This window comes from Pyrus communis, chromosome 9, assembly GCF_963583255.1.
Source record: "Pyrus communis chromosome 9, drPyrComm1.1, whole genome shotgun sequence".
Classification (NCBI taxonomy): domain Eukaryota; kingdom Viridiplantae; phylum Streptophyta; class Magnoliopsida; order Rosales; family Rosaceae; genus Pyrus; species Pyrus communis.
The window spans coordinates 11,641,583-11,713,671 of NC_084811.1; the positions used below are offsets into that span (position 1 = coordinate 11,641,583).

Below are 72,089 nucleotides of genomic sequence, written 5' to 3' on the forward strand. Positions count from 1 at the left end.
CCCAATTATCTACCCGGTCCTCAAACTCCTTCGGACAACCCTCCTCAAGAGTGACTATGGATCATCAAATGTCTCAAAATATTGGTGCAGGTCGTTCTTCCACTGCTTGTACCGTTCAACGAAGAGTCTGTTAACGTACGCCAACATATCATCGTTGATGTCGTCGAAATTATAGTTCGTCTGCAATGTAACAAATTAATTACATACATTAAGTAATATAAATATATAAAATTTAAAGGAAAAACAATTAAAAGGTAGGATACTTACCGACAATTGTGTGCGCACCTTCGTCCTCACCTCGTCTGGCATCGCCTTCCAAGACTTCCATTACATAGCGCAAAAGGTCTAAACGACGTGACCAATGTCATGGGCCAATTAGCTATGCTGCTTTGCTGTGGGTGCAGCCCGATGCCGGTCGTCGTATCTGATCGTGATATGTTCGTTGGTCACTCGGGTGACCTTCATCGTCTTCAACTAGCGACAAGGTCCCGGGTATTTTTCTTTGCTAAAAAAAAAAAGAGTCAAACAAACACAACAAATTAAACCAAAATTTCGGTAGAACCTCCCCTAAAGTTATAACAATTCCCAAACCTTAGACAATGTAATGAATAATATATGATATCCAACAACAATCACAACAGTTGAATGCTTCAGTAATGGATGCCAAGTGAAATATTACAGAGTGTATATCCAGTTTGTAACCTATCCAAAATCAAAAGCCACCTAAAAATTTTAATCGCATGAGGAACATTTAACTTCCACATTCCATTTAGCAACTTAGTTTTAAAGTTATTTGTTGTTACATTATTTTGAATTCAAGTTGCAGGTTTGACAATAAATTGACCATTGACATTCATGCCCCAACAAATAGAATCATTTATATCAAACATTGATAACAGAATACGGCAAATTTTATTAGCAATATAAATATTGACAAAATTTAGCATAAGAGTTTATTTTAGTAGTTATTGGAAATAAAATGACAAACTTTCAGGTTGCAAAGCGTAAGTGTTCTTCCTGTATGAGATGGAACAGTCTATATGAAGAAATCACCAAGGCACCATAGAAAAATTTAGTTGTCCGCATTTATCACATGTTTACCTTGTTGGGACCCCGAGGCATCAGTAGTGGATGCCGATGTGTCGGGTGTACGGGGGCCGCGGACCACGGCTAACGCTAACAGGTTGTGCCACTGAAGAGATTGATGACGCCTGCATGTCGGAGACCCCAGGACCAATCGAATAAACTGGATCGACCGGATTAACTGGCCTGTGGTCTATTTTTGTTGGAGCAGTGGCACGTGAAATAGGAGGAAGGGGAATCGAACGGGGTGCATTCGACACCGCCTTACGACTTCTAATTAGATGTGACATTTGCACAATGAGAAGATAATAAATTGCTCTCTGGACTGTTGGTTGTACAAGCAATCCTTCTAAAACTTCTACAGTATTTATCTGATTAATCATATAAGCTTCTCCCGTTTATATTAGAAACTTTAAAAAATAATAAATAAAAAGAATAACACTGAATCAAAGACATACGAAAATTTCTAGTTCTATTGGAAATTTGTGCAATAAAGTTTTGTGTTAAAGAAGAAAAACAGTGAGTGTATCGATTAAGAAAGAAAGCAGGCACGTAGGATTTAAGCCACAAAAACCTACTTACTAGATGCATCCAAGTAAATCAACCATTTATACATCGAGGAGGTTTTCAGGGGAAACGTTTTCACAAGACTTTGAAACCTAGCATCATAGTTGTTTGAATTAAAATCAAGAAATTACAACAGTAAAAACAAGCAGACTAAACCATCAACTCATTAAATTAAAATTAGCATAGTAGTTTGAATCTTAGCATAAGAATGATGGAATGTCAGATGGCCAACTAAAAGGACTATATTAACTAGAAAATCGCCAACTCAAATGACCATATTAATTGGAAAATCGCCAACAAAAAGTAGCAAGGACTTCCCTTTATTCTCAGTGTAGAGAAGTATGCTTCATGTATGACAATAAGTTCAATAAAGTTGATATAAATGTGATGGATGCTCTGATTACAATTCTAGTTCTGAAGCCTCAATATGAAATTTGTATATAATTAAGAGGGTTCCACTTAAGTAGACATACCTAATAAACACAAGTGAGAAAGAAAAAAGCTTACTTTATACTTTTTATCTTTTTTTTGTTAGGGAAAATTGTGCATAACACCGTTGGGTGTGACCTATAACAATGCACGGATATAACAAATGATGAAGAATAAAGCAACATGAAACTTTATAAAAGAAGCAACACGAATATGAACATGTATTTCATCCTTGTGTTCAATCAGGTAGTAGTATTCTTTGCCGAAGTGTTCAATCAATTAAACTAAAAATATAACAATGCACGGATATGACAGCTTGTAAAACATGTATTTCATCCTTCTTGATAGGATAACAAACCTTATTAAAGAAAGAAATTGCAATAAGAATTAGTTTGGAATCAAATCAACACAATACAAACATAGCATCCTTATCTTTACCCCAATATACCTAAACACTAAAGCAGCCCTCTATAATTATAGTGCATAACGTAGTGGGACTCCACACTTGTTTGTACAAGTTATACACAAATGAACAGAACGACTTAATCACTAGTGAAAAAAATCATAACCATGGAAGAGCTTTGACCATGCTTAATAGTAGTAGCATCTACAATATTAATTTCACAATTAGTGACAGGCTCAAACTTTAACTCTTCCAATCAACATTTACATTCCCAAAAGCCAACATCAAGAATTTTAACATAACTTATACTTATTTACAATTTCAAAATCCTTTTGTAAGTTAGATAGTGCTTGAACCATAAAAGATCATTGAACTGTACAACAAACATCACCCAATGTCCACCTAAAAACAAGCAAGTTGAACTGTAGCTCAAATATAACAATGTTACTGATGTTATCTTCACCCAATCTCCACTCTACTTGACAGACACAAAAATGATTCTATCCCAAACTACTGTTGAGAAGATAAAATTTAAAAGAAAACTGAAATAAACCCATTAAATGTACATAATTCAAGATGAACCAAGGTGGAAAATAAAAGTGTAGTTAAATAGATTCAACTGTTTTGCTAAAAAACAACTCAACAATAGATTGCAATCAAAGAAAAATTAGTACCCTTCTCAAACCAACTGCTAATGTTGACATGACCAAATTGCAGTTAAATATGTTTGCTGAATTGAACTCGAACAACTCAAAGGAAACCCTTTTCAGACAAACTGCTAATGTTGACATTTTTAAGATGACTAGAAAAGCAATCAAGTATTCATCATGTTGCTTTCTAGTTAATATTCACATGATAAGAGCTTTTGTCACCCTTCTATACAATCAACTCACTCTAACTCTATACTGCACCAGATTCCAGAGATGTTCCCTAATTTTCCCTCGACTGTGTGTTCATATATATGTGGTTGGCTAGGCCTTACTAAAGCATGCCGTTGATAACTAATTAAATTGTTCCAGGTATTCAATCCATAAAATTGTCACACCCTCTTTCGATAGTAACAGAGCATATCTCTTCAACAACCACAACCTATTAATTTAAATTTCCAAACAACAAAGTGTAGCTCTTTAACAAGCAGATGTTATAAATGGCACTGACTTTGTAATACTACCATCTCCGTCTTACCATGAATTTGCAGTAGACAAATTATGTGTATAAACATCAATTATAAAAATCAAAGCAATTATCAAAGTAGATTAGAACCCATATTCAAAGCATTAGATTTCGAGCAACCAGAAATCAATTAATTATAAAAATTGAATTGATTATAAAAATTGAAGGACATTAGAACCCTAATTCCTAAATTTACTAGAGTTAAGTAAATTGAAAATTACCTCAGAGAGAGAGGGCTGTCATTGGAGGAAGATAGAGGGCTGTCAGAGGAGGAAGATAGAGGGCCGTCAGAGGAGGAAGAGAGAGTGTGAGGGAGAGCTAAGGGAGATGGCTGTCAGAGGGAGAAAGTTTACAGAGAGGAAGAGGTGAGGGGAATGTGTTTGCGATTTCAGTTTAATCCCGAAGTTCTTGTGCGACGAACAAAAGATATTTGTCGCACAAAAAATTCAAATTTTCGTGCCCGCCAGAAAGTCAAAATTTTCAGCTTCTTATGCGATGAAACAAAAATTAATCGTCGTGCAAATAATATTTGCCAAACGAATAGTTCTTGCTCGTCACTTAAGAAGCTAAAAATTTAATTTATGATGTGGTAGAAACTAACCCACAAATGAAACCTTATAAATTATGCAATCGTAGTACGAGTAAGTAGGGATCGTTCTATTCCGGGATTAGAAGGGATGCTAATCAACACAAATTAAACTTATAAAACTGAAAACTAAGTTAAACTGACATCAAAACAATGGCTAGGGGGATTTTGGACGAATTTAAAGAAAACAAAAGTAAAGGGCAGCAAGTAAATTAAGTTGTGAATGAAATATGGATGAAAGGATAGCTAAAGGATTCTTCTCCACACATGAAACATATGGATACAAATCGATTTCCAGTTATTCTTCCTATAAACCATGAATGACAATGCCCAAAATTAACTGTGAACATCACTAATTAACTTTCAGATTTTCCTAAGTTCATTGAATTGGACTCAACGACGTAACCAAATTATTCTTCTCAAGTTCCCTAACTATGAAAAGCATGATAGAGATACATCTAAAAGATCATTAAGTTTTGTGAAAATCATAAGCATTGACAAAGTATTCGTAACTATGAAAAGTATGATACTCCTGCCAAGAATTTACTTAACTCAATCATAACTAGTGACTTTTACTACTTACAAATATAAGTTCATAATGATTAGGTGAAATTTCCTTATATTCTAGCATCAAATCCCTGCATGCAAACTAAATATGCATGCTTAATAAACATACATGAATAAGGTCTCTATAAAGCAGATAAGTGAATCGCATTTATGTTTTATGAAATAATAACTGGATGTAATCAATTTATATAAAACATATGGTCATGGCTTCAAATTCACCTCTAACTAAAAAGAAATTTAGTTACACATGTTCATAATTGAAAAACAATCTAAAATAAACATTGAAACTTAAAACAAAGATAGAAAGAACTCTGAAAATTCCAACAACATCAATGGATGAATGGTAGGCATGACACACCCTAAAATGTGCATGAATTTCATATATATAAGGAAGGGAACGACTGAATCCAATGAGGAATGGGTTTTGGCATTTTGAACTATTTAGGACTCTAAGAATTAGGTAGAGAATGTTGGAATGTGAATAGGATTCCTCCTTGCAGCTGGAGATAAGATAAGATAAGGTTGGATAAGTTAAGATAAGATAAGATAAGATAAGATAGGATAAGATAATGTTCCTCTCTAACTAGGATTCCTCTTTCTTGTGTAATTCCTAGTCTTCCAAGCCTCAACTTTAATTTCTCCAGAGTTTAGCACATGTCTAACACCATTTAAACACCAAAAATGTCCAGCCTATATGCTATCCACGCTTGCTATCCAATCCAAGTCCAAAACTGCTCAAAATTGCTCCATTTAGCTATTTATTATCATCTTTACCAATTAGACCTACAATAATACAAAAATATCTTAAATTACCAAAATAAATGGAAATTAACTAAGTAAATGCAAAGAAATAAGATAACAAAGTTGCATAAATATGCTCCTTGTTGTAGGCATAATTTACTGAACAATTATGGAGGCCAGAAAGAGAGAAAGCGTGCGGGGCATAGAGAGGGAAAAAAAAGATGTGTAATTGTGGTGTATTCTATTCCACCCCAGTGTGCCTTTATTTATAGCAATAGGGAAGGTTAATTCCTTACCCTTTTAGGATTACAAATCTTAATAGGTAATCAACTCCTAATAGGAATATAAGAGATATTCCTAGATCTACTAGGATTTACACAATCACATTCCTAATCTAATAGGACTGCAACACTCCCCTTTAGTGTGTAAATACTCAAGTAAATGGCGCATTAGGTCTTCAGTACAGTTGATGAAGTCATCGGCACAATGAGTGAATGCGAGTCTCAGATCAACGGAAGAATGCATAAAAAAATAAAACTCACAAAACCTCGTTATGGTAAAACCCAAGGTGGGATAAAACCCATAGATTAAGGAGAAAAGTGAGAAGTTGCATTAAGTCAAAACTATACGTCTTTTGGACGCAAGTAGAATAGCTCACAAAGGTATAGTCAGCCCAGGATGGGTGCCTCATTAAAACCTAGTTAGGTAGCAAAAACCCAGTGGGAAAAATGCTCCTAATCGTAGGGAAAAAGAGTACATTAAGATCAAGTGAGTATACTTCTGGATACTCCCCCTGATTTTGACATAACTTCCAAATGAGAACTACAAGCATTGCATATGATTAGTTAGGCATACCAATTCCTCGGACAAGCTTCTGGAAGGTTGACTTCTGTAGTGACGTCGTGTAGAGGTCGGCAAGGTTGTCTGGGATCGGCTAGCATGACTTCAATCTCCTGATGCTTTGCTGATGTAGATGTAGACACAATATGTCTTGGCGTTGACTTGTATCATGGCTTAGTTGGGTGGATACATGCCGCATAGTCTTCATGAATTGTCGTTGGGACTTAACGATGGATGAAAACAGCAAATACTTCAAATATGCTCAACAAGAACTCCTAACCATGTCTCACTTATGGTGTAGTGAAGTAAGGTGAGTCTTGGAACGATTCGAAAGTTTCGCAACTAAGGTCATATCGTGGACCTCTAAGATATTACGATATCCCTAACAGTAAAGACATAACCATTTGGGGATTTTGCCTTGTGCGAGTTTGATAAGTAACCTGCGTCAGCATAACAAACAAGGTAAACATCATTTTGAGGATCAGGGGGTCGGATCTACTCGAGATGCGTCGAGACTTCATTTGCCCAAATTCGTAGTACCTTCAGGGTATGTATTTAATACCAATTTAGTGGTTGCATGTAGGCGTGGTGTTGCATCTTTATCAAGATCAACAGGGAATGAGATGTTCTGTCTTAATAGAATGAGCTAAGTCCAATGAAGCGCAAAGTTGAATTTTAGATATGGAATTTTGGATTCCATAACCTCTTCAAGTGTTTCATTTGCATATAATGTATGGATGATCAAAGGTATACTCAAAAGGTGACACCTTCAGGGTGTAGTTCAACTGGTAGAACAAAATACCGTCAGAGCAATGCTTCAACGTCGGGTCAAGGCATAAATGAGTTTCCCAAGATCCTTCATCTCAAATTCCATCTTCAAGTGCGAGGCAGTTTTCTCAAGTTTTTTCGGAGTCTTAGTGAGATTTGTGTTAACGACATAAACTGTAACTCTAGCAATTCGGAATAAGACTTCATAGTTTAACACGCAAGGGCATAATTCATATCCTTGATTGATCAAATAATCACTTATACGGGTATACCACATTTGTCAGATTGTAAGTGAACGCCTCAAACAAGTTAAGACGGTGTTCCGTGGTTTGGAACTATTTGAACCAGTCCATGTAATTCTTTGGGAACTTTCATGTAAATCTTCGTATCTATATCCCCATGGAGAAAACACTAACCACATTTCATAATGCTGTTATCAATCACAGGATGTTTAAGAGAAACTTTGCGCCATAAAGCGTGCATCATATCGTGTTATTTCATTCATCTCATAACCCTTCCTTTCCCACTTGTAACACAACAGGGTTACCTTGGGCAGTGTAGGAACGACAGGTCCAAACACACTTTGGTAAGGAATTTGACTTGGATTGTAACTTTAGTTGTCCAATCAGTTCTACGTTGTCACTTAATCAACGGAACAAAGTTCGATATAGTCGTTTTTCATTTATGTCGGTAGCTTCCATATAAGTGAAAACATCATCGATGGTAATCTCATTTCAATTCCATTTAGCTCATCCAAACTAGTATACTGGACCAAGAACTTCAAGTCTTGGGAGTAATCCGGATTAAACTCATGAGATGGAAATGATTTGAGACGACGATCAAGTATGGATTTATTGTTGTGCCGTGCTTTCCTCTTCTAGGGAATTGAATCCGATGAACCTGTGATCTGTTGTGCTTCAGACCAAGATAGATTGATTGGTTATTCGCTGATGTACCAGACCGTTCAATAAGGGTGTCCAAATCGTCAAACATGGGCGGCACACCCTCCAGGGATGTTGACTTGACGTCCGTTAAGTACGTCTATCCTTGCAAGCATGTTTGCAGTTAGTATATCATCTCGTCACTTTAGCTAGATCATAGGAATACGTTTGGAGTAACATTTTGAAAGGTAGAATTTATCGTACTTGATTATCATACTTGTGCGGTACGAGGATCGAGATGAGACATAGCGGGCAACGTCCAAGCAACTTCGGGCCGTTCTACAGGAACGTTGGCTTCCTTTTCTCTCTTTAATAGAGACTGTCTCATTAAAGTGACAACCTGCAAATAAGCAGTAAATAAATCGTATGCAAGGGCTCTAAGAGAGTTAGTGTGAAGGAGAATCATAGTCGAAAAATATTCACATCATTCGTTGAGGACCTATATTGGTATGGTGCAGTGGCACAACTTGGCATATAGAATGCACACCCAAATGCATAAATACAAAAAACATCAGGTTCCTACCCAGTAACCAACTGTAATGTCATATAGGTTGGGTGGCAATTAGTCTTAAGGCGGACCAACATAGCTGCGTACAAGATTGCATATCCCTAGGCAAAAATCGAAAACTTGGTACGTTTACCAAAATTCAAGCGATCATTTAAATTGCGCTTTATGATCACTAGGCGAGACTATTTGGGATGAACATGGGAATTCGATGTTCATTTATAAACGCAAAACACATGCAATACTTTATCGAAAACCATTGATGTAAACTCTCCGGCATTATCCAGTCTCCTGGACTTTAAGGGATAAGTAAGGTGGTGAGCCCTTAATCAGCTAGGAGGTTTAAGAGCAATGTGTGTGGACAAACATGTGACCAGTTTGTCGATTCACCAACCAAAACCATAAGTATTTATATGGTCCGTATTTTGGTTGGATTAGTCCACATATATTCCTTTGAATCCACTGTGAAAATGGGTGATTTCGTATCTGTGTGAGGGATGATTTAGAAAATCAATTTTCCTAATGAGCAGGCTTGGCAAAGTGTGCTTCTAGGTACAAGATCCTTACTTCGGGTAAGGAGATGCGTCGGACCATCGTTGTTTGACCTAAGTGTCCCAAATGGTCGTGCCAAAGCAAGTAAATTGCTCAATCACCAAGCTTTAGGCCGGCTACATGTGGTGTGTTCCCAGTTAGGAGACAACCCATTGGCCCCAAATCAAAGCTTTAGGCTTATTTTTAGAGGTGGTGTAAAGATATTTCACTCTATTTTCTTCAGTGGTTTCATTTATGATCATTGTTCTCTCGAATATCCTTAAAAACTCAACGACAGGGAGAATTTAAGGTCCCTTAAATGGTGATGCAGTACCATTATACAACGAGGAGCATGCCAATGCTCTTAATCAGGTTGGATAGACCCAAAGTCGTTGTTAGCGATGTGATTTAGGTGTAAAGTTAGTGTGCGTAGTATCGCATTCATCCAGACAACCAACTTCCCCACATTCCTACCTAATCACTTGTTTAATTGAATCCGTCACATGTATTAAGAAACATGATTCAATTAACTCGTATTCAAGGACAATATCAATAAGATTATCCATAAGTAAAATATACACCAAACTTGAATCCAAGAACATGGAAAAATGTTCACAACGTAAATGGTTTACTAAAGGGATTCAGCCAACAAGGCCATCCATGTTAGAATTTTGCTTTTCCAATGATGTTTGGTGGAGCAAAATTAGTCCCACAGATTGGCTACGAGAATGGTACTCCTCAACGACATTGGTAGGGGCATGAACATATGCATAACCAATGATATTTTCCATCGAGATGGAAGTAGATTCTGCAAGGTTAAGGTTCAGGAATATTTTCCTTTATTCTTGAAGTTTTTAGGTCTTAGGTGCCAATGATCATGCTTCGGGCATGATGCCACACCTAGGTGGGCCCTAATTCTACCTTATGTTTGTGGTAGTAATCAGATCCGAGAATTTCGTAAACTTCCGCTTTCTACACTGCTACTTCAGGGGCGAGTTAGAAACATAGAAGGCCGAGAAAAGTATTCTTCAGCCAAATTTTGACCAGATTTATAAACTCTAGAATCGTACTCATTCATTGACGTAATCATGGTGTGCTTTAGGCAATGTCTTTCATGATTAGACGGTCCGTAGGAGCGAGCTAAAGAGCCATGGAATCCTTGTTCGAGAGGTATTTCCATTTGTAATGCTTCGGGCATAAGTCTTCGAATAAAGATGATGGTGAAGGCTTATTCAGCTCTTCCATGCCATTGTTGGCTACAATGATTTCTCAACTTCTTGATAGTCAAGTGGAGATTTACGTCTTGTACCCCACATAAAATGGTTTCTATAAGAAATGTTCAAATAAGGGAAATCAAACTTGTGACGGTTCGACAATCCATTGAATTTGGGGGGAACTACATAAGCATCAAAGTTAGAACACTCAAGTTCTAAGACATGGTTTTCATGAAAAACGTCAGGTTTTCATGGGTGTATTGTTTTAAGAAAACTTCGGGTTTCAAAGGCACTAAATTTGAAACTACAGGTTCAATTTGGTTTATTAAGGTTTAGTTCATAAAAGAGATGAGTTTCTTCGGGAAATCAAGTGTGAGAGCTTCGTTACTACGAAAGTATGTCAACGGTTCAAAGTATAAAAAATAAATTATTGAATCGTTAATGTCCAAAAGTGATCTTCAGGTCAATATTTTTCGATTCATTATCGAATTAATGGACTACATGTCACTTTTAATTAATTTAATAAATTGGGACCAAACAAGGCCAATTGTAGAAGCAAAAATAATAATAACATTCATGTTAAAAGTATTTAAAATGCTAAATAATAGCATATGGTTGAAAATACCATAGCCCAAAAATATTTGGGCTAGGTGCTGTAAGTAGGCAAGGCCCTAAAGCCCTTGAGAGTGGGCTGCAAGCCACGGGCCTGATGGGTTGGAGGGTCTAGCATCTAAGACTATTGGTTTTTGGGACTAGGGGGCGCAGGGGACTTTGGGCCTAGCACGGAGCTGGCCTGGTTAAGGCGCGGAAGCCCAGCCATGTGGCTGGTGTCATATTAGGCCGTGGAGACCAAACCCAATTATGTGGGCTGGCACCGGAGTGAGTATGTTTCAGACCTGGGTGCATGTAGGATAAGAGCCTAGCAAGCAAAGCTTACCACGGAGCTTAATTCAAAGCCCAGCAAGCATGACAACTTGATGACGTGGGTCGAGAGCATGAGGTAGGTCCAAAAGGAAAGCTGCAGGCTTCCTTGATGAAGTTGGGCTACGGGCCCGAGTCAAACTAGCCAGGTCGAAGGCTTGGTGTGTCCATATGCTCGCAGCAAAGCCCATAGGGCTCTGCCAAGGTCCATTGCAATATGTTCCCTTTTTTCTTTTTCTTTTTTTCCGAAAGTGTTAGGGTTTAAGAAACCCTAAATTGCTTCTAATCTACGAATATACTTTGACTCACATATTCCACATAACAAATATAATTGCATAATGCATAAAACAAATATATATATATATATATATATATAGACAAATATATGAACATGTGCAATATATATATATATATATATATATATATATATATATATTGGAAGTTAAATATAAATGTAGGGGGTTCATGCATCATGGGGAATGTTTTCATGCTTCATGGTCGTTTCAAATATCTTACTTTATTTTAAGCGTACCTGATTGGCAGAAAACAACAAAAACCTTTGAATTTGTAGAAGATCCTTCGTAGAAAGCCGGAATTACATCTCCAATGCGTTTATCAAGTTCAACAAAGAAAAATTAAATTGAATCAATAGCATGTAGATCAATTCAATAAAATAATAAATTAATCATAAAAAGAATGATTAAAATGTAATACTTCCCAGATTGAAGATCAAACTCTATTCAAGAGTGTGCTAATATAGTGTTCTAGGCATAATTTACTAAACAATTATGGAGGCCAAAAAGAGAGAGGGTGCAGCATAGAGAGAGAAGAGAGAGATGTGTAATTGTGGGTGTGTTCTATTCCACCCCATTGTGCCTTTATTTATAGTAGTAAGGAATGTTAATTCCTTACCCTTTTAGGATTACAACTCTTAATATGTAATCAACTCCTAATAGGAATATAAGAGATATTCCTAGATCTACTAGGATTTACACAATCACATTCCTAATCTAATAGGACTGCAACACTCCTATCAATTTATTTGGTTCAAATTTTGTTTGAATTTATATTTATTGAAATAAAAACAATTTATTTATAACATAAGATAAATAAATTACAAAAAAATCATTTAATATGTTTTACATAGCAAGTCACAAATAAATTGCATTATTTATCATCCGAACTATAATAACTTTCGCTATCGTCGCTATCATCACTTTCGATCTCCTAATCCTTTTCCTTGACAGGTATGTCATCGTCATTGTTCGCACCGATTGCACCATCGTATCGTGGAAGGTTACCGAGGTCAATTATAATTGACTGAATCAGTATTTCGATTGAAGCCACTCCTTGTATATGAAATGGTTCTTGGATAAGATTTGTATCTTGAAGTGTTTCCGCATCATTTTTCATTGAAGATTCTAAACGTTATTTAGTGATGTTGTCGAAGTACGTCGTTGTCAGTAGGATTTTGTTCTGGTATAGCATACACGTTCCTCTGTTCCATCTTTTGAACAACTTTCTAACATTTCCTGGCTTTAGGGTCATCTAGATGCACAATATGTTTTGCCATGTTTGCCAAAATGTAAGGGTCGTCATCGTACCAAGTTCTGTTAGTGTTCACAGATAGTAAGCCATGGTTGATTTTAACACTTCCCTGCCTATTTGGGTTTATATCAAACCATCGACACTTAAACATAATCACTTGGTATCGGTCTTTGTAAAGCAATTGCACGACAATTATTAGTTTGCCATAGAAATCAATGTTCGTACTTTCGCCCCCACCTAGGACATGGACACCACTATTTTACATACACAACTTGTCATCTCGTGCAGTCCCCAAAAACTTGAGGTCATTAACATGGCAACCCGAGAACAATTCAGCGCAAATCGAGTTGAAAGCCAAGTTATATAACTCTTCACTGTAAGTGGGGGAATTCGATGCTTTCAATTTATTCACCTAACATTATACAAAAGCATACACCTGTTAGTTTGAAAAAAATTAAATACTACAATATATATCATAAATACAAAGCACTTATAACTTACATATTCGAGAAACCACTATGGAAACAATTCTCGGTGTTTCTTGGCATACAAATGTGATGGATGTTCTCACTTCATCATCTCTTCATGCTCATCTAGGTATGCCATTATCTTGTGACAATTGTTCAGTACGAACCAATGCGCTACCTCCATGTCATTTTTAGAAAACGGCTCGCCTTGTACAGGATCTCCAAAGGGTCGTGCGCACTGGGCAAAAATAGAAAGTTTCTCCTTTCTCACACCCTCGTCATTATTGCGTTGAGGATGATTGAAAGTTGTCTCCGCCTCTTTTAAATACATTCCACAAAAAGTAAGTGACTTATATTGAACCCAAGCCTCTATAATTAATCATTCGGGCTTCGCCCTGTTGCATACACTTTTTTTCAGTTCCCCGAGAAGCTTGCCAAAATAAAATGATACAATACAAATTAGTAAGCATGGGTTAATGATGCATAAACCAATGATGAAGATTATATACCTTTCTATTGGATACATCCAGCGATAGTTGACAGGACCAACAAGTAATGCCTCTTCGGGTAAGTGAACCATCACGTGGATCATACTTGTGAAGAAAGCTGGAAGGAATATCATCTAAAACTTGCATAGGACTTGGACAATGTCATGGCGCAATTGATTAACGTCTGTCTTTCGCAACGTTTTTGCTGTCAGTTGGGAAAAAAATCTAGACAACAACATGATTAGCTTCACAACATCTTCCAACAATAGGTATCGAATACCCACAAGAAGTAGGCGTTGCATAAACACATGGTAGTCATGGCTCTTTAGTCTAGCAAATTTACCCCTATCAACATTCACGCAATGCACGATATTAGAAGTATACCCATTGGGAAACTTTATAGACGATACAAACTTTAAAAACACTTTTTTGTCATTCGGTTCCATGGGAAAAAAATGCAAGATCCCTTATGGCTTTATTACTGTCCCTATTCCATAAACCCCTCCGTATGCCCATGATTTCCAGATTAAGACGAGCTTTAATCGTGTTCTTTGTCTTGCCCTCGATATCTAGAATGGTGCCCACCAATGTGTTAAATACATTTTTTTCAACATGCATAACGTCGAGGTTGTGTATCAATTTTAGTTTTGACCTATATGGGAGCTCAAAAAACATAGGCTTGTGTGTTCAGTTCATATGTGTAGAAGGTCTAGTCCTACTCACTATTTTCCCAAACTGAGCAAAATCTAAACGGTTAAGTTGTTCCAAAATCTGATCACCGGACCATTCTCTAGGCCTGAGATGATGCTCTATTTTCCCATTGAACTCTTTATCATTTTCCCGCCACTTGTGGTCCCATGGCAACCATCTCCGATGACCAAGGTAACAAACTTTTCCGGCATGCCAACCAGATGTTACATAATTCTTGAATACAGGGCATGCCATATAATCCTTAGTGCTCCACCCAGAAACCATTGCATATGTGGGAAAATCATTCACAGTCCACATAACTGCTACCTGCAAAGTGAACATCTTCCCAATGCACTTATCGTACGTGCGCACACCGTTTGTCCATAAATCCTTTAGCTCATCAACCAACGACCTTAAGTTAACATCGATTGACCTTCCACGATCCTTAGTCATCAAAAGAGTCATCATCAAGTATTTTTTTTTCATGCATTTCCAAGGCGGCAAATTATATAGGAATACAACAATCGGCCAAGTGTTGTGGTGTTGGTTTAGAATCCCCAATGGATTGAATCCGTCAGTGGCAAGTCTCAATCTAATATTCCGGGGATCAGCAGCAAACTCGGGGAATGTTCAATCGAACTCTTTCCATGCTTCCCCATCTGCAGGATGCCTCATCACATCGTCGTTTACCTAATTTTCCTTATGCCATCTCATGTCAGTGGTAGTATGCGTCGACATATGCAATCACTGCAACCTAGGTGTCAGGGGTAGATAATGCATGACTTTTGTGGGATCTTAGTCATTCTATTTTGAGATGTCATTTTGAACCCCGACTTATTGCATACAGGGCATTTATCTAATGCTTTATTCTATTTGTAGAATAAAATACAATTGTTTTTGCAATCGTGAAATTTTTCATAACCCCAATCCTCTCCATTCAACACCTTTTGCGCATGTCTATAGTCTTTCGGCAAACAATTGTCCTTTGGAAGCATTTTTTTGAAAACCCCAGTAATCGAAACACTGTCCATTGGTGTAGGTACGTCATCTTTCCCTTCCTGATTGATGTTTGTCGATGCAAATGGAAAAACATTATTTATAATATCCATGACTTGTTCATTAGGATCCATAATAGATTCAACATTGCCCACTCTTGTGGCGTTTAAAGACGAAGCATTGTCTAATTGTTTTCCATGATGGTTCCAAGTATTATAGGTCTTAACCATTCCATTCCTTACTAAATGAAATTGAACATTTTCAAAAGTCTCCCTTAACGTGTTGTTACACATCCTACAAGGACACCAGATTCTAGTTGCACCCGGGTTATGTGTATGTGCAAGGTTAATAAAATCCTTGATTCCATCCAAGTATTCGTTCGTGCATCTATTCGGGTTTTGTATCCACGTCCTGTTCATAATTCCTGCAACCACAATAACAGTACAACAATCACAACTACTTCATACAAATGATAGTGTCACCTTATGTGACATCCCACATCACCCAGGGAAGTGATCCTTATATGGATATTCCCATCCCTACCTAGCATGAGGCCTTTTGGGAGCTCACTGGCTTCGGGTTCCGTAGGAACTCCGAAGTTAAGCGAGAAGAGGGCTAGAGCAATCCCATGATGGGTGACCCACTAGGAAGTTGCTCGTGAGTTCCCAAAAACAAAATTGTGAGGGAATGTTAAGCCCAAAGCGGACATTATCGTGCTACGGTGGTGGAGCGGGCCCGGGATATGGTGGACCCCGGGCCGGGATGTGACACTTATGCGTTCGGTAAGGGCCCTATCCCATTCGGGAATGCATAGTTATGTCACGTAATTTAAGGCTATATCGGATTAGATTTCGACGTGGATGAATTTCAGTAGCATCTCGGTATAGTTCTTCAAATTGACGACGTAGATATGAAATACCTATATGCCATCCGAAGAACATACAGAGATGACATCGAAATCTCCATAACCGAAACCTAATCCTTCAACCATAAACTATGAGTCATAACTGTGCATTCCTAAACTGTCCAAATAATGGGACAATTGAATAATCAATTGGACCGTATTCATGCTTTCTCATCCATGCGCGAAATTCAACTAATCCTCGAACGGGAAACTAAGTTTTACTAAAAAAAAAACAAGTACAAAGTTAATTACAATTAACTCCATACATCACAACACATATTTGTATGTCACATAGAAATTTAACAACATAATATAAATATAATTTCACAACACAATATAAACATACAACATAAGTTCAACATAATTTAATTAATTTTATATTTTTTTAAAATAACACGAAGAAAATACCTTCTCAATCATTCTCCACCAATCGCTAATCACACACAATATCCCTATAAACAACGAAATTCATGGCGTTAGTATGAATTTACATTAATACTTTTACCCTAACCAAAAAAAAAAAAAAAAAACACTTACTAGACACAGTGAGACAGCTTGATCAACCTAGAGAAGAAGATGGTGGGAGTATTAGATGATGAAATTGAGAGAAAATGAAAATGACGGATGTCGGATTGAAGAAAAACGAAGGGGATGAGTGCAGAGGCTTAATCTGCAGTTTGCCTCTGCGCAGCTGAATCCAGCTTATAAAGTTAACTTTTGAACAAATGATTTTACGCAACGAACACCATATTTGTCACTCAAATTTCCCTTACGTGACTAAAAACGTGTTCGTCGCGCAAATACCCTTTGAGCAACAAACAATGTATTCGTCGTGCAAGGTTACAATTTTTTTTTCATTTACTTTATAATTTATTATTTTAAACAAATTGCGCGACAAAAGTTGCAAAATGCATTTTAAAATTTTATTTTTTTTATGTAATGTAAATTTTTATTTTAATATAAATAAAAAAGTCAAACCTAATTAAACATTAAATTAATTAACAAACCTAATTTATTATCCCAAATACAAATACAAATTAATGTAAATATTAATACTCATCCACATAATATATATTTATTAATTAAAATAAATATAAAGTCCACAAAATCTTATTTGAAAAAAAAAATTACAATTCAACTTCAATCTTCCTCTGCCTACAACACATCAAACTTCCACTGCTGGAAGCTCTACTTGAAAAGCCCATCCACATACTTCCGCTGCTTCTTATCGATTTCATCAACATCCCAATGAACCCACATTAATGCCAATAACAATACATTAGTAATTTAAAAATATTATGTTTTAACAAAAAGAATTATTCATTATTTACTACAAACTTACCTATAACTCCTCCAGCATGGACTCCTTCAACTCCTCAAGGACCTTTTTTTCAAGACTCAAACTCAGCAGAACAATCCCTCCGCACCAAACTCCCAATGTCATACCTAAATTCGGTGTACGCATCAGCCATACTTTTACCTTCAAAGTACGACACTTGCTTCCATCGATACCTCTTTGATCGCACTACAATTTTTTTTTACCAGAACCTTCTCCAGAATTGGCCATTCTTTTGAAACAAATTTTTTTTATTTTTTTTTAAAACTAGGGTTTTGAAACTATGTTTATATAGCACTAGGATCCCTTTGTGCGACGAACACATTCGTCATGCAAACAACTATGTTCGTCGCGCAAAACGCATCATAAATGCCCAATAAATGGGAAGGTTTGAACGAAATCTGACCATGCTTTGCGCGACGACGGCTGTTGTTCATCACACAAAGTTGTCTTGGGCGATGAAAGTAGCGTCGCGCAATATATGTAGTGACAAATGGAATGTTTGTAGTTATAAAGTTTATGCAAACTTTATAATTACAAACAAATATTCGGTTAAATATTTTTTCTAAAAATAATTAATACCTTAATCCATACAATTATTTAAAAAACCAAACAGGAATTAAACCCTAATTAAGTCCAAATACATAACTTGTAAAAAAAACCTTCAATTTAAATATTGTCCTAAAAAACATAAATTTAAAGCTACTATTTCGATGTTCCCCCATTCCCCTGGACCTTATAACGCCACCGATTGTAACCTCCCTCCAACTCATCCTCCATCAACTGTTCGTTCTTATCATCATTAAGAGTATTCTTACTTTGTTACACATATATGTAAATAATTAATTCCAACATATAACAAAAAATTTCACAAAATTAATTATTGATTCATCAACAGTATACTTACTAATACTTCATCCATCACCGCCTTCTTCACATTCTAGGGCACATATTTCCAAGAACGCCACTTAGCAGTACGACAATTATTCCCCATGGCTATAACAATCGCAAGTGCGAACTCAAAATGTTGCCTCAAATCAAAGGGGTCGGCGGCGAGCGCGCTTTGATCCTTGTTTTTATCCTCCATCCCAGCACGATTAGAATTATGAAGAATAAGGAGAATAGAATTGTGAAGAATAAGGACAGTAGAAGAGCATATTTATAAGAAGGTTAGGGCCTCTGCGCGACGAAGGGTTTGTCGTGCAAACATTTGTAATAAATGTAGTGTTGATTCCTCTGATTCACATGCAATGAATGATCTTAGTGAAAACTGACAACAACTTGCGTGACGAACCCTTTGTCGTGCAAAGGTCCCCTTTTCGTTGCATAAGGTTTTCGCGCCAAAAAAAGTTACCCCGCGTTTTTCTTGCTAACTTTGCGCGACGACAAAAAGTATTTGTCGTGTTAAGTATTTGTGCAAATTTTTTTTTCTTTCCTGTATTTTGCGCAATGACACTGTTTATTCCGTCACGCAAGTACCTCTTGTGTGACGAAATGTTGTTCGTCGCACAAGTTGTTTTTCCTACTAGTGGTCATTTGAATGACATGCAATTACTATTCCATGCACTACTTCTTGTTATGAGAGTTTTTTTTTTTTTTTTGGCTCAACGTAATTATATATTGAAATTAAGTATTAATTTGGGTTAAACTTTCCATATTGATATTTATTTATTTTTTCTTTTTAGAGTTTACAATGAGGAAATGTCGGAGGAGGAAGATGATGGAGTTCCCAGCGAGGAAATGTTGTAGGAGGAAAAGGATGAGATGTTTGATGGAGAATGTTATCCTCATCCTTTTTCGGCATTTCCCCTGGGAACTCCATCCTCTTCCTCCTCTTGCATTTCTTCGCCGTGAACTCTAATGAAGAAAAAGAAATAAATCTTAATGTAGAAATTTTAACACATAACAATACTTAATATCAATATTACTTAGATTAAGCAAAAACACTCACACAGCAAGAAATAGTGCATGCAACGGTAATTACATGTCGTCCAGATGACCTATTTTGTTTTCCCTTCCATTGATGTGGCATGACTATTCTACTAATTTCATACTTCATGCCAACTATATTGCCAACCAAAGGTCTATCAAATTGCCCCATAAGTGTCTCGACAAATGATTGCATCGTATAGATGTCAATCATTTGCTCGGGCTCTTGATTTGCTTGTAAAGTTGCGGTTGCAACTAGATTAATTGTTTCTTGAAGATGAGCAATAGAGTTGGGTTGTGCAAATTGTAGTTTACCATAAAAGTAAACTAAATTACAAACTTTTCAACACATAAGTCGAGCTATAAACTTAGAAGTGCGCAAATTTGCCTTGAGAACTTTGCACCATTTAGAGAGCAAATTGCAAGGTTTTTATCGATGCAAAATGAAATGAAAAAAGGATAAAAAAAGATGTTGGATTTTATCCTACTTTCAATACCTTTAAATGGTGGGCATGACCATTTGTGTAGGTGCAAATTTCATGCTTGCACAATCTGGTCATCTAGTATATTCATTCTCTGTTTTTTTTTTTTTTTTTTTTTGAACAAACAATATTATGTACACTAAAGGGGTGGGGTCAGATTAGTCTTACAATAGGCTAGCAATAATGTGGTTCAAATCTGCTTTTGGCGAGAATCAAACCTAAGATCTCTCACTTACATGTAAAGAGAAATACCAGATAAAACTAACTTTAGGGCTTCAATCTATTTCTCTGTGTCTTATGCTTCTCGTGTTAGGAGGAAATACATATATATAACCACACCTTGTAACATAAGCAATATTAAACGAATCCTAAACAAACTAGGAAATATATTTACATGTCAGAATATCTACTAGTTGTCCTTTTGTTCTTATAAACGGAAAGTTAACTAACTTAACATCCATTTTCTCTTTTATGAAGTACCTATCAATCTCAATATGCTTGGTTATGTCATGCTGCACTAGATTGTTAGCTATTTCCCGCGCTGCTTGATTATCGCAGTACAACAACATAGTCCCTTCGGGTTTAAACTCTATCTCATTAAGCATAATTTGAATCCACAAAAGCTCACAAATGTCATGTGCCATTCCTCTATACTCAGCCTTCGTCGAAGACCTAGCCACCACATTCTGTTTCTTACTTCTCCAGGTCACAAGGTTACCTGCTACAAACGTAAAGTACCCTGACGTAAAACGCCGATCAGTAATATTACTAGCCTAATCTACATCAGTATACCATTTCACCTCCATATGTCCATGCTTTTTGAACCTTAACCATTTTCTAAGAGCTCCATTTAAGTAACTCAAAATATGCATAACCATGTGATCCTCACTCGGTGTATGCATGAACTGACTCACCACGCTCAAAGCGTAAGCAATATCTGGCCTTGTGAATGATAAATAAATTAACCTCCCCACCAATCTTTGATACCTCTCCCTGTTTGTCGGAACTTTATCCTTGTAGATTTCAAGATGATGATTTTGCATGATGGGTGTATCCACAAGTTTACACACCAGCATACCCATTTTGGACAACAGGTTTAATACATACTTACGTTGTGAGAAGTAAATTCCATCCCAAGATCTAGCAACTTCAATGCCTAGGAAGTCTTTGAGTCCCCCTAGGTCTTTTATTTCAAATTCGGAGGACAAGTACGCCTATAATCGTTCAATTTCCATCACATCATCACCTGTGACAATCATATCATCCACATATATAATGAGCAAGGTTACTTTACCCTCTTTGCATTTGATGAACAAGGTATGATCTGAGTTACCTTGTCAATTTCCGTACTTTTTTTATGGCATGAGTGAATCGCCAAACCATGCTCTAAGTGATTACTTTAGACCATACAAAGCTTTCCGAAGTCTGCACACTTTCTCACAATAGTTGGTTGTAATGTCGTATCCTGGTGGAAAATCCATGTATTATTCCTCCTTTAAGTCCCCATGCAGAAATGCATTTTTTAAAATCAATTTGTCTTAGAGGCCAGTGAAAATTAACAGCAAGAGATAATATAACTCTAATAGTATTCATTTTCGCAACGGGAGCAAATGTCTCCTGATAATCAACCCCAAAGGTTTGTGTAAATCCCTTTGCCACTAACGTTGCCTTGTAACTATAAATTGTTCCATTTTCTTTATGTTTGATAGTGAACACCCATTTGCATCCCACTGGTTTCTTCCCCTCGGGTAGTGTAACCATGCTCCATGTATTATTCTTTTATAATGCATCCATCTCAATTTGCATTTCCTCTTTCCATTTCGGATCTTTCAAGGCTTCTTCCACTTTGGTAGGTATTTTCATGGTTTCCATCTGCTAAACAAGTGCATAGTATCTCGGTGAGAGTCGATGAGTAGAGACATAACTTGCAATAGAGTATTGTACCTTCCCTTATGAAGAGTACCTATCTGGTGGTTTTCCTCGATTCTGTTTAGAAAGTAACACATAAAGTGGTTCAATAATTTCTTAGTGAGTACTTACCTCGAGGATATCCATAGGATCATATACAAGTACTTGAGAAGTATGAGGGTATTTGTTACTATCTTCTAGTTCACTGGAATTATAACTCGAGTTATTACTCCAATTATTGCTTAAATTTAGGGCAGTCATCACCCTTGAAGGCCCACTCAGGCCAACATTACAGTTTCCATTTGGCCTGCTTAGGCTGGCAGCTAGATGCGGGCCGACAACAGTAACGCCATCATTTGGGCTACATATAGCAATAGCAACATCATTCCCAACATCATCATTTGGGCTGCAGACATCATTCTTCTTGGATGCATCTTACGGCCCACTTGGGTAAACACTGCACGGTCTTAGCGGCCCATTCATTCTGTCAAGTCAGAATGCCTATCAGGGTGTTTATGTTCAGCACATCCATCAGGTAGTCACGGTTTGCATGATCTGTATAATCTGGGTAAGAGTGGTTTAAAGGCCCATTTAGGGTATTTACCTAAACATAAGGCATAATATCGAACCAACCATAATCTTCACTTGAGGTTATCTCCCCTCAAAAGTATAATTGTGAAGGAAAAATAACTCGTCTTCGGATAAGGTAACATCCATGGTAACATATGTGCAGCAAATAAATGGATGGTAACACCGATAAACTTTTTGTTGAAGACTAAATCCAATAAAAACACATCGGATTGACATGCATGGATCAAGTTTGCTACATTGATTTTTATGGAAATGGACCTATGCCACACACCCAAAAACTTATGGTTTTAGATGAAGGGTGGAAATGAGCAAAACAAGGTCAGCAAGCACAACCAAAGGAGTCCTAAAAGAGAGAACACGCTATGACATTTCGGTTCATGAGATAAATGGCATAGGTTACCGCATCAGCCCAATATGTCATAGGTGCACAAGCGCCAATGAGAATAGCACGGGGTAATGTCAAGTATGTGTCAATTTTTTCACTCGGCTACTCCATTTTGCTGTGGGGTCCGAGGGCAAGTAGTCTCATGGAGAATACCATTTTCTATGAAGAATTATGAAAGATCGTGATTAAGATATTTGTCACCATTTTTTAACCTAAGTACTTAATAGAGAGCGAATATTGAGTGTAAATCATGTGATAAAACACTTTGAAGCTTTCACCCACATCATTTTTATTAATCATGGTACAACCAAGTCATCCTTGTGCAGTCATCAATGAATGTTACAAACCAACGCACTTCATGCTGAGTAATAACAGGAGATTGTCCCCATACATCAAAATGAATTCATTCAAAAAGAAATGTTCGTTGATTAAGACTTGGAGAATGCGAAGCTCGATGGCTTTTAGCTAATGTGCAAACAATACATTATAGAGAAGAATCTGAAATATTACTGAAGAATGACAAAAGTAATTTTCGTAAATAACCATAAGAGACATGACCATGAAGACGACGCCACAACTGAACAATCTTCAGCTTTCCACTATCACGGCATTGAAATTGATGAACACGGTTCTGTACAATATCATTAACATAGTACAACCCCCTTTTCTTAGTACCACACCCAATGATCTCTTGGGTCTGAATATCTTGAAGTAAATAGAAAGACGTAAACATTAGCACCACACAGTCTAATTGCTCGGTGACCTGTCCTACAGATAACAAGTGGCTAGAGAGTGTGGGAACAAGTAAGCAGTTCTATAAAGAGAGAATAGGAATGAGTGCTATTGAACTTGCCCCTGTAACAGGGGCAATAACTCCATTAGTGGTGACAATACTATCCCATGGTGATGGTGTTGTAGAGTTAAAAAGAGTATGATCATAAGTCATATGATCAGTGGCCCCTGAATCAATAATCCAACCTGTATAATGATTAACAGAAGCAATTAAGCGTATGTTCGTGTTACCTAGATTGTTGGATTGTTCTTGGGAAGCAATAAAATTTAGGGTTTTTATCACAAAAGGTCCCTGAAATTGACCCTCACCATCAAGATGGTCCCTGAAATTGAAAATCAATCAATGTAGTCCCTGAATATAGGTGTCGCAAATCAACATCCTCACAAAATTTATTGGTTTTTATCACATATGGTCTCTGAAATTGACTCACACTATCAAGATGGTTCTTGAAATTGACCTACACCATCAAGATGGTCCCTAAAATTGAAAATCGATGAATGTAGTCCTTGAAAATAGGTGTCACAAATCTATATGATCCTTCCACCACAATTTTGTAAAAAAAAATTGTTATGTGCTGATGTGGGTTTAATAATTAATTAGAAAGTTGTCTAGATACCTTTTTGCACAATGGAATTTTTTTCTTATAGTAAGATCTACTCCGAAGAGAGATCCCTTCCATAAATTCTCAAAGGCACAAGGCTTAACCAAGGCCTAAGAGGGGGTTTGGAAAATACTTTTCAACCAACAATAGACGTACCTTGGTTATACCCTCATTATCTCAAGGCAGACCTCGCCGTTCTTTGAGTCACCAAACCACTAGGGAAGCATCGAACAAGCTTTCCAAGATTAAGGTTGTGAGGATGTTGATCGCTTAAATGTTAACGATGATGTCTCAGAAGTCATTGCCAATTAGCCAAGTCGTCACTAACGGTGATCTCAATCCAGGTTCAATTCGGTGAAGAGTGTCGAAGTGTGTAAAGATTGGTGTATTGAGTGTTTTTTTTTAGAGAATAGACATCAAAGGAGGTAGAGGAATGTTGATTGGGATCAGAGTTGATTGCAAGACTGAGTTTTTGGGCTCACAACCTTTTATTAACTATTAAATTATTAAACATATTTGCAATTTTTTTTTAAATTTAATTAGACTTGTGTGATCAATTTATGTGTCACATCAGCACATAACATAATTTTTTACAGAATTGTGACAGAATGACAACATTGATTTGGGACACTTACTTGTGGGACTACATTGATCGATTTTCAATTTCAGGGACCATTTTGATGTCACATGTCAATTTCAATGACCATTTGTGAGGAAAAAAAAGAAGACTTATGAGACCAATTTATATGCCACATTAGCATTTAACGGAATTTTTAACAGAATTGTGACGGAATGACCACATTGATTTGCAACACCTATTTTCAAGGACTACATTGATTGATTTTCAATTTTAGGGACCATCTTGACAGTGAGGATCAATTTCAAGGATCATATGATAAAACCCCTAAAATTTAATAGTGAAAGTTGTTGGTCCAACTGGTGTGGGCCTGAATCACCCGCACTGCCTACATTAGGTCTTTTTGCTGCTGGTGGGCTCGGCAGGCTCACATTCCCTTTGCTGTTAATGTCAACGTCTGGCCGATGCTGGTGCCAGCGCCTTCTGCTTGCTGCCCCTTTTGAATTTAAGCTTTATGGTCCTCCAGCCCAACATGTACTCGCTGGACATATTGTTGGTAGGGACTACTCTTCATTGGAACCAGCCCATATTTAGTTGACGCATGAGCAGCACCGATGGAAATGACAACTTGGTCAGCCATTGGCACGGCAAGGTTTAGGGTTTGGTTCTAAGTTTTTTTTTTTTAGGAAGTTTTAACGTAACACTTTCGGTACTGTTCACTTTTAACGAAAAACCACATTTTTATCTTTTCCTGGTATTATTTACTACACATTTATTTGTCATTTTTCATTAAAACTAAATTTTTTTTTTTTACTTTTCGTTAGTTTTCCTTTCTTTTTATTTATTTATTCTGCCAAGAGTCTCTTGTTTCAAGACCACAGTTCTTTCATCAGTGTTTTTTCTAGGTTGGGATTGCGTGAAAGGTTTCTTGCTTCGAAACCTTTGAAATTGAATTTTGGTTGTTTGTTGCAGACAGCAGCCAACAATAAAAGTCGGCAGTGGGTGAATTTAGGATTTAGAGGAAGTGACAGGCCGAAACCCGCTGTGATGTCAAGATAAAACTAACTTTAGGGCTTCAATCTATTTCTTTGTGTATTATTTTTCTCCCTTTAGGAGGAAATACATATATAACCACACCTTGTAACACAAGCTATTAAACGAATCCTAGACAAAGGAAACATATTTACATTCCTATTTAACTTCCTAATGAACTTGTGTTTGTGTTGACTCATGCTAATAATACCATTAGACCGTAGTACTAAGTGGCAGAAGGTCTTGACTTTTAAGTACAAATGTTGTAGAAGAAAGGAATTAAAAATAATATATATATATATATATATATATTTTCTCTAAACAAATGATATTATCTACACTAAAAGGAAGAGGTCGACTTAGCCTTACAATAGGTTAACAATAATGTAATTCAAATCTACTTTTTGCGAGAATCGAACATAAGACTTCTCACTTACAAATGAAGATGAATACCACCAGACCGTAATACTAAGTAATGACAAGATGTGACTACCCGTGAGCAAATTGGGTGAAATGGGCCTGGATTGACTTCTCCTTAGCCCAACTGTACACTTGTAGCCCAATAATATTTTAATTTCCAGATTTTCCTTCACAACAAACACAAAAAGAAAGAGGGTAGCGAGTGGGGACTATTGTGAGTCTGCGATTGTGGGGGAATTTCTCCAAAATTCTAAACCGCTGAGGGAACAGTCGGTGATTCACAACTGAGAAGATGGATAGAGAATGGGGTTCAAAGCCCGGCAGCGGCGGCGCCGCCTCTGCACAGAACGAAGCCATCGACCGCCGGGAGCGTCTCCGGCGACTCGCCCTAGAGACCATCGATCTCGCCAAAGATCCCTATTTCATGCGCAATCACCTCGGAAGGTACGACCCTCTTTTGATTTCTGCTCAAATTTCACTGCTTTCCATCTAATTGTTGCATTTTGTTGGTTGGTTTTTACAGCTATGAATGTAAGCTTTGCTTGACGCTGCACAACAACGAGGGCAACTACTTGGCGCATACACAAGGCAAGCGCCATCAGACCAACTTGGCGAAACGAGCTGCTCGCGAGGCAAAGGACGCTCCTGCTCAGCCCCAGCCGCACAAGCGCAAGGTCAATGTGCGAAAGACGGGTATGTATCTCGTATTTCTTTCACACGCATTTTGTCGAACACTTGGTGTGCATGGAAAGTTGTTTTAATGGAGTTAACTGTTGTAAGTATACCATTTAATGTATGGTTGCAGTCAAAATTGGTAGGCCGGGGTATCGAGTGACAAAGCAGTTTGATGGCGAAACAAAGCAGAGGTCTCTTCTCTTCCAGGTGTGTGTGCGTGTGTGCGCGTGTGTGTGCGTGTGTGTGCGTGTGCGTGTGTGTGCGTGTGTGTGCGTGTGTGTGCGTGTGTGTGCGTGTGTGTGTTCATTGTGCTATATGTATTTTCCTGAAATAATAAGCTCTCATTCAAGGGTATATAGTGTGCAAATTAATGGTGTAGCTAATGTGGCGTTACATCTATGTGTTATGCAGATTGAATATCCTGAAATTGAAGATAATACAAAGCCAAGGCACCGTTTTATGTCATCTTATGAGCAGGTAGGGTTATACCTTTGTGGCCTGCAATTTATGGACGTCCTCTTCTTCTACTCATTTTTCTTATTAGAAATGTTTCAGTGAATTCTTTTAGTTTTTTTTTTAATGTTGATTTTTCATGAACACAGAGGGTTCAACCCGTCGACAAAAGGTACCAGTATCTTCTATTTGCAGCCGAGCCTTACGAGATAGTTGCTTTCAAGGTATATCTTGCCGTCTATGCATTGGGTATTCATTCATTTTTTATATTGTTAGATTCAGGACATTTATTGTGCCTCCATGTTTGTTTCTGTTTCAGGTTCCTAACATTGAGATTGACAAAACTGATAAGTTTTTCTCACATTGGGATCCAGACTCAAAAATGTTCACAGTTAGTTCTCTAACCCTACTGATTCATGTCTTTTTATCTGCACTTCTAGAAATAGATAAAGTGTTTCATTGGGATGTCAATTTTTGCGGTTCATTTGGTTGGTAAATCTTGTCTGTGGTTGTTTTAAGATATAGGCACTTAAAACCCTAATGCTCATTTGATAACCATTGTGTTTTACTTTTAGTTTTCACTTTTGTGCTTGAGATATAGGGAGAGTAATTGGGGGAAAGGAGGGAAATACCGAAGAAGGGTAGTGGGGAGGGAAGGGAAGAAACAAAGAAGAATAAATAAAATCAAATTCTTCAAACTGAAATCAACTTAAACTAGTTTTTGGTTTTTAGTTTTCGTTGTGTGTCTTTCGACTCTTTCCTTGTACGTTTCTTATACATCTCTTCACCATCATCTTTCCTCCACTTCTATATGTGCTTCATTTTCCCCACGTATTTGCTTTCTATTTCTCGCACAAAACTGAACAATAAAAATTTGAAAAGAAATGGTTATCAAACGACCCTAATGGAGTCTAACTTAAGAAAGCTTATTTGATTTGGCAAGTAAGTCACATGTTTGGTTTTGAGTCTCTCGACAGTTGGCACCAATTGGTGACATCTGCATAAACTGCTGCATGCTCACTAGATCAGGTCGGATGTTTTATTAGTTGTAAAATTAAGAAAGGAAAAAAAATCCTGGCAAACTATAGTTTCATAGAGAAAACACTTCCAGAGTTCAACTGGGAAAAGAGCCCCTCAGCCGGCCACACGTCGTGTTCTTACGGATTCTTATTTGTGAAATTATTTTGGTGTCCCTCCAATGAAAACTCAGCAGGATTTTCTCCTAAAGTATTGAATTCGAAGTGCTTTTTAAAGTGTAATGTTCTCAAGGGCGTTTATATGAAAGCCCTCCGGTTTCACTGTCTTACTTAGTTGACTTTCTTTTATGCTTTTTGCTCGTTGAATTTTTCTTCTCATTTTTCTGTGTTGGATGTACCAATATGCAGTTGCAGCTATATTTCAAAATTAAGCCACCAGAGGCGAACAAACCGCAACCTCCCCCTGCAGCCAATGGCCCAGGTGCTCCCGGTGTTCCATCAAGGCCTTTGCCCCCACCACCCCAAGGTCCTCCTCCTCCTCCACCACAAGGACTGCCGCCTGGTGCACCAATGGGAAATCCTCCCAGAGCTCCTCCGCCAATTCCTGGATCTTTACTACCATCAGCTCCTATGGGAAATGGCCCTAGGCCTATGCCTCCTGGTGGTGCTCCGCCTGCCCCTCCTCCGCCCTCTGTTGGTAACACAATGGCGAATTTCACTCCTGGCACTCAGATGGGAAGGCCTCCATCAATGCCACCTCCACAAGGCTTTCCGGGACAACAAATGCAGGGCCAGGGTCTTCGTCCACCCCCACCACCTCCTAATATGAGTTAAGGAAACCAATTGCCTTTGGGGTGGCCGTCCTTGTACCGGAGCATCTCAGCAAACATATTTGCAGTATCTGTGTGGAGAATGAAGTCAGCAAAAAATGACCCGGTATTCCCGTTAAACTGGAAGCTGTACCTTATTAACGACCACTCCTTTATAGTCCTACTCGTTCCTAGTTTGTTTCTGAATTCCCATTTTTCCCTTATTAAAGACAAATGTTATTGTTATAGGATTGAAATGGAGAATGTTATAGCTTTTGGAATTCGGGAAAGGAAACATGCCTTGTGGCAATTTCTTTTGGAGTGTACTTTTGGTTTTTGTGTGCATTTACTTGCGAGCAATGCATTTGATATTAGGTCATGCTCTAAGTTGATTTATGTGCTTACTAACAAATTAATAATTTCCGTGTTACGCGTTAGTTTAACTTTTCGGTTAAATGTATTAAAGGAGAATTAATGACCTGAAATAAACAGAAGTGTGTAGGAGGAAAGATTGCTAATCACTCCCCGATAAATTGACGCTGATGAAAAATACCTCGACTCTTCAATGATCTCATGCTTGTCCTGAATCTAACAGAGGAAAGGTAAAATGCGAGTGCGGAAATTATTTTCCAATTTATAATCAATCATTTACGGCCGCTCGCGTGCAAAAAAGACGGTTTGGATGTCTCTTATCGATTAAACACAATACCTTAATCGGAAAATGGATACAAGTACATGTAATGAAGCGGCAGGCGCTCCGAAAGTAGCAAAAGCAGAGGGAGTAGAGAAACAAATTCAAATTTTTCAACCAAATCATTATGATCACTCAACCCAGCTGCTGCTCAATGCTGGCATAATCAACGACGCTCCCCGAATGCACTCCCCGAACATTTCATAGACCGCTCGTGCGAACGGTCCTTGAAGGCATGCAAACTGGAGGCCTTATCTCAGAAGAGGTTTGGAACACCAGGCTTTTACCTTGTCAAGGCATTTGGAGGAAACACCTTCCGGATGAACTCCAAGAAGCGCCGGGAATAGAATGTAGGGTCGACAGCAGAGATGGACAAGGAATCAAACTGAAGAGATTTGTATGCGTGTTCAATCTTCTTTCCCATGCTGTAGTCTTGCAATATGTCAATGATTCCGAGATAGAGCACAACATCATATACTTCATGAAATGTCTGCTGGTCTCCCTGTTCGCCAGGAACCTGCTCTGCCCTTGCTGGCATGTTCACACCCAGCTGGATTTGGAATCTGCTTAAATACATCGTGACGACAAAATAAGATCATTTATTCCAATTTGGCAAGTGTACATGCAAAATTATAAACTTCATTTGTATTAAGAACGCCCTTAGTTGTGATTTCACTTCAGATCCTTAGCTTTTCAAAAGACGACTTAAAACAGATTCTCTGCATGGGGTCTAGATAAATGCTCCATACCTTGCAGTACCGGGTAAAAGGAGATCAACTTCCTCATAACCGGCAGATGATGCTCTCAGCCGGCTACCTCTCACATGAGGGCCCACAACAACACTAGCATCATCTGTACCACGAGGGATTAAAACAAGTCCTTGTGGGTAATTAGAGATCTCATCCTCCAGAGTCTCTGTCATTCAAACACCAAAAGCAAAAACTATTATGTTAGTCTTTTGTGGTAATGAAAAAAAAACTCTGTATATCGTTGAAAAACTGAGGATGAGTCATGACAACTAAATTGTGCATCGTTATGAACTACAATGACCTTCCTCTGCAAGGATTCCCAAACCATCAGCTCGATTGGTATTATTGTAGGACATGACAGACCGCAGACGTTGGGGGGCCCGATAATGCACTCCCATGAGAAGGCTGTAATCCATAATGTGCTGCGCCTCCAGAAATTTGCTGTCAGTCTCAATCTGACTGCATAATAATAGGAGAGCAAAATGAGTTCAGTAGCAATAGTCAAAGGAAAAACATTAGAACCTAAAGCTAGAGATAATACATGTTACGCAGGCCAAAAATAAAAGAAATTACATGTTTTTTAATGAAAAATTCTTAGGTTGTGTTTTCATAAACTTAAAGTTAATCTGGGGTCACCTAGATTATAGAAGTCATTTATACACCTAAGGTATGGACTGCGAGTAAAAGAGAGTGAAAACCCATCTGGATTCTAGAACTCCCACTTACTTCATTAAAGCCTCTCGCCAAGAAGGTTCCAGATAAAAAGAGTAGTTTAAATCCAAGTCCTTAAGTGTTGTATTTTCATCAATTTCAATCTTATCTGCAGAACGACCAAGGGATGAACCTTTCAAATCAAATCTTCGATGTATTCTTAGCTCTGTGCAGAACATGTTTCCCATCACTACAAAGCGGAACTGCAAAGCATATTTTAATGAGCAAATGTTAGTCTTTAAAATACAAGAAGCAATTTACATTAATAGGGATAGTATCATTGCAAATAACAAGAGAATTCACTATAGAATTGCCTCTTAGACAAGGTGATACAGGCGTATAGCATCTCAACTGATACTTTTACTGGAATGTAACGGCATCATGATGCATATATTTAAACACACTTATAGCATGGAAGCTCATAAGAATCTAAAGGCACCGTTCCCATCACCTTTTGACCACTTGAAGGTTTAATCCTATGAAGACCAAAGAATTTTGTGATGAGGGTGTTCTCGTACGACCTTACATGATGATGATAACTTGGAAGCATCCGCAAAAGAACCTACACATCAGAACTCTGGTTAACACACCTCCAGATGATTCAAGAAAAGAGGAGGAGAAGAAACTGCAGAACTTCAATTGCAGTACGTGTCACAATACCTTATTGGCAAAGGATATAAATACAAATAAAACACAGAGCATAACGTTGGTATACAAAATATGAGCACACTAAGACACGTAAATGAAACATGTCAGATCATAGTTGTACTAATTTGATATTACTGGTCCTCAAGAATAGACATAAGATTTATCAAGAACCTTGTTCAGGGGAAAGAAGCACCAAATTACTTGAAAATAAAAGTCAGAAAACAGCTGGCACATTGCGTACCAAGCAACTTCTGAGACGGTGGCAATTAAGTAATGACATGTCCAGTAATTCCATAACAATTTAATCTCAATCAAATGTCCAGTTCTCTTTATAGTTTTTGTTTGCATCTAACTTCGAAGAACAAAAATCATGAAACTGCACGAAGGACTATCTAAGGCTCTTTGGAAGGGCTAAAGAAAATAAAGCCCTTTGCTTGGGTAGGTGAGAATCGAAGGAATAAGTTTACTGGTTCTAGTACAAAACTATGAATTCATACAGAAATTTTCTACAGGGAGAAAAAAGATAACTTCACAAGCCTTTAGTAATTTATGTACATCAACAAAAAATGAAGATGCAAAAGCTTCAGCAGTGATACAAACCTGAACTTCAGATTTCCTGAGTGTCTTAATCATGAAACGATCATCTTGAGATAGGAAAAACACACTACCACTTTTTCCAGGAGAAGAAAGTTCTCTGAGAGCATCATTTCCACAAATAGACATCATGTAATCAGCAGCATCGATCTTGAACATCTCTCTTAAATTCCTGCAATGAGTTGAAAACATTATAGAAGTATACAGTACACCCACACACACACATGATTGTGCATATGAGTAAACAACCCAATTTTTCAGGGTAAGGTCTTGGTCAAGTTGTGTATGTGTGTGTGTGTGTCCATGCGTATAGGCCTGATTTGGTGCGGACGCCTGCACTTGAATGATTCTGTATATACATATATTACAGTAAAACGTAAAAGTGCAATTCTTTCTTTTTCACCTTTCGGAAGAAAAATGGTTCATGGTTATAATCCCAACACAGGATATAAGTGTGAGAACATATGACAAAGTTATAGTTGGTCCACCATTATACAAAAGAAAAGAATATCCCTATTACTGTAAATGCATCAAACAAACAAATAGGCAAGAAAATTCAAGATATGGCAACTAACCTAAAGACCATAGGGCAATAGTCTTTCCACCTAAAATCTACTGACCGATGAGGTGGTGTCAATTGGGAGCCTTCTTTAGGAAAGTTCATCCAAAAACTTGCCCGAGGGCCAAAATCTGATGCTCGGACTTCTCTCCTTTGTATTGGTGTTATCTTCCCAACAGTATACCTGCCACATTTTAATCCACATTTAAATTAAGTTTCAGTAAACAAAGTATGCAATGCACATGAGCTAAGTGAGGAACATCAGCAATTGCGGTTGGACTGCAAACCTTTTTCACTCCTAAAAGAGAAACCTGTTATAATAATTAAACCCTTTCACGGAGTCGTACAACTAATATAACTAATTAAACCCTGTTAAAAGAAAAACCTGTTAAAATAATTAAACCCTCTCATGGAGTTATACATTGTCCCGAATCCAAAAGGGGAAATGTAAACACAAATCGCATTGCTTAATAAATCTTTGCCGATACCAGAAGGGAGGAACCAATTAAGCAATATAATCTAATTAAAAACCATGCATTTGATACAAAAGATAAATGAAGACAAAATAATACAAGCATAAAAGTCAAAGATGAAGAAGTCTAACGAATTTAAGGAAAGTAATAAAAGTGAATGTACCTGATACCCAACTGCAAACTGAGCATTAGATCATAGCTCCTATGACCTTTAATGATTGCTTCACCAGGTCTCTTGACCACTTTCGCTAGTTTCTTTTGTCGCCGTTTTGCCCTTCTAGATGATGAAGAAAAGCTGTTATTTATTACTAGCTCACTGATTAAGACACCTTGCATATATTCTCGCTCTAAGATTGGAATTTCTGTCTCAGAATCTTTTTCTCTACCCTCCAATAATGATGGATCATGTCCAATAACTTTTTCAAAAGATACCTCAAGACTCCAACGCCTTTCCAAGGAAACATTTCTATGTGACTGCTCCAAATTTAACAGATTTCTAGTAGAGATTTTGTCGGCTGAAGCACGATGAGATCCCTGCAGGCTCTCTCCAATCTTCGCATTTCCCATATCCCCTGAACCAGCATGATGGATATGTGCATTGTTCTGTTTTCTTAAATCTGGCAAGAGCCCTCGTTTCCTCAAAGCATTCAGGTAAAGTTCTTCTACTGCTGGAAGTCTGCTGCCTTTTGGATAAAATGACCCTTTCCCGTCCTTTAAACCGCGGGTCCAAGTTCCAACATAGAAGCCTCCATCACTCCACGTGTATACTCCAAATCCATGCATCATGCCATTCAACCAGCTTCCTTCAAATGAATCCCCATTGGTCCATGTGAGAGTTCCTTTCCCTGACATTTTCCCTCCCTTCATATTTCCAAGATAAACATTTCCATTTACCCATGTATACTTGCCAGGCCCTTCTGGCAACCCCTGCATCCAAGAGCCTTCAAAGGCATCTCCATTAGGATAGACTTGATACCCCAAACCATGTTTGAGATTTAACCGCCATCGCCCCTTATAAGTCAACTTATCCGATCCAATGTAGGTCCCTGTGCCATGCATATATCCGCCTGAAAACTCGCCCTCATAAACGGCACCTGAAGACCAAATAATTTTTCCATTCCCATGTCTCATCCCCCGTCTCCATTCACCCTCATATATGCAGCCATCTGACCAGACATATTTTCCCTTTCCTTCAGGGATGTTGCCAAGCACAGGTCCAGAATAGGACTCCCTATTCGGAAGTAATAGCTCCCTGACTCTAAAGGCGGCAATTTCAGAAGTATCAGCAAGTTCACCATTATTTATTATGGATTCTCTGTCTTCTCTGGAACTGACATCAAGAGATTTTGTTCTCTCTGCAAAAGTTTGTGCTTCTTCCACTTTATCGCCAATGGCCGCAGGGCCAGACATGCATAATGTCCCAAAATTTTCGGTTTCTTACACAATTATAGGCACTCCAGAATTTTCATAGGCCAAATGACGATATAGGAATCTGTAAAAGTCATACGAATGAGTGCAAATATACCAGGAAACTCCTTGTCCTCTTATTTATAAACAGCAGAAAGATTAAATTCTCTCTATAAAGGGCAGTTCGCAAGTGCTCAAGATGGATTTTCGGAGAAAAGATCTAACTTGAACTATAATGGCATGAAGAAGAAAAAAAATATAGAAAAAAAAAAAAGGGAATCCTATTGATTCCGTTAAACTAATATAACTACAATATCACCACCAAAAACTTAATAATTGGCTAAAATAAAGAGCATCGAGCCAATACACATATGCTCTACAATCACACCGGAAAACTATAACTAGAAGAGATCAAATTTGAACTAGCGGGCGCATGTTACTTATCCAGAAACAAATTTTAAAATACACAAGTTATAAAAAGAAGCAGAAAAATGTTCTTTCACAATATCTCATGACACAACAAGGCAGAAAATGCTCAAATGATCTTTCAGAATTCAGTCAACCAAAGCCTATAAAATCATCAAGTGGTTAACTTTGATATTGTATCTAAAATTTCTGAATGCCCAACTCATTCAAATCTTCAAATAAGTTTGCCTTATGTTGCAGCTAAAATTTCTGGATGCCTAACACATTCAAATAGTGCCTCTGAAAATAAATCAAAAATCCAAGAGATAACTGAAAGAGCATACATTTACCTCCTCGTTCATTTTTTCTATGAAGAAAAATTAAAAAGCATCCACACTTTTCACTTAACTTTCTACCCTCTGATTGCCCAAAAGCAGAAAACTTGAGCTGATTTCAGCTCCAAAAGCCAAAAGTCTCAAAACAAAAGGCAATTCCACTAACAAGTCAAAACTCAACCCACAAAAGCAAATCAAAGGCTCAAAACTTTCTGCAGAAAAGAAGAAGAAATATACCTGAGAAAATGAAACGAGGAGCGAGATTGAAGTAGCCGAACATGGGCAAGTGCGGTGGGTTTTGGATTCTGAAGCTCTCTCTCTCTCTCTCTCTCTCTCTCTCTCTCTCTCTCTCTCTTCTCCCTCTCTGTGTTGTGTATTTTTTGGGTTTTGGATGGTGACCAAATGTTTGCGAATCCCAAAGCCAACTGTGTAGCCAGAGACGCACTCGACAATAATATAAAGAATACTGTTAGTAAAATTAGACCACAATTATAAATATTCTAATAAACAATAAGTAGGTTAATTAATATTATAAGAAATAATGTATTTATCATACTTTTTGTTATATAATTTGTAAAATATAATTTAAATGGATGATCTTTACGTAAATAGCGGCCGACTTTTTGCATAAGATTGTGGCTTGAAGTGACAATACCGCCCCCGTTCGTCATTGGTTTTATTTATGCTCTCGTACATTACACGTCCAAATTTCTTGGCAGGTTTCTCTTTCACTATTTAGCTGAGTTAATATGATTTATTTTTTTGGAGATTTTAACGAAAAACTTATAATATTGTTTACTTTAATGAAAAATCATATTTTTATACTAAAATAATCAATCCTGGTAATATTCACTTACTCTTTATTTTGTCTTTATCGTTAAAACTCAAAGTTTTCAAACATTTTTCATTAGTTTTTTTGTTCTTTTGTAACTTTTAGTTTTAGATATACACATTAAATAATAATTCTAAAGACATTTTTCTCTCATGTTGTTTTTGTTTTTTTGTTAAACCTCATGTTGTTTTGTTTTTAGCTAAGATTATCAACGAAGTAGAATACATCGTTATTTGAAACATGTAAACATGATGAGAACTATTCGAAAAAAGTTGAGTTTCATCGTAAAATCAATTGGCAATACAAAGGGGTGACATGAAGCGTGTGTGATTGTTTGGCTTCATACGTGGGACAACCTACTTTAATATCATAAAGAAAGTTGAGATGTCACCATAATACCAATTGACAATATAGGGAGCCCAACCTCTTATAAGCGTCATGCAAGATCCCTCCTCTCATCATTGTGAGATTCATTCTCAACACTATATTTTTTACTCTTCAAGTTTATGATTGTTTTCGAAATGGACCAACAGAATTTGACTTCTCATATGGCACCATCAAATTTTGGAATCATATCAATTTATGTACTCAAGTTGTTTGACCTTCCGATAATTTGTCAAATTGATGACTTGAGAACAATGACACTCATTTATCGATTGATGTAGTCACGCTTGCATCACATAGATCAGATATAGTCTTCGTGGAGCTTCGTCAGATTAGAAATATAAACTGATATGATTTCAAAATTAGACATGCAATGTTAGAAATTGAAATCTAGTAGCCCATTTTGAAAGTTACTATAAACTTAAAATGTGTAAAATGGCAGTAGCTCTAGTTTTAATTGATCTTATGATGATATAATATACTCAAAAGTGACTTTCAGACATGCTAATCTGAGTTTTAATTCAAGCAACAATGATATAGGTGATTTCAACCGAAAAACAGACAATTATTTAATGACTCATTTACTAATCCGTAATTAAAATGGGGGGAATTGAATTGAGAAGGAATTAGATTGGGAATGAACTAGAATCAGATTCTTACAATAGGTGTTTAGTAAATTATCAAGAAACGGAATAGGAATGATGTTGGTTTCATATAAGTTGTTTACCAATTCACTTCTGAATCGGAATCAAAACCATTTGATTACTAAATTGCCCTTGGTCTAAATGAATTATTTTATGTAATAATTAGTAAATGTTGTAAACATTCCTAGTTTAAGTATGATTGTGTAAATCCTAGATTAGATTTGATTCTAGTTATCCTTTCCTATTGTATCTTGTATTCCTTGGGGATGAAGGAATATCTTCTCTCCTTTTACTACTATAAATAAAGGCACAATGTAGGAGGGATAACAACACACATTCCCCTACAATTCTACAAACACATCTCTCTCTCTCTTCTCCTTGCCGTCGGCCCTCCCTCTCCTTATCAGATAAAATAGACCACAACACGTTATTAGCATGCTCCTACCGCTGCGCTTAGGAATCTGACGTTGAAGAATTTTTCTGCATCAAACCAGTTCATCCATATCATCACGCAATCAGGTTTTTTCAAAACAATGATTTTTATCTCGATATTTTTGCAGCCCTAATAGCATGAACATTCACCATGATGCATAACCCAACTTTACGTTTTATGTATTTTAGATTCTACATAAATTGTGTATGCCTCATAATCATAATTGTTGAATTATGTGAATTTGATATTTGCTGTGAATTGCATCAAATATATTTGTATATGCATCACATTGAATTAAATTAACATATTATTGTTTTGAATATGCATATAATTAAATTATAATAAAAAAAACAAAAAAAAAAATTGTGATTAGAACAATTAGGGTTCTTTGAACCCGTGTCTTGCCCTACCCCATCCATGGTGATGAGCCACACCGTGCACACATAGTTGAGCCCTTTGGGCTCCTATTGTCTCCCACGTGCTGCCAAGCTTGCAACTTGCCAAGCCGAAACCAGGAGCTATCGGCTCCTTGCCTGCCCAAAACCACTGGGCTTGGCCTCTTTTTTTTTTGGCATACTGCTCCAGCCCGTTGAGCTTTGGAGCTCCCTCGGCCCAAACAGTTTCTCACTGCCCACATAATAAATTTAAAAAAAAAGTGAACTTTTTTTTGGGCTCGCCTGAAGCGGCCCTTGCGAAAGAAAAAAAAAACATTTTTTTAAAGTTTTTTTTGGGTTTGCCTGCAGCAGCCCAATCCCTACCCAGTACTCACTGTGGGCTTACAACCCCACCCGAGACCCCCATCCCAATTCTTGGACCTGGGATACACGGCACAATTTTTTTTAGCCACCCGTGGCTTTATTTTTTTTGGGCCCCGAGTTTTATTCACCTAATTATTTTAGGCCCAATGGATTTTATATTTTTTTCACCCACACTTTAATTTGCCCCGAAGTCCAAATAAATCAATTCAATTATAATTATAAACCTAAAAATTCTATTTTTGCATATTTGTTTGCATATATATTTGTGTTTGCTTACAGGAATATATGAACATAAAGTTCATAATTATTTTGAAATCCGAAGTTTCTTATAAACATGCCTTGTTTGAAAACCTGAAGTTTTCACTTAAAACCATCACCCATGAAAACCCGACGTTTTTCATGCAAAATTAAACTAATACATGTCTATTAGAACCTGTATGTTATACTCCTACGTGAATGGATTGATTTTTTCTCCATTACACTAACCACATCTTGTCCATCTCTTTTGTGATAGGAACTACCTTAAGAGGGTTCAAGATGGGAAGCTCCACCTCACTGCAAAGAACTTGCATCTTACTATTGAAGAAGCAACAGACGAGCCTGTTGGCGAAGCTGAAAAAGCCACTGCTATGATCTTCATCCGAAGACATATCCATGACGCTCTGCAAACTGAGTATCTTGTAGAGGAGGATCCAGTGCATTATGGGTCGCTTTGGCTAATCGTTTTAATCACTAAAAGGACATATTCTTGCTTGAAGCAAGACACGACTGGCAGCACTCACACTTCCAAGACTTTAAGTCTGTGAATGAATATAATTCTGAAGTTTGTCGAATCCGATCACTTCTCAAGTTTTGCAATGAAACTTTGACTGAAGAAGATCTCCTGGAGAAGACCTATTTGACATTCTCTGCTTCTAATATTGTCCTGTAGCAACAATATAGAGTTCAGAAGTTCATTAAGTTCTTGGATTTGATCTCTGTTTTACTTTTTGTTGAAAAGCAGAACCAGCTGTTGATGAAGAATCATCAAGCTCGACTTACTTGGGTGACTGCTGTGCCTGAAGCACATTATAGCACAAACCAACGCCCAAAACGCCAAAAGAGGCATAGTAGGGTGGCTAGAAGCCATCCCACCAAGATCAACAGAGCCAATGCCCACCTAAGGGAGGAAACAAAGCCCAGAAGCACCCAAACCTCACTCCCAAGGCCCCGAACTTTAAGAATAAGGGCAAAGCACATGAAACCATAGATGCGGACATGTGCTATCATTGTGGTTCAAAGGACCATTGGTCCCGTGTTTGCCGAGCTCCCAAGAAGGTTGTAGATGAATATTATTCTCATCGTAAGAAGTTTGAATCAAACTTCATGCAAGTGGACGAATCGGAGACTACAAAGATAAAGGTTTCTGACTTTCAGGAGGATACCACCACCTATGGAAGATTAGAATCTTAGACATAGACTTATCTTTTAGTTGAAATAAGACAATTGGGGCCGAATTCCACTAAGTGGCCGAACCCCCCTTGTTTTTTTGGTTGATTTTTGAACAATTTTCCTTTATGTTTGGATTATTAGTTGGTGATTTGTTTTTGGATATTAAGTTTTAATTAATTACCATCCTTGAATAAATGAAATTACTTTGAATTGATATTTGTTTTTACGAACTTTTATGCATGTGACCAATTCAAATTAATTTTTCATTCTAGGTATGACTAGTTGAAAAGTTAGTTGTCTGGCAAATAGTGCAACCATACACATTGTTTTGCGTGAACACATCTATTTCACTAACTTTATACCTAAGAATGCACATTTGACAACCCTCTTAGGCCTATCCAACCTGATAGAAGGGTAAGGCACGTATAATGTTGTCCAATGGTAAAATCTTGACCATTGATGAGGCACTCTATTTTCCATGTTCCGAAAGAACGTTGCTAAGTTTCAAGGACATTAGAGATAACAATTACTATGCTGAAACCCACGTTGAAAATAGAGTTGAATTTGTGTGCATAACTTCCTACGAATATGGCTAGAAGTGTATTATAGAGAATATGAAGTGTAACCAAGTGGTATGTATACTACAACCATACGCCCTATTGAATGCCAATATGTGGCCGGCCCTACTACTGGGATCGCACACGAAATTACACGTTGGCATGATCGTTTAGGACATCCTAGACGAATAGCGATGCGCCGTATCCTTAAATCTTCACACGGGCATCCACTAACCCAAAGTTTAGGTTTGATCCAAGGAATCGCATGTCAAGCATGTTTAATGGGAAAGCTTATTATTAAGCCTTCTTATGACAAGATTCGTTCGAATCCTCCCATTTTTCTACAATGGATTCGGGGGGACATTTGTGGACCGATTCACCCTCCATGCGAACCATTTATATACTTTATGGTTTTGGTTGACGCTTCCACACGTTGGTCTCACGTGTGCTTGTTTTCCATAAGGAACGCTGCATTCTCCAAACTATTGGCTCAGGTTATCAAGCTCAGAGCTCACCACCTTGATTATCCGATCAAATCCTTTTGATTGGATAATGCTGGAGAATTCACATCTAAATTTTTTGATGATTATTGCATGTTAGTTGAGGTTGAAGTTGAACGTCTAGTACCCCATGTTCACACATAGAATGGCCTGGCAGAGGCTTTCATTAAGAGCTTACAAATGATTACTCAATCGTTGGTCATACGTACCAAATTCTCGATCACTGCTTTGGGCCATACAATATTGCACGTAGCAAAGTTGGTCTTCCTGAGGCCTGTTGCAACATAACCATTTACTGCCCTTCAGTTGGTTATCGGATATGAACCTAACATATCGCATATGCGCGTTTTTGGTTGTGCGGTATATGTGCTGATGTCGTTGCCCTTATGTACAAAAATAAGGCCTTAGCGAATGATGGGAATCTATGTCAGATATGATTCTCCTTCAATTATTCATTACTTAGAACCTTTGACAAGCGATCTGTTTATTGCTCATTTCATGGATTGTCACTTCTATGAGACAGTCTTTTTATCGTTAGGGGGAGATAAGAACGTCAATGTTCCTGAAGAACAACGCTAATTATCATGGACGACTCCCACTTTGTCTCATTTAGATCCCCGCACTACTTAGTTTGAAACTGAATTGCATCGCATATTAGATCTCCAGAGCATAACTCAGAGCATGCAGATGTTTTCACCGATCTAGCGCGAGTGACAAGATCACATATTCCAGTTGCGAATACGCCTGCAAAGATGGATGTACCAAATGTACGACGGATTACCCTCCTGGAAGCTTAGGACGCCAATCTTGGTGATCCACGTACATTAGCAACTAGCCAATCATCTGCCCCTACACAAAAGCGTGGGAGACCCTTTGGTTTAAAGGATTCACACCCCCGGAAGAGGAAAACCACAGCACAAGGTCCCGAAGAGCCTACTTTGAATCCGACTATCACTTACTCATTCTATCCAACTCATGAGGAAATTCTAGATTATGGAAGCGTCCTTGAAAAGATGAATCATCATCCCGAGAATCGTGAGATTTCGGTCTATTATGCTAGCTTAGATGATGTGTGGAGTAGAAATGAGATGATTGTCGATGATGCATTAACATTTGCAGTAGCTACTGATATCATGTTGAGTGATGACATTGAACCGCACTCTGTTGATGAATGTCAACGTAGAACTGATTGGTCAAATTGGAAATAAGCAATCCAAGTCGAACTCAATTCGCTTGCGAAACGTAAGGTGTTTAGACCTGTAACTCCTACTCCTCCACATGTGAAGCCCGTTGGCTACAAGTGGGTTTTCGTTCGGAAGCGTAATGAGAAGAACGAAATTGTGCGTTACAAAGCTCGTCTTGTTGCACAAGGTTTCTCACAACGTCCCGGGATTGACTATGACAAAACTTATTCACCCGTTATGGCTGTGATTACTTTTCACTACCTTATCACTTTGGTAGTTTTCGAAAAACTGGATATGTAGTTGATGGACGTAGTAACCGCGTATCTTTATGGGGATCTTGATACGGAAATTTATATGAAAGTTCCCGAATGACTTACATTGATTGGTTCAAATATTTCCAAACCCGAGAACACGCTCTCAATTCAGCTGAAGCGTTCACTCTATGGTTTGAAACAATCTGGAAGAATGTAGTATAACTGTCTAAGTGAGTATTTGACTAGTCAGGGATATGTGAACAACGAATTATGCCCTTGTGTGTTCATTAAGAGCAACTCTAGCGTTGGAGCCCTCCCCTGGCAATGCACTATTCAATCCACCTAATGAACAGTAACTGCCCTTAATGAACAGTAAATAGCCCTGGCAATAGAATTTGCATCTCCACCGTTACACTTCAATAGCCCTGGCAATAGGCAATAAAATATTAGTATTTTTTTTATTTATAAAATAATACAAAATCATTTTAATTGTAATATCGGATAAGCTTTTTAATCGTTCTCGTTGCGCCACATGTCATTATCCGAAGTATTATTAAATAATACAAAATAATACAATTATTGGTGATGGATTTCTGATAAGATTATTAACCAATCACGTCGCGCCACGTGTCATAATCTGTTCACAATCTTTGAGGATAGATTTTCATCAGATTTGTAACGAATGACGGCATGCCACGTGTCATAATCTGTTCACAATCTTTGAGGATAGATTTCCATCAGATTTGTAACGAATGACGGCATGCCACGTGGTATTATGCATAACCTAATCCTTTCTGAATCCTCTATATAATCCACCATCCATTCTCACAAATCTCACACCAAAATTCTCAAGATCTCTATCATTATTCATAGTTTCTGCTTCCTTATTCACAAAAATTTGTATCGTTATTCATAGTTTCTGTTTCTTTCAATGTCTTCTTCTTCTTCCTCAAGGATGATGTGGGAATTCAATCAGGAAGAGGAAGAATTGTTTAACGAATCATAAGCAATGTTCAATCACCAGGGGGTAAGAAATGAGAGGGAAGAGGATGAGGAGCGTCAAATGAGAGATGACGAAGTAAGAAAGGGCAGAGCCTCACATTCCCGTCGAGTCATCCAAGATGTGGCTCAAATCTGCAGGCCCAGCCGTTCCGGAAACCTTGATAGAAGCAGGCAACAACGAGGTATGGAACTCTTGGATGATTATTTTGTTCCTAATAGTGCATTCCCTGATACGTACTTTAGACGTCGTTTTAGAATGGAACGACATTTGTTCAACAAAATCATGATTGCTATTTGCAACCATGATTCTTATTTTGTGCAAAAAAAAAGATGCTTTTGGTGCTATGGGTCAACTGCCTGAGCAAAAAATTACTGCTGCCTTGCGGATGCTTGCATATGGAGCATCTGCAGACCAAGTGGATGAGATAACGAGGATGGGGAAATCAACCATTCTTGAGTCCCTGATGAGGTTTTGCGGAGCAATCGAATCTATCTACACCGCTGAGTACCTCCGCAAACCTACACACATGGACTTGGAGCAGCTGTTGAAGAAGGCGGAGATGTGTGGCTTTCCTGGGATGATTGGAAGCATTGATTGTAGCTCTCTTTCTCTCTCATTAGCATAAAATTCTCTCTCAACAGCTGCTGCCTTTGCTGCCTCTCTAGCCTTATCAGCCTCATCTTTCGCCATTTCCCTCGCCAAAGTCAATTCACCTTGGCGAGTAAGTTCTTCCATGAACTTTGCATAATCATTCTTGGAAGCACCCCCTTTTCTCTTTGAAGTCTTCTTACCTTCAGGCCTAATTGGATAACGGGTCGAACCCGACGCTTGTTCAGGGAGGGGCGTTTCGGGCACTTCTTCTGCATCATCTTCATGAACATGATCGGGTGTAGAGTGTAGAAGGGTGCTGTTCATGTGCACTTCTGGACCGACTGGCACAACTCTAAATTTAAGACAATATTTGACAATATTCCAACATTCCCACCGGTTGAATGATTTATTTTTGCTTTTGGTTTTGGCAGCGTACCAAGCTTATGCTTGAAGTTCCTATACAATAAAAATAAGTAACAAATAAATAATTATAATGAAAATAAGTAACAAATAAATAATACAAACAACATAATTATAATGTAAGTCGGTAACAAATAAATAATACAAACCATAAATAATAAATTATGTAGGTAACAAATAAATAATACAAATAATAAATAATAAATAACAAATAAATAATACAAACAATAAATAATAAATTTTGTACGTAACAAATAAATAATACAAACAATAAATAATAAATTATGTAGGTAACAAATAAATAATACAAACAAATAATTATAATGTAAATTTGGGTATCAAATAAATAATATATTGTTACCTGATCCGAGTAATTTTCCCCACTTCAAATATTACTACTAGCTTGTGCCAAGGCGTCTCTCCACGTACTAAACGATTGGCTAAGTAATTTCCAACGACTGAACATCGATTCTTTGGTTCTTTTCCCACCAATTTTCTCAAGAAAATTGGTATGAATAAGACTCCACATTTCTCGCAACTGCATCTCATTACCCGTAAGCGAACTATGAGTAACTTCAACCCAGCTAGTACACAACACAACATCTTCAATAAGCGACCAATTCGTACCTGCACCAGTGGTCATTTTGTTGAAAAAAAATGGATTCAAACTTTGAGACAAAGAAAGGAATGTGATTGAAAGTAGTTGAGAAAATATGAAATTGTTGTGTAAGGTAGATGATAATGAGAAGGTATTTATAGAAAAGTAAAAACAATTTTTTTTACAATTTTTTTCAAATTTTTCAGATATTTTTTTGAATTTTTTACAATTTTGTTTAAATTTTTATTCAATTAATTAATCTCTGCCGTTGGATATAAAAAAATTTGAATTCCAACACTCCAAATTGTGCCACGTGTCACAACGGTAACTTTTCAGATTTTTAAAACTATTTTTTCATTTATTTTTTTATTTATAAAGCATTTTAATATCCATCGTTGATCTCATATCGAACGGTGGATATTAAATCTGACTTAATTTTTTTTTTTTACCGTTGAGATCGAACGGTCCAAATTAAGTGACCGTTGAGATCTAACGCACCGTGGGAAGCCACGTGGCTTCCCAACGGTAACTGACAGCTTTTTTTTTTTTTTTTTTTTTTTTTCTGATTTTTGTGTCGGCGACGCGCCCCCACACGCGGGTGGGGTGCACGCGCCTGACACAAAAAAAATTAAATATTGCGCTGACGCCACCCTGGCGTCAGCCTGACGTCACGCCCACCTCGGGTTCTCGGCCTGGCAATCCCCCACGGGCCCGGAGCTCGGGCCTCCACCTTCCATCGGGCTAGCCCACGCTGGAGCCCTCCCACCGGCCCTTGGGCCCTTGTTTTCGAGCCTGTCCCCCGAGCCAAACCCAACGCTGGGAATGCTCTAAGAAGTCACATTCCGGATTTGCGGTTGTTACAGTATATGTCCATGACATGAATCTTATTGGAACTCCTGAAGAGCTCGCGAGAATTGCCGCGCACTTGAAGTCGGAATTTGAGATGAAAGATCTAGGTAAGACTCGATACTGCCTTGATTTCGAGATAGAGCATTGTTCGGATAGAATCCTAGTACATCAATTGAACTACACCCAAAAGGTGTTTCGCCGCTTTAATGAGGATAAAGCGAAGCCTTCGAGTACTCCTATGGTCTATCGTTCACTATATGCAAAATGAGATCCCTTCCGTCCGAAGGAAGATGATGAAGAGATTTTGGAGCCTGAAGTTCCTTATCTAAGTGCGATAAGCACTTTATTATACTTAGTTCAATGCACTAGACCTGACATCTCATTCGCTGTTAATCTTTTAGCAAGATACAGTAATGCACTTACACGCAGACACTGGACTGGCGTGAAAGACATCTTCTGTTACCTTAAAGGTATTACGGATTTAGGTTTGTTCTATTCCTACGAATCGTCGAATGATGCCGCACCCTTTGCTCATTTAGTCAATTCTCACCTTGTTGGTTATGCCGATGCATGATACTTATATGATCCACACAAGGCACACTCTCAAACGGGTTATGTCTTTACATTAGAGGCACCGTAATCTCTTGGAGGTTAACTAAACAGACCTTAGTTGCCACTTCGTCTAACCATGTTGAAATTCTCGTCTTACATGAAGCAAATTGGGAATGCTTTTGGTTGAGACTAGTAGTGGGCCATATTCGAAGCTTTTACGATCTTTATCCTGCCGTTAATGCCCCGACGATGATTTTTGAAGACAACGCAGCTTGCATCGAATAGCTCAAGAAGGGTTACATTAAAGGAGACAACACCAAGCACATTGCGCCAAAGTTTTTCTTCACACTTTAATAATAAGAGCATTAGAACATTGAAGTCACGCAAATCCGTTCACAAGACAATCTGGCCGATCTCTTCACCAAATCACTACTGAAGACGACGTTTTAGAAGCTTGTTCATGGAATTGGTATGCGTAAACTTTCTGAGTTGTAACTTTGCTATTTCTTTTTGGAACTGTGTCAAACTCAGGGGGAGTATCCTGTAGATACTTGTTTGATCTTAGGTACCGTTTGGTACGTGGGACGGGACGGAACAGAGTGGGACAAGGCGTTCCGTACCACGTTTGGTGTGCCTAAAACGGGTGGAACGAGTTGTTCCACGGGACGAGTTTTGGGTGAATTTTTGTTCCGCCGCACCCCCTGGAACGACTTGTTCCACATCCATGGAACACAAAATTATAACCTCTCCGTCTCCTTCTTCTTCCACCTTGTTTCCATCCGAAGGCATCTTTGCTCCCACTCTGTTCCATTCCGTCCTGTCCTGTCCCGTCCCGTCCCATTCCGTTCCGTCTCGTCCTGTCTGCATACCAAACGATACCTTAATGTACTCTTTTTCCCTACGATTAGGAGTATTTTTCCCACTGAATTTTTGCTACCTAACTAGGTTTTAACGAGGCACCTACCTTGGGTTGGGCATATCCCTGAATGACGCCATATAGACGTTTCTTTGACTTTGCATTTCGCATACGTTTTTCCTTAGATTATGGATTTTGTCCCTCATTGGGTTTTTGCCATAGCCTTAGGCTTTTTTAGTGAGACTTACTATTTATGCAAGTTCCTAACTTATTGAGAATAAGCGTTGTTCCTTGGAATCAGTGCCGATGAGTCAACTTCCTTAACTTCTGCATAATGTTAAATCTACCTTGAGTATTTACACACTCAAGGGGGAGTGTTGTAAACATTCCTAGTTTAAGTATGATTGTGTAAATCCTAGATTAAATTTGATTCTAGTTATCATTTCCTATTGTATCTTATATTCCTTGGGGATAAAGGAATATCTTCTCTCCCTTTACTACTATAAATAAAGGCACAATGTAACTATAAATAAAGGCACAATGTAAGAGGGAGAACAACACACACATTCCCTTACAATTCTACAAACACATATTTCTCTCTTCTCCTTGTCGCATGCTCTTTCTCCTTGTTAGATAAAATAGACCACAACAGTAAAATTTAATTTTCATAGAATCTTAACCCATAAATGATTGAATTTTCTCTTTTTATAAACTAATTTTTTAACTTTTTTTTTTTTTTTGACCTTTTCAAACCTAATTTTTTTTATACCCACCCAAGCGAGCAGCCCAAATTTTCTACCTTTTGAAACCTAATTTTTCACGTCTTTTCTCTTATCCTAATATCCTTCGTCAGTCCTCACTAGCCGCTACCGCCACCACTCCCTCCCTCCCTCTCTTCCATTTTATTTTATGTGGATCCTTCATCATCATTTCCTGCGCATCCATTGATCTCTCTCGCATGTTGCAACTCCATCTGTTAGCACCAAACCCTAGCAAGGCTCAAACCTAAACCTGCTTGCAAGATCAGAAAGGGCGAGAGAAGTCGAAGAGAACACTGAACAGAATTGGTTTTGTAAAATTGTATATATGCCTTACTCAGAGAAACACAAATGGTTATATAGTAACCCACTACAACAGGAAACCTGTAAAATTGCAAACAACCAAATGACCCCAAATCTATCTCACTTATTACATTTTGGTCCCTTCTTAGTACTTGTGATCGAAGTAATTCCAAATCATAACAATGCCTTCCCCTTCAGAACAACCTTGTCCTCAAGGTTAAACTCCAAAATCTGGAAATCGTTTCTGGAACTCATCAAAGTCTTCCCAGGTTGCATCTGCCGCTTCCTTACCCTGCCATTGCACTAGGAGTTGAACTCCAGCCACACTTCCTTTTTTATACATCCTTCTCGACAAAATTGTTGCAGGTATGTCCTGAACCAAGCCATCCTCAGACACCAAAGGAAGTTCAATCTGGGGAATCGCATTGTTTCCAACCTGTTTTTTAAGACAGCTCACATGGAACACAGGATGGATTTTGGACCCCTCAGGAAGTTTCAACTTGTATGCCACAACACCAATCTTCTCAATCACTGCATAAGGACCATAGAACCGTGGTTGTAATTTATGGTAACTATGATTCACCAATGAGTGCAGTTGATAGGGCACCAGCTTCAAATACACCATATCTCCAACATTAAAGTGTCTCTCAGTCCTTTTCTTATCTGCTTGCACTTTCATGCAATTTTGAGCTAGTTGCAAATTAGTCTTTAGCACTGCCAGCAACCCATCTCTTTCAATCATGCATTGTTCCACAGAAGCGACTTTGGTAGAACCAACCTCATGTGGAACGATGTAAGGTGGGGAAAAACCATACACCACTTCAAATGGAGTATACTTGGAAGAAGTATGGTATGCAGTATTAAAACACCATTCTACCCATGACAACCATTGAACCCATTTCCTCGGCTGTCCTCCCACAAAGCACCTTAAGTAGGTCTCCAAACATCGATTCATTACCTCCGTTTGCCCATCAGTTTGCGGATGATATCCAGAACTCATGCACAGTTTGGAACCTTGGAGTCTAAAGAGTTCCTTCCAAAAAGCACTTACAAACACTGGATCTCTATCACTCACAATGGAGTTCGGCATACCATGCAATCGGAAAACATTTTCTATGAATAGTTGAGCAACTATAGAAGCATTGTAAGGATGAGCAAGTGCAATAAAGTGGCTGTACTTTGAAAGCCTGTCCACAATCACCATGATAACTGATTTTCCCTTGCAATTAGGCAATCCAACTATAAAATCCATGCTAATATCAGACCACACCCTTTGTGGCAGAGGTAAGGGTTGAAGCAATCCAGGAGGTGCAATGGTTTCAAACTTGTTTTGTTGACATATGGCACATTCAGCAATGAACTTCCTTAGATCCCCTTTCATTCCCTGCCAATAAAACCCCTTCTTAATTCGTTGATAAGTTTTAGCTACCCCCTTGATGACCTTCTGCTGGTGTGCAATGATGCTCCTCCATGAGTTTGATTCTCCACTGAGAAGTTGGACTAATGACTACCCTCTTCTTATAGCATAAAAATCCATTATCAATAGAGTATTTAGCTAAAGCAGGATTGGTGGTGCCTTTGAGTTTGTACTCAGTCACCTCCTTAATTTTGTCCATGATCCAAGTATCACTCTCATTATCCCTCCTCAATTCATCCATCCATCCAAAATACAAATAAGAGATGGCAGCTAATTCCATATTGTCCCCTGCAACAATTTCCTGATGGTCTGGAATTCGAGATAAAGAATCTGCCATAGTATTTTCCTTCCCACTCCGATACTGAATTTCATAATCAAACCCGAGAAGCTTAGCCACCCATTTTTGTTGGAACTGAGTGTTAGTTCTCTGCCCCAAAGAATACTTCAAACTGCTATGGTCAGTTTTGATAACAAAGTGTCTCCCTTGTAGATAATTCTGCCATTTGCGTATGGCATGAAGTATGGCAATAAGCTCCCTCTCATAAGTCGACAATGCCTGGTTTCTAGGCCCCAGTGCTTGACTGAAAAATGCAATAGGCCTGTGATTTTGTTGCAAGACAGCACCTATACCATGTCCAGAAGCATCACACTCGACTACAAATGTTTGAGAAAAATCAAGAAGTGCTAAAACCTGTGGTGAAGACATAATGCTCTTGAGCTGTCCAAAAGCTTCACTAGCTGACTCATTCCAAACAAATCCCTCTTTTTTAGTCAAATTGTACAATGGTTAACAGACCTTCCCATAACCGGGAATAAATTTGCGATAATAGCTAGTAAGCCCCAAAAATCCCCTTAACTCCTTGACATTCCTGGGTTGAGGCCACTGCTGAATGGCTTTGAGCTTTGTGGGATCTGCAGCCACCCCATCCTGAGACACTATATGGCCCAAATACTCAACACTACTTTGACCAAAAGAGCACTTAGATTTTTTGAGGTAGAGCTGATTTTTGTGAAGCATAATGAGTACTTCCTTCAAATGAACCAAGTGGTGCTGCCAAGAGGTGCTATAAATGAGTATATCATCAAAGAAGACAAGCACAAACTTCCTAAGGAATGGTTTAAACAGATCACTCATCACATTTTGGAATGTGGCAGGGGCATTAGTGAGCCCAAAAGGCATCACCAAGAACTCATAGTGACCTTCGTGGGTTCTAAATGCTGTTTTGCCCACATCCTCAGGTTTCATCAAAATTTGATGATATCCAGATCGCAAATCTAGCTTAGAAAAATACTTGGAACCATGCAATTCATCCAACAAGTCATCAATAAGGGGAATTGGATACTTATCTTTAATTGTAAATGCATTCAATTCCCTATAGTCAATGCACATTCTCCATGTGCCCTCCTTCTTCTTGACTAAAAGTACAGGGAATGAAAAGGGGCTATGGCTAGCCCTGATAAATCTTGCATCCAAAAGCTCATGCACAACCTTCTCAATTTCTGTTTTTTGAAGAGGTCCATAGTGATAAGGTCTCAGGTTGGGTGGTTTAGCACCCGAAGCTAAAGGAATAGAGTGGTCCAGTGACCTGGATGGTGACAGTTTAGTAGGTAGCTCAAAAATATCCTCAAAGTCGCCCAACAATGCTTGTAATTCCTACAGCTGTGAAGGGTTGAGAGTACTGGTTCCCCACTGAGTAGTGTCCACAGAATAAAGACATAAACTAAGATTAGAACTGTTAAGTTCCTTATCAACGTTATGCATTGGAAGTTCCTGGATGAATGGAACTGGTGTAGGACTATGAAACAACTTAAACTTCTGAGCCCCCTTAGAAAATTCCATGGTTAAAAGTTGGAAATCCCACAGAACTGGACTCATAGAAGAAAGCCATTGTACACCTAGCACTGCATCACAGCCTCCCAATGGCAAAGCATAAAGGTTCACTGCACACTTGTAACCCCCCAACGACAGTGGCATATCCCTACAACACCCTGACCCTTGCACCTTTCCCCCATCTGCAATCATAACTTCGAAAGGCCTTGTAGATTGAGCTGGAAATCCCCATTGTTTCAAAAGCTTGGAATCCACAAAATTGTGAGTACTCCCTGAATCCAAAAGGATCTTGACAGAATGGCCTTTCAACAGACCCTCGACCTTCATTGTTTGCAGTGTTCGGCTAGCAGTGGTACCATAAAAAGCGCATTCACTAAGGGCCATGTGATACAACTCCGAAGTCTCAGGCAGCTCATCAGTAAAACACTCATCAACACCATCCAATAGATCTAACATAAGAAGTTGGTTTAATCCACATTTATGCCCCCGGGTCCACTTATCGGAACAAAACCAACACTCACCTCGCTCCCTCTTTCGTTGAACTTCCTCAAGGGATAATCGCTTAACTGGCAGATTACCAGGGCGTGAGGGTACTGGAGGAGGAGTAGGGGCAGAGACCAACTGATGTTTCAACACAGGAGAAGGTTTAACCTGACTACTCTTAAACTCAGTAAATTTCGCATCTAGTTAGACTGCAATGGCAATTGCATCATGGACAGTAGCAGGTTTAAGCAATTTAACATCGAACTTCAGCTCTTTTTTTAAACCACCCAGGATTAATATCAGAAGTACGAGTAGCCAAACGCCTAAATTCAGAAATATAATCCTTCAAAGTACCTGTATGGCGCAGCTTAAAAAGTGTCTCCGCTGTGTCCTCAAATTCGAGTGGTCCAAATTCTAGGCACAAAGCATGAGTGAACTTCTCCCAAGTTGGTGTAGTACGCAAACAATCGCGCCACTTAAACCACTGCAACACTTCACCATCGAAATGGAAAGAAGCAGTAAGCACTCGAGAATCAGACGGAGTGTTGTAGTAAGAAAAGAATTGCTCGGCTTTGTAGATCCAAGCAATCGGATCATCACCATCGACAAAGCGAGGAAACTCAATGCGTTAAGTCCATGGTGGCCGCGGCGGATGATCACCTCCAAAACGAGTCGGACTCGGAGGTCGGAGATCAAGTGCAGAAGCACGAGGATCAGAACAGTCAGGAGCCAGAGGCACAGGAGGACCATTACTGCTCGGACGAAAGTGCAGCTCACGACGGAATTGCTCGAAATAGATCTGCAATTTAGTGTCGAGAGTAGCAGCGACCGCGTTGTCAATTAAGGAAGGAAGAGAACCCATGGAAGCATCGACAGAAGCTTTGAGCGACGCCATGGAATTCTCGAGCTCAGCAACTCGGCCTTCCATCACCGAGATACGATTGGTGGTAGTAGCACGGGGCATGCGCGGAAGGGAACCAGGATCAGAGGCTGATACCAATGTTAGCACCAAACCCTAGCAAGGCTCAAACCTAAACCTGCTTGCAAGATCAGAAAGGGCGGGAGAAGTCGAAGAGAACACTGAACAGAATTGGTTTTGTAAAATTGTATATATGCCTTACTAAGAGAAACACAATTGGTTATATAGTAACCCACTACAACAGGAAACCTGTAAAATTGCAAACAACCAAATGACCCCAAATCTATCTCACTTATTACATTTTGGTCCCTTCTTAGTACTTGTGATCAAAGTAATTCCAAATCATAACACCATCCCTACGCGATAACGATGCCACAACCAAAGAACAACCAGCTCACTACGATATCTGAAGACGCCCTAGGATACTTGAGATTAGTTCACTAGGGCACGCGGAAGTGGAAGGGAGGCAGGTAGAGAGGTCTGGGGCTTGCTGATTTGAGTGGCAGATTTGAAATTTTTAGGAATTAGATGGGGTTATAATGGGTAGAAAATTGTATTCATGATTCCTCCTTTGTCCCAGAATTCAAATGACACCTCCTACTCAGGAGTTCAATTCCTCCAAAATTAGGAAGTCAATTCCTATCTTTTTCGTGGACCCCATCCATTTTGATTCCTCCAAATTTTAGTAAACACAAGAATAACCAGTAATCGGAATCACACTTTGACTTTAGATTTTGATTACGAACATGTAAACACGCCCTAAGTGAGAGAATGTTACATCTTGAACCAGCCTTTTTGTAATTTCAGCTAATCGAAAGCCAGCCCCCCATTTTTGGGTAGGGATTCACCAAAAAAAAAAAAAATTGAGGTGATGCTATCTACACACATATTTTATCTTGCACATATAACGAGAAATATATGAGAAGTAAAAATAGGTGTGTGGATATCACCACGTAAAGCAATAGACAAAATAATCCTTAAAAAAAAAAAAAAAAAAAAAAAGACTACGACTAACAAGAAACCAAGAATTTTAAGTTGTTTAGGGATTATTGTAAAAAAAATAAATAATAAAACGAGCAAAGTAAGAAAAGAAATATAGTTACGGGTAGAGATGAAGTTCAAATTTCTTCGTCCTTTTATTCAATTATCCATAGAGTAAGTTATCCTTGAGCTAGTGGAAAGCGAGCAAAGATTTGAAACTCTCATTCCAAGTTTGAACTCTTACATGAGTATCTTTTAGGGTCAAAGACTCTACTTTGGCGTACCATTTGACTTGAAGACCAAAGGTGTGTTGTCACTTTATGTGTTACCATAACTGCATTGAGAAGAAGATTATTAGTTTTTTTTATAGGGTAAATTACATAAAACTACCTCAACTATTGGGTCAGTCAGAGTTTAATGCCCCATCTTTAAAAAAATTTCAATGTCATACCTCATCTACGAATTTTTTACAATTTCATACCTTCAGTCAGTTTTCTGTCAATTCTTCCATTAAATAGTGATGTGGCTTGAGACGGAGCCCACTCTCTATTAAAAAATTAATTAAATACTAAAAAAATTAAATAAAAATCATTTAATATTTTTTTTTTGCATGGGTGACCCACCCCAAACCCAGATCCCGTCTTTCCCAAACCCAACCCTTTTCTTCCCCCTCCCGTCTTCCCCAAACCTAAACCCAAATCCCACCCACCCCTTCTTCCCCGCTGCCATTCTCCGCCACATCAACAATCCCATCCACACACCTCCTCCTCCATCCCCTCCCTCAAATCTTTCAAAGCCTCCCTCCCTGAAAACCCCCAAATCTACGACTTCTCCGAGATTCACTATGCCACCTCCAACTTCCTCCCCCACCGCCGCCTCTCCTCCTCATCCACATCCTTTTCTTGGCGCTGCTCCCTTTGATCCAAAGACTCCATCATCTTCCAGCACAAATCTCGCATTCCTATCTCTCTCCCTGACCTCCAACACCGCCTCTCCCTCATCTCTAAATCCCACCACTCCAGCCTCATCAAGCTCCTCGACACCTCATTTTTGGAAGATATGTTTACCTCGTTTACGAATTTGTCATCGGCGCTAACCTTGCCGACTGCCTCTGCAACTTGAAAAACCTGAGCTATAACGTCCTATCGTCGTGGCTCTCCCGGATGCAAATCGCCACCGACCTCGCCCACGGCTTCGATTACATACACCACGGCTCTGGCCTCGACTCAACCTTCGTCCACAACCACATCAAGAGCTCTAGCATCATCGTCTCTGAAGAGGGCCACCTCGTGCTCGGTGCCAAAATCTGCCATTTCGGCATGGCGAAACTCTGCGGCTGGACCCAAGCTTGGTCAAGTAAACTGGATGGCACGCGCGGTTACATGGTGTCGGAGTTTCAGGAGCAAAGAGAACACGATGGATTTGGGGAAGACGAGAGGGGGAAGAAAGGGGTGGGTTTGGGGAAGACGGGATTTGGGTTTGGGTTTGGGGGGGGGGGGGTGGTCCCCATGCAAAATAAAAAAATTAAATAATTTTTTTTTAGTTTTTTAATATTTTATTAATTTTTTAATAGAGAGTGGGTCCCGTCTTAAGCCACGTCACTATTTAACAAAAGAATTGACAGAAAACTGACAAAAGGTATGAAATTGTAAAAAATTCGTAGATGAGGTATAACATTACAATTTTTTAAAAATGGGGTATGAAACTGTGACTGACCCAATAGTTGAGGTAGTTTTATGTAATTTACCCTTTTTTTAACTAAACTAAACTACTCCAAGAAGGGAACTACTAGTCGGCTCATTTTGGTGGAGGGTTAGGACACTATGGCTACGGCTATCTGTAATGTCACTGCTCAAGTTAGATATCCAATATGAGTCAAGCAAGGGTTAGGATCCTAACACACCGGTTGCCAATTTTGAAACGTATTGACAAAGCTACAATATCTGATAGCACAAATGGAGTGACCATCAAATTCGTTCAGAGATTAGTTTATCATCAATGTATGAGATACCTCCCCATTAAATAATACTAGGTTGAACTTTGGTGTGTCTACTATGTACATTTTGAATATTAGCTTTGTGCCTATATACATGCATATAATTTTTTTTTTTTACTTGTACCATGAATCCTGAATTAAAAATGTATGTGTCACTTAGTATTACAGTCTAGTGGTAATCCTTTTCACTTGTAAGTGAGAGGCCTTAGAGCATCCCCAATGGGGGCTCTATCCTCCATGAGGCTACTACATTTCAAGCCTTAGCAAGAAATTTCATCCCCAAAATGGGGCTAGATCCACCACCGGGGCTAGCAACTTCCTTTCTTGGGTAGCATAAAATCAGGCTACGTCTAGCCCCAAAAAATAGTGGGTCCCACAAAAAAAGTAGCAACCCATATGAGCAAAATTCTATCACTCTCCCTCCACTTATACTCTCCTTTTATTGTTATTTTTTAATTCTTTTTTTTTTTTCCACTTATTTGCTTGCAATTTGGCTAATTAATGATTGTTTTAAATTCCATAAGAATTTAAATTTCAAATTGATTTAACGTTCATGGGCTTGGTGGATGAAATTGTGGATGAAATTTTCAAATAATTTTTTTTTCAAAATTGTATGATACTAATTTACCAATTGGTGCTAGGTAAATTGTTGTGTTATATGTGAAAAATTAAATTATTTCAGAGGGCGAAGTGGGGGTTTGTTTTTTTTCAACGGATGAGATTGAGATAAGAGAATCTAATTCAATGAACAATTCATAAGTGATTAAATCTAACTTTATCACATTTTGAACTTTTTAGGTTGAAAGGTCCATAAAAAATAAAAAATAATAAAAATTAAGATAGCACGTCCAAAAATCAATTTAAGAAAAGCTAACACCAAAAAAAATAAAAATATTAATCATCTCTTAATCAAATTACTACATAAATAAATAAATATATATAGCCCCATATAGAGCCCGAAATATATAGTCTCTTATTGGGAGAGATTCTTTTATAAAGCCTCAAAGATTCCTCGAAGCTCTAAAATGAGCTATATCCACCACTTTTCCAGCCCCATATAAAGCCCTTCACTGGGGATGCTCTTAGGTTCGATTCTCACCAAAGGTGAATTTGAAACACATTATTACTAGCCCATTGTGAGGCGAAGCCCACCTTCTCCTCCTTAGTGTAGTCAATATCGCTTGTTCAACAAAAATGTATGTAGAAAACATATAATTCAAAAGGGTAATGCTAAGGAGACCAAATTTTTAAACCAAATTTGCAAACCAAATGATGTGGTTGTAGATGATTAGGTTATTAACTAAGTGTCAATTAACATGCTTATTTCTTATGGGTGACACATCATTTGGTTTAAAATTTTGATCTCCCTAGCTTTATCCACTTCAAAAGGATGTGTGGAGCAAAACGTTTGAATCTATAGTAATAAAATTTATTTCTTGCTGTACCCTATTTAGAAATGGAAAATATTTGTGCTTCAAGTACTTTTCAAGTATTTTTATTATCATTGAAAGATTATTTATGTAAAAATTTATTCAATTTGAATATTGATTAGTCATTAATATGTATTAAATAAATTAATAGTTTATCATGAAGACGCTAATTGTCAGTCTGTTCAACACACATATGGATGGATGAACCCTAAATTGAATTTTTCTTTTTTATAGAGATGATATTTGGATGATGATAAAATTAAAAAAATACATGAATCGCACTAATCATAAAAATTGTGCACTAAAAATAGTTTAATAACAAGTGAGAATAAATAATCAGTTAATATAGGGTGGTTCTTTCAACAAATCCAATGGGTGCTCAAGTTAAATAATAAATAACATGAATATGACTTACCATGTTTAGAAGAGTTTAATATACTTAATAATTAAATTAATAACTAGACGATAAAAACGTTGCTTGCATATACCTTTGGCTCACGTAGCAACTCCCATTTTTTGAGGATTATGATTTTCTCTCTTCCTATTTTCATTCCCTTCCATCACATTCTTTATTTTGTTTTTCTTTTTTCTGAACCTAGGTTTTGAGTTTGACCTCATGGAGCTGTTATAGCGATGCCTGACCCACTAGTTCATCTTTTACGTGACATTGCAGTGTGATAGGTTCCTCACCGATAACCTTCGTACTGCATGTTGGTTCCAAAAATGTCGATGGCTTCTCTTATAATCAAAATTTTAATATGTTGATAGGGAGAAATTCTCTCCTGTGCGCGTGGGTGGGTTGTGCATAACTTGGATCGATAACGTACTTCTATTATATTAACAATATAATAACGATATAATATCTCTATATTATGTAAAAATATGTTGTTAGTACATTATTATTACGGGTCATGCATAACTCATTCACACAATTCGCATGCGCAGGAGAGAAAATTTGAAGTGTTAGGTAATGATAAAAGTAGAGCTTTTGTTTATAGTTAGTGAAGGAGATATTTATAATCCTTTGGTTTATACGCGTCGTGTTGTACATGTTGTCCATGAATAATATAGACTAGATTCTGGAGTTGTATTAAAATATAAAAGGATATGATAAAGATAATATTGTTAAGGACATATTGAATAATATTCAAATGGGCTTGGAGGGCATGATTATGCAATGATAAGCTAGACTAATTCTGAACTATTATTTTTGTCCTATGGTTAAAGAAAATCTAGGAAGGCTTGGCAGATTAAAATAAATTAAACTTTGGTGCATACGGAAAGGTCAATGGGTTGAAGAACCAATCGTGGCAAAAGAGAACATAAGAAACTTCCTTAATGTATGAGAGCTTATGCTGAACATTAATTAGCAAAGGAATATGAACAAGGAAGAGACGAGCAAAAAGAATTGGATATGGAAGTTAATTAGGAGAAGTAATCAATTTGATTTTTGTAGGTTATGTTTTCAATTTTGGGACGTAAATGGCTAACCCACGGTACAAGGATTACAATGAATCCGTTAATGGTATATCAAGAACCAAATTAGCAAAAATTCACTAGATGAACTCCATGGTACTAGTCCAAGAAATACTTGGATAAAAATGAACTAACTATTAAGATAAAATTTCTCCTGCTGTTGAAAAGAACTGACTCCTAATCATGAACCTACTCTAATCATAACTTTTATCGTAACTTTAATTCATTACCACTCTCTGTTATCGATTGACTATAACCTCAAGCGCTTCTAAGGGAGTACATATTTTTTCAGACTTGAAATTAAAATATCCCCCTTCACCACTGTGCTTATTATTAGCACCTACCTTGGCCTATCTCAACTCGTTTGGATGTGTTTTAAAATGACTGAAAGCCTTTTTTGTGAAAATATTTTTAAAACTAATTTTTAATAAAAATGCAAGTGAATCCTGGAGAAGCACTTAAAGTGCTTCCTGGAAGAAGCACATAACTGGTACTTCTTGCAAAAAATAATTCAAGTGCTTTTGAAACCTAAAACAATTTTCTTTAAAAGTATTTTCAGTCATTTTAAAATCAAAATCCAAACGAGGTGACAAATATGATCCCTTATGATTTGTCCAAACCAAAAAAATTTAGTAATATATTTATCTAAATAGAAAGAGATAGATACACATTAGCTAAAATTAATATGGGTCGGTAATTAAATTTGAATCGGTAAGTTGGTATGCAGCAAAACAATTGTCACTTTCCAACTCCCGTTTCCATTTTCAACTTCATCGATCATCAATCATGATCTCATTGTTAATTTGATGCCGGCAACCGACCATTTCCACCATCGATTTTAGGCTTGTTATTAATTCCAACTCTAATATTTATATTTGTGGTTTTGTTTCTATGTGTATGTTTCTTTCTCTCACACTGCACGGGGCATATAATTTCATGGAAAAATATCTCTCTGTCCTTTTTTTTCTTTTTGAAAACAAATATCTCTTTGTCTTGGACTCTTGGCCCTTAGTTCGGTTTTATAAATTGACATAAACAAGACTAAACTGACAAGTCATGACACGGTTAACACCTCGATCAATTTTTAGTAAGGATATATGATCTTATAGTACAGATCATATGTTCAAGTAAGGTCGTACAATTTATTTAACTGCAAAGTTATATTTTTTTTTAGCACAAATGATATTTTAAACTAATCTATGCTAAGAAGTAAAAAGAGAAAGAAATAAGTTGAATAGAAATACGTAATCCCTAGAATATTCCACCACCTACCAATAATGATCAATTTTCCTTTTTTTTTTTTTGTTACTTTTTAAACAAGCTATTATGGAACAATGTGACAACTATTCCTCCGTCATACAATGTTCATAGTTGTAATTTTATAAAAAATATTCATGAAGTCATTTCATTAGTTTTCCTTATTATTTAACTATCAAATCTCTATCCTATTCAACCAAACACGTATATATATAGCAACGCTCCTTTTTGCATGTAACTTTCACTAGTTGGCTTTGTTGACAATCTCATTTCATAACTTATGTTTAACTGACAAATCACATTCATCACAAGTGCGTAATTTTGGTGAAGGATTATAATTATATATGACTTGTCTTGTTTTTTTCATTTGGATTACCGAACGATTACATAGAGGAGCCCAAGACCAAAATTAAAACTTTCACGTTCGTTTCGGTTTCAGGTACCAAATGTTTTGGGAATTTCGGTTTGGGCATTTTTTGGTCCAATTTCGAGATGGGATTGGGATTTTCTAGCATTTTTTCCACCCCTAGGTGGAGTGGTGCTGATTTTTAGTTGGATGAACTAAAAATCAAGAGTGTATTTTTGCTCACTATCTAAAATGAGGGTGAGGCTCACCCCGTATTGATTACTGTTAGAATAGTTTAAATTTCAAGATTTGTGTCTTAGATTAATAAAACTCAACTAATCTAATAACGGTAGTCAATGAGAGGTGAACATCACCCCACTTCAAGGGAGGCAAAACACTCAAAAATCAACTACCCTAAGTTTTGCATTGGCTAGAGCCCACCGTAGCCTAAGGGTGGCTCCTCGGCTGGCTTTTACATGGAAAAATACATCCATTTGCCAAAAGGTAAGACTCTGAAGAAACATATCTTCCAATTCACTTATCTTTCCGTGCGATCTGTAATCTAACAACATATCTTTCCACCATAAAAGATCATATTTTCATTAACAAACACATGATTTACAAGCATCTCAAATAAAATATTGGTAGAGCGAGTACAGCAAAATCTTGATTACATGTGTAGGTGCAAGGAGAACTCGACCATTTACAACTTTTTCCTTCAATTTTAAAGTTATGCATAAGCAGAGTTGTTTTTAGGTTTAATTCTTGAATTGTAGATCATCCTCACACGAGCAAGACGTTTGGATTAATCTAACTTTTCTTATCCACCAATTTTACCATCCTCCTATGTTAAAATTTCAGATAGACGGGCCAAATGGTCCACCATTAATATTGTCCTCAATTTAATTAACCACATGCAGACTGTAATCCAAGAGGTGCGAGGTTTTATCCTAAAAAACTTCAGTCTAATTTAAAATGGAACAATTTGTATATATATAAATGATAATTTGTTTTTGTCAAATTTCCGGTGTGAGATTTCTAACATCCTGAGTCATGATCTTGCATGTATGCATGCATGAAAACAATTAATAAATATATAACATGTACCAGTTTAAGAATAACAACTAATGTACGAACAGTGTGAATGTAGGCAACCTATCATTTCGGTCACATTATCGAATTAATTGAAGAGAATCAAAGAATATAAAATAACAAGAGAAGTGTGAGAGGTAAAAAAAGGTGTGTGAATAACATTATCCTAAATTTTTACATGACAAGACCCTCAAATATGAGGATATTCCAGTGGATTATGAAAATATTTGGTGCATATATTGTAGATACTATTTATATCTCTCACAGAAGCTAGTGGAGATTTATTTAGTGACACCATCTCATGTGATAATATTATTCAGAAACAAAAGGGAAATGACAGCTAGATTCAGCTAAGATTCACAAAATCCTTAATTAATTGATTAATTAATATATTAAAATGATGTTTGTGGAGCCTAAAATAATTCAAAAAATTCTAAAGGCGACACGTGAACTTTTGCTCAAGAAAAACAAGATTGCCCTCAATAAATGGGCAGGCTCCTCATATACTTCCACGAGCAGTTCACACCCCTGAAGGTCCCAACAGCTGAATACGACTACCCACAGCTCATCTGCCCTTGGCAATGAAAAGTCAAAGCATTAAAGATAAGAATTAATTACCCAAATCCTATCTTTAATACATTCTCAATTGAAAATTGACTCCGTTCAACTAAGTAATCCCAATTTAAATCAATTAGGGATAATTACTTCATTATCTCAAGATATTATTACCTAGTTAATATCTTGAGAATATTTCTCCATAAACCTTGGCCAAAAAGATGCCGTCATGTGTAGGTTAAAACTCTAACACTATGGCAGGCCTATTCCTCCTATATATACCCCATATTCTACCAAATTTAAGAAACTTTTGCTACCCTAAAATAGCCCTACACACTTTACTCTCCTCAGAGAAACTAACTTAGGCATTAGAGATCCATTGGCCTAACCCTCCACCTATTAGGCACGTGAGGCTTAGGTCTTTGTTCAAAGGTGTTGATTGTTTTGCAGGTGCATTTTTGTCAAAACTGAAGACAGCGGAAATTTATATCGACAAAGCGGTGCTTTCATTAAGAGCTAATTCAAATACTCGAAGAAGCCTCTTGCATTTGTTTCTTGAATTTTTTGTTACGTTGAATTTCCCACACATCGTATCAATTAATTTTTCCTAGAAACGTTTCTTAATCAATCCTTGGAGAAAAGATACAATGGTAGGAAATTTGAAAACCATGACGAACGGAACCCCGTATGTACAAGGATTTGGACTGGAGAATAGAGACGAGGACATAGCCTTACTACGGCGATCCTCAAGGCTCAACTCGACCCAGCAACCACGGCAAGGCCACTAGGCCACGACCTAAGCTCCTGTAATTCTGTCCTTACAGCAGCCCAATCCCTAAAAGGCAGAAGGCCCATGTTTACTTCTTAGCTCACAGGCAGGAGGCCTAGAGCCTGGCAGCTGCCACAGCAGGCCTAGGGCAGAAGGCTTAGCCCACCGCAGTAGCAAGCCAAGCTGCACCACAGGTCCAGGCCCACTGGAACCCAGCAAAGTTGCCTCAGCCAGTAGGAGCAGCCTATGGGCAGGCGACCTAAGCCCAGCTCACTACCAGCCGAACCCAGCCCATTGCATGTAGAGCCAAGTTCCTGAAGAGCAAGGCACTGCCCAATGTCAGCCAGCCTATGCACGACCCCCAGCGCGCCTCCACGCATGCTTTGACCACCCAGTCGAGTTTGCCAACCCGACGACCCGCTTCAACGACCCGGTCTGGGGCCCCATCCAATCCAATCCGAGGCTACCTCCGGCGATCCAAATTCTGATCACCAAACTCGTGATCAACTCAGGGTTATTTTCACCCCACTTTTCTACAAGAATGCCCACTTTGGGCTCAAGCTTTGTACCTTTAGTCCACTACACTTCCGCCACACATAGAGACGTCCCATTATCTAGATTCTTCCAATCCAAATGGTAAGCACCACCTGCCCGGCAAGTCACCAATTTAACAAGCGTCCTCGTGCAGTAGACCATCTTGATGAACCAGCTCCTAGATTGCATCGAGACGTAGTGCACCCTCGACGAGGTGTCCCAAAGAAGGACGAGGGCAGAAGAACATGACTCATTCCAACGATATCCCGGCAAAGAGTTGCTCAACCTGCCACAAACCATATGTTCGAGTAGTGTGCACTCTTGTTTAGGCCCTCGAGAAAACGTCTTCTCCCGCCTAGATGCGCAGAGAAACGTTCATTCCCAACTTTGCTCACAAGCCAGTATGCATTCGAGCTTAGGTCCACACCCTGACGAGCACTCAGGACAGTCCAAGTGAAGCGTCCATTCAAGGATAAGCCCACAAGGAGATCCTCCTACAAGGCACCAGAGTAGGGTAGGACATGCCGAAGAGTAACATGGACTAGTAGGTCAACACCGGGGGCAATTGGAGGCTCCGCTGCCCCCACCAGGCACAAATCTAGAAGGAAATACAAATGATCAGAGCAGAGCAGCTGCGCGGATTCCAGCGTATTAATATTACCTACGATGCCTTTCGTAGAGACATAGCCAACATGAGCAGGTCACCGTTTACAGACAAGATCAAGTAGACGGAGCCACCACGGAAGTTCAACTTGCCATATTTCACCTTGTTCAAAGGAGATGAGGCTCCAGACAGACACTTAATGCACTATCGAAGCACCATAACCCTCTACTGCAGCAATGACTCTCTCATGTGCAAAATCTTTGCCATTATGCTCTATGGTTATGCACAAGACTGGTTCCATACCCTGCTGCCATGATCAATATAGAACTTCAGTGAACTTTCTTTAGTTTTTACTAATGAATATTCATCCTACCGCTCGATCAAGAAGAAATCTGGCCACCTCTTCAACATGAAGAAAGACCCATCAGATATAATGATAGCATTGCATGCTCAGCCTTCTGGAAGAGGCTCCTAGCAGATCACCCACTTTTCGGAGAATTGATCATGGGTGAGAACTTAACCCTGGCAGACTCTTATGCTTTGGCAGAAAAGCACTCCCTCTAGGATAAGGCCAAATGCTCCCAGAAGCCGCCTGAGCAGCCGCGCAAAGATGCAGAGCCAACTCAAAAGAAAGTAAGTGATAAACTGCTCAATAACAAGGGCAAGCCAAGAAGGAGACGCAGGAACCGGTCCTCGGTAAAGGAAGGCTCAGGGCCCAAGACGTACACCAAGGCTCAACGCAAAGAAAGGCAAGTGCAACCAGTATGTTGACAAGCCATTTGCCAGGCCAAGGTGAGAAACAGGCGTCGATGCTGAACCCCTAGCCAAGACGATCCAAATCAACATCTTTTACGAATCTGAGCATCTGAAGGCCACCAACAGTTCCAAGAAGAGGAAGATATAGCAGGCGAGATCGGTCTTTTAGGTTCAAGCCATATATGCTATACCTGGACCAATCGTTGGCTTCACCAAGCAGGACATTGAGGGAGTAGACTTTCCCCACAATGACGCCTTGGTGATTTCTGTTCAACTGGCCTATGCCATCGTTGATAGAATTATGGTGGACAACGGCAACTCAATTAACATCCTACAACTGTCAGTCATCCAGAAGATGGGCCTGGAAAACACGATCAATCGTAAAGCGGAGGTTTTGACCAGATTCAACAAACTTACCTCAACTGCCATTGGCATTATCGCGTTCAACGTAACCAGCCTTCCAATTATCTCATCGTAGACCTTCATGATCGTTAGCGACCTATCTCCGCATAATGGGATATTGGTCTAACCTTGGCTAGTGAAGATTGGAGCTGTGATCTCAATCGAGTATCAGAATATCTGATTTTGCATCCGGGGAGGAGCAGTTGGAAAGATCAAAGGTAATCAAGCCATGTCTCGATGATGTACTGTACAAGTTCTCAAAAAGTCAAAGAAAAAGTCTTTCACCCCAACAGTAGCAGCTGAAGTGCAAAAGGACGATTCTACCTCCACCAAATAGCAATTACAACAGGCAGGTCAAAAAGATGGCGTCAAGGTCGACAATGCCTTGGTAGATGAATTAAGATGGAAACCCGAAGAGAACGCTGAAAACATCATTCTTGACCCCCACCAACCGAAAAAAATGGCTAGGATTGGCTCACGTCTGAGCTCGACGGAGAAGAAGAAACTCACGACTTTCCTTGACGTATTCACATGGTCACCCTTTAACATGCTCGATATCAATCCAGCGATAACTTATCACAAGCTGAACGTTGATCCCGCAACCAAACCTATGATCCAGAAAATGTGACATTTCGTACCCGAGCAAGTAGCGATTATTGAGGCAGAGATTGACAAGTTATTAGAAGCCGAATTTATTAAGGCAGTGGTGTACTCAGCGTGGCTGGCCAACGTCGTGCTAGTGATGAAAAAAGACAAAGGCAAATGGAGAGTATGCGTGGATTACACTGATCTCAACAAAGCGAACCCCAAAGACAATTACCCGGTTCCCTGGATCGACCTGCTCGTTGACTCTACATCCGGGAACTAACTACTCAGCTTCTTGGACACATACTCAGGCTATAATCAGATTGCGATACACGAGCCTGACAAGGAGAAAACCACATTTGTGATCAAGCGAGACACATACTGCTACAAGGTCATGCCCTTTAGCCTCAAGCACGCAGGAGCAACCTACCAATGATTCGTAAACGCGATGTTCAAGAAGCAAATTGGAGTAACCATGGAAGTCTATGTCAACGACACCATGGTGAAAGGCAAACAGTGGTCAGACCACATCAGTAACTTGGCAGAAACTTTTGACATCCTCCGAGAATACAAAATGAAGTTCAACCCAACCAAGTGCATTTTTGGCATTTCCTCATGCCGATTCTTAGGGTACCTTGTAACCCAGCAAGGAATCGAGGCCCATTCCAAGCAGATCAAAGCGATCATGGACATGAAATCCCCCATAACTCTAAAGGAGATCCAAAGTCTAACTGGACGAGCAGTTGTACTTACTCGTTTTCTTTTACGATCCACCGACTAATGTAAGCCCTTCTTTAAGGGAATTGAAAGGGCGCAGAAAGACAAATGGGACGATGAGTGCGAGAAAACATTTTAGGACCTGAAATAATACTTGACATCACCTCCACTACTATCTAAGCCGGAAGCAGCAAAGAACCTGTACATCTATCTATCAGTATCAGAAGTAGCAGTGAGCTCTGCCCTCATACGAGAAGAGCTGGAGGCCTAACTGCCTATATTTTATACATCCAAAGCTCTCCTCAAATTCAAAACCGGATACACGAAGATTGAAAAGCTAATTTTGGCGTTAGTTGTTGCAGCTCGGAAGCTCAGACCTTACTTTCAATGGCATCTGGTCATTGTTATGACCCAGTACTTACTGCGATCAGTTTTGCATAGTCTAGACGCTTCTCAACGAGTGATGAAGTGGGCATTGGAACTTGACCAATACGGCTTAGCATACCAACCTCGTACAGCAATAAAGGCCCAGACATTGGTAGACTTCATAGCAGAATTCACCCCAAGCCTGAAAGACACAGCAACTCAGCCTAAAAAGTGCCCCAGAGATAGCCGAGCAAGCCGTAGCTGCACCAGCAAGAGATTTTTGGCGTTTGAACGTCGACGGATTATCCAACTACCAGGGATCGGGAGTAGGCCTAGTTCTCACTACCCCGGATGGTTCGATGCTCGAGCAAACGATCACTCTAAGTTTCAAGGCGTCAAACAATGAAGCAGAGTATGAAGCCCTACTAGTAGGTATTCGATTAGCAAAAGACTTGGTAGTGAAGAAGCTCGCGATCTATTCTGATTCCTAGCTGATCACCAACCAAACTTCAGGGGAGTACGCAGCAAAGTATCTAAAGATAACCCGATACCTTGAGACGGTACAAGAGTAGCTTATGACGTTCCAGGCGTACATACTCACTTAAGATCTATAAGCAGAAAATGCCCACGCAGACACACTAGCAGGCCTAGGCTCTGCCTTAGACCATTAGCTCAAGAGCTTCATCCTAAACAAGTACTTGGAGAAGCTGGGCATAGATGAAGAACCAGTAGTCAAGGTGGCGCAGATCAACACAACTCTAAGTTGGCAAGATCCCATCACCGACTACATAGTCAACGGAATGTTCCCTGCAGATAGACTAGAGTCTAGGAAGCTTCAAATGAAAGTAGCACACTACTACATGTGGAACAGCATGCTTGTTCGTAGATCCTTCTCAAGATCACATCTCCGCTTCTTATCGCCTCCCAATGACTTAAAGATTCTTAGCTCAATCCACAAAGGCATTTGTGGAAACCACTCTGGGGCCGCTCCTTGGCGCAAAAAGCTCTTAACGCCAGCTATTACTTGCATACCTTGCATCAAGACGCCAAGAAATATGTATAAATATGCGACAGCTGCTAGCGCTTCAAGCCCGTGCCCACACTACCTGCCAGCAAACTCCACTCGCAGACAAGCTTTTGGCCATTCATGCAGTGGGCGATTGATCTGGTAGGACTAATGCCTCCTCCCATTAGCTACCGACTACTTCACAAAATGGGTCAAAGCCGAACCTATAACTATAACTACCTAGACAGACATAGAGTGCTTCATATGGAAGAATATCATCTGCTGCTTCAGCATCCCTCATTTCATCATCATAGATAATGGTCCGCAGTTCTTGGGCAAAGACTAAGCGAAGTTCTTTAAAAAATATGGTATCAAGCAGCGTATGTCCACGCCCCAGTATCCGTAGGGCAATGGGCATGTCGAGGCGTCCAACAAGACCATTCTTGACTGCCTCAAGAAGCCCATCTCAGACAAGAAGGTCAAGTGGCCACACAAGCTCCCTGGTGTTCTGTTGGCGTATCGCACCACAAAGAAACGAGCAATTGGCGAAGCTTCATTCTCTCTAGCATATGGCTCTGAGAAGATTTTCCCTCCCAACATTATGGTGCCAGACATCAACACTGTACTGCCAAATTTCAAACAGAACGAGAAGGAGATCGCCACAAACTTAGACTTGGCAGAGGAACAGTGCGAGAATGTTATCACCCACATTGCGGCCTATCAGCAATAACTCTTCTCCAGTTACAATAAGAGGGCGAAGATCCGGCAGTTCCAGCCATGAGACTTAGTCCTCAAAAAAGCCTTCATAACCACCCATCGGGAAGGCTCCAAAAAGATGGCTCCCACTGGGAAAGTCCGTACAAAATCAACCGAATAGGCGGAAAAAGCAACTACACCCTCACCACTATAAGCGACAAAGAGATCGAAAAATAGTGGAATGCCTACAACCTGATAAAGTACTATGTGTGACCTTACACCATTCCTTGGACCTTGTTCAAGACAAATAAAGCTCGAAGACTCAAGCAGCTCAACGAACAAGACCTCGCATGCCGAGGATTATTAATTGTTATGTTATTACTGCCCATAAGCAAAGTTAATACATTTCTCTATTTTCAATGAAGATTGAAGGAATTATTCATAAGCATGGGCCGAATGCATAAATAAACTGACCACCCCTATAATAGAAGAAGACGCCCCTGCCCTTGCAGATATAACGTTTGCTCTCCCATCCGGAGAGGGTAAATTGATATGGGATATCCAGACATGGATGGGTTTTACAATTGCTCAGTTCCCTCTAAATGCATCGACTACCTGTGCCGGACAACTCCCAGAATTAGCCATAATAGTCTTTCTCCTAGAAAGACTTAACCGACCGAAGGATTCAATTCCATGAGAGCCCGAGTCTCTAACTGGAAGAGACGTTAAGTGCATGATTACTGCTCATGAAAGAATTCGCGCGACTAGATGGTCTGTTATTGAAGTGCAAGTCTTCATGAATGTAGCTTGGCTTTAAAGTGTTGCAATACTAGTTTAAGCGACCAACGGAATCAAGCTATAACTCAAAAGGATGTGGCCTCTAAGGCGCGATTTTGCCAACACCTTAAGCTTAAAATGCCTTCGAGAGCTAGAGACGATGCTTAAAGTGGTCACGTAGGTCATCTACTTCTATAAGTGAGGCGCTTGGCCGACAAACCAACAAATGGTAGCCCAAGGTGATCTGTAAACCAAGACTTACACCTGCTATAACTATGCGGACCCGTCTGCTTATTTAAAAACAACGCTTCCGGTTAAGTTTTGCAATATCTAAAGCTGAAATGTACGACTATAGCAGCTATGTTAATTTCCTCTGCTTTCTATGATGAGCATATGTCGAGCCGCTGGCTCTATAAGTTAAAAATTTCACAATTTATGCCCAGAAGGGCCAAGGATCGTGAAGCCTTTAAAGCCAAGATTTGCAACTATATCAGCTATGCGGATTTCCTTTGCTTTCTACGAGAAGCAAGTGTCTAGTCGGTGGCTCTATAAGTTAAAAGTTTTGCAACATGCCCCGAGAAGGCCAAGGCTCGTGCAATCACTAAAGTCGAAATGTACGACTATAGCAGCTACGTAGATTTCCTCTGTTTCCTTTAGAAGCACGTGTTCGACTGCCGGCTTTATAAGTTAAAAATTTTGCAATTTATGCGGGATGACCAAAGCTCGTGAACCCTCTAAAGCTGAGATTTACAACTATAACAACTACGTGGATTTCCTCTGCTTTCTACGAGAAGCAAGTGTCTGGCTGCTAACTCTATAAGTTAAAAGTTTTGCAACATGCCCTAAGAGGGCCAAGGCTCGTGTAGCCACTAAAGCCAAAATGTATGACTATAGCAGCTACGCAAATTTCCTTTGTTTTCTACAAGAAGCACGTGTCTGGCTCTATAAGTTAAAATTTTCATAATTTATGCCCCAGGATGGCTAAGGGTCGTGAAACCTCTAAAAGCAGCTTTGCGAACTCGCTTGCTTCCTTTAAAGGCTACAAGTTGGCCGCCGGCTTTGTAAGTTAGAAATCTTGCATTTTTCCTGTTGCATGTAAAGCTCTTTGAGCGTCAAAGCCAAGACTAAAACCTAAGTGACGAAATGGGATCGACTGCTCCGTTAAGGCAGCTCACCCAGTCGCCCATCCTACGGTAAAGTTTTGCAAAAGATATGGCGAAATAGAATGATAAAGCAAAGAAAGGAAAGGTGTTTATTAAATTTCTAGCAAATTGATAAATCGGCACGAAGGCTAACAAAGTTCAAATAAAGCCAAACGAAGAGGAAAAGAAGAAAATTCCTAAGTCTAAGCAAAATGACTACTCATCGGTAGCCTGTGCAACCATTTGTCCCTCGACTACCATGCTTTCAGCAGCTGCACCGTTCTTAGCAGCCAAAGCTTCTATCAGCTCATCTTCAGCCACCCTTACTTGGACTGCCTGACCCTCAGCTGCTCCACCAAAGGCAACCTCGAATGAGAAATCAAGCAGATCAACCGGAGAAATGGAGAAAATCTCAAAGTCCTTCTTGGAAAACTCATAATCCGACGGCCTATCCTGAAGATGATCTACACAGCCAAGTTTGTAGAAATCGGCCTGACAAGAAGCAAGCATCATTTTGTGACCGACCTTCTCATTCTTCATCTGCACATTCTCTTTAACAAGTTCATTGTGAGCGTCATGCAGTTTACCCAGTTCCTTTTTTAGGTTCTCACTAGTAGACAGCATACCTTGTAGATTCACTTCCTTAGACTCAAGCTTACTAGCAACGTGCTTAAAACGAAACACTTCAGTATGTATGAAGACAAGCTCATCTTCCTTGGCAAAACAAGCAGATCGTAACTTCAAATTGACACGCTCAAGGTCCTTAACCACTAGTGCAACACGACTGACTTCCTTCTTTGTAGCTTCCAACATCACCTAAGTCGCATTAAGCTTAACCTTCAAATGAGCGACCTCCTGATGAGCAGTCTCCAGCTGCATAGAAGCAAGGGCAGAGACATCAGACCCCTTCAAAACGTCGAGTTTAGATTCGAGTTTCTTGATCTTTTCAACAGTCGAGTGAAGCTGAGCCTTTAATGCCACTTCAGCCTTTTTAGCACACTTGACAGCGTCTTGATCAATACACATAGACTCAGTTGCCATAATCAAAGTCTTCTGCATTGTAGCAAGTAGGGAGGAACTCCTCGAGTAAGTAGGACGCTTCGCAAAAGAGTCTGAGCGGATAATAACTTTCCCAACATTGTT

The 72,089-nt window shown here is 38.7% G+C and overlaps 2 protein-coding genes across 2 annotated transcripts; one reads left to right on the top strand and one right to left on the bottom strand.

Moving 5' to 3' along the window:
- Positions 1-26,605: 26,605 nt before the first annotated feature.
- Positions 26,606-29,749, top strand: LOC137744724 (uncharacterized). The gene is made up of 7 exons (XM_068484510.1): positions 26,606-26,860; positions 26,940-27,109; positions 27,222-27,298; positions 27,503-27,568; positions 27,694-27,768; positions 27,864-27,935; positions 28,930-29,749. Exons 1-7 carry the CDS (start codon positions 26,709-26,711, stop codon positions 29,353-29,355), a joined length of 1,038 nt encoding a protein of 345 aa, XP_068340611.1. The 5' UTR covers positions 26,606-26,708; the 3' UTR covers positions 29,356-29,749.
- A 204-nt stretch (positions 29,750-29,953) lies between these two features.
- LOC137744723 (phosphatidylinositol 4-phosphate 5-kinase 9) lies at positions 29,954-36,258 on the bottom strand. The gene is made up of 9 exons (XM_068484509.1): positions 36,140-36,258; positions 33,919-35,247; positions 33,299-33,466; positions 32,730-32,895; positions 31,933-32,043; positions 31,497-31,684; positions 31,072-31,229; positions 30,771-30,936; positions 29,954-30,584 (listed from the first exon to the last, which is right to left on the bottom strand). The coding sequence occupies exons 2-9, from the start codon at positions 35,163-35,165 to the stop codon at positions 30,305-30,307; spliced, it is 2,484 nt and encodes an 827-aa protein (XP_068340610.1). The 5' UTR covers positions 35,166-35,247; positions 36,140-36,258; the 3' UTR covers positions 29,954-30,304.
- Positions 36,259-72,089: the final 35,831 nt, after the last annotated feature.

Bases quoted from the DNA above. Each gene is read 5' to 3' on its own strand.
- LOC137744724 (XM_068484510.1), top strand. From the start codon at position 26,709: ATGGATAGAGAATGGGGTTCAAAGCCCGGCAGCGGCGGCGCCGCCTCT. The intron at 27,299-27,502 runs GTGTGTGTGCGT...TGTGTTATGCAG, and splicing joins AGAGGTCTCTTCTCTTCCAG to ATTGAATATCCTGAAATTGA. The intron at 27,769-27,863 runs GTATATCTTGCC...TTTCTGTTTCAG, and splicing joins ACGAGATAGTTGCTTTCAAG to GTTCCTAACATTGAGATTGA.
- LOC137744723 (XM_068484509.1), bottom strand. From the start codon at position 35,165: ATGTCTGGCCCTGCGGCCATTGGCGATAAAGTGGAAGAAGCACAAACT. The intron at 32,044-32,729 runs GTTTGTATCACT...TCTGATGTGTAG, and splicing joins TCAGGAAATCTGAAGTTCAG to GTTCTTTTGCGGATGCTTCC. The intron at 30,585-30,770 runs GTATGGAGCATT...GTATTTAAGCAG, and splicing joins CTTTTACCCGGTACTGCAAG to ATTCCAAATCCAGCTGGGTG.